At 45.6% G+C, this 72089-nt stretch overlaps 1 protein-coding gene across 1 annotated transcript; it reads right to left on the reverse strand.

Annotated features, from left to right (window-relative positions):
- Window positions 1–30792: 30792 nt before the first annotated feature.
- On the reverse strand, window positions 30793–42100 carry ZNF628 (zinc finger protein 628). The gene is made up of 2 exons (XM_073590776.1): window positions 41933–42100; window positions 30793–37781 (listed from the first exon to the last, which is right to left on the reverse strand). The coding sequence occupies exon 2, from the start codon at window positions 37770–37772 to the stop codon at window positions 34464–34466; it is 3309 nt and encodes a 1102-aa protein (XP_073446877.1). The 5' UTR covers window positions 37773–37781; window positions 41933–42100; the 3' UTR covers window positions 30793–34463.
- Window positions 42101–72089: the final 29989 nt, after the last annotated feature.

A 72089-nucleotide genomic window follows, 5' to 3' on the forward strand; every position in this document is an offset into this window, starting at 1 on the left:
GGGTGTGGTCCCTCTGGGTTGAGAGTTTTCCTAGCCAATGCCAAAGTTCTTAGGCTGTTTCTTGAACAGCAGTTCCACTTAGACCTCCAGTTGGTCAGAGGCAGTTTAGCTCTGGGTGATGAGCTGCGGATGCTGGGCCTTTGGAGCGTCCGGGGTTGTAGACTTGAGTGACACCCGCACTGGCGCAACTTGAAGTCTCCCTTGGGCCATAGGCTTCTGGGTGCTATATCCAGCACCTCCTTAGGAAGGCTTGCACCGGTTATTCGAGCGAGGCTCTTGTAGGGCCACCAGCATGATTGATTCTTCTTGGGTCTGAGGTGGAGAAGAGGTCAAGGTCACATCTTCATGGGACACTTTAGTCACCTTCAGTTCCTGCAGTAGGTCTGCGCTCATCAGGTGGGGTGGGCAGGTCTCCACCGTAAACTGGACCAGGATGGAGTGTCCTGGCAGTGTCCTCATGCTCAGGGGCTTGCAAGCTGGGGAAAGTCTGTCTCGACCTTTAATCCCCATACAAGACACAGAGTGTTCTGATAGACTGGTGGGGTTGGGGATTTTCATTTCTGACTGCACCAGTGTTCACAAGGAAAGATATGACAGCCCCCCGTGATTTGAGGTATTGGGTCCGCTGATGGGGTTTCACATGTCAAGGGGCGTGACGTCTGGCGGACCTGGTTTGCCTCTGTCCTATGGACAGGGTTCTTCATTGTCTTCTGTGTTTCTTTCTTGACCTATTCCTCTGCGGGATGACCTGGGTTGCCGGGGTGCTGTGCACTGGTTCCGGAAATGGCCAAAGTTGCCACAGTTGAAACACTTGCTAGCTCTCCTAACTTTGTGTGATAGTTGCTCCTCCATGTCAGTGGCCACCACAGGAGGGCCTGTCTTCCGCACTCCTGGGAGGGACTCAATTCTTCTTGCTACTGTAAGCAGGACATCCACTGCTATTGTCCTGTACTCAGGCCTGGCCACTATTAGCAGTCTCTTGATTGGTTCTCTTAGTTCATGCACAAAGGCCTGTGCCAACATTTGTCCATGTACCTGATCATGAATAGTGAAGCCTAAAATTTGGAATACTTGCCTCACTCTGCCATGAAACTCGTCTACAGACTCTGTCTCGGCTTGTCTCATGTTATGCAGGCTGATTGCTTGTCTGGTGTTGGCCCACTCTCTAAGCTGTTCAATTAGCTTTGATCCTGATTCCCAGGAATGCACATCTAATTCTGATGGAAGCTTGAAGTGTTCCTTCATGATTGGCCAGAATGTTTCACCCGCTTTAATTTCCATTATGGACCAGAGATCACTCCAGGTTGCAGCATATGTCTGCTGGCTCTACTGCATTCTTCGTTAAAATGGCATGGGGTCCATAATTGGGTCTGACAGATTTCTTAGAATACTGTACACCTGACTAAGGGTGAAGGGCACATAGTGTAAGAGTTCTGGCTCTATCTGCCCCTGCCTTCTTGGTGTCTGTGAGTTTCCCCTAGTACTATGCAGCATAATCTCTTCATGTTCATCAGAGGAAGCTGTGCCACTGTGTGATTGTCTTTCTGTGTGTGTATACTCCCCCCGAGACTGCAGCTCCGTGTGGCTCATAGGATCTTCAGTCTCAGCAAGTGCAGTGTCTGATGGCCCACACCTCCCTTCTGCTATCTGTTGTATCGGGAGGGCACCTGTGTTGTCATGTGTGGGGAGTGATTCACTTTCTTCTCCCGGTGTTATAACTGTCTCTTTAGAGAGAGTGCCCTGTGGAACTAGGGACACTTCATTGTCTGGATCTGGCACTGGGCCAGCGGGTGACGATGAACTGAGAGGTGGGAGAGGTAAAGAAAGAGAGGGAAGGGTGGAGGAAGTATTTGGAATAGGAGGAGAAGTGGGAGATAGTGAAGGAGAGTGGGGACGAGATGGTGAAGACAAGGAGGAGGAGGAAGGAAGAGGAGAGGGATGAGAGGCGGGCGTTGGTGATGAAGATGGAGAGGGAGGAGAGATAGGAGAGAGAAAAGGAGGAGGAGGAGAAGGGATAGGAGGAGAGATAGACGGAGGTGAAGAAGATAGAGGAGGGATAGGGAGAGATGGTGAGGGAGGACGAGGTATAGGAGGAGAAATAGATGAGAGAGGGGAGGAGGTTATGAAAATAGCAGAGATAGAGGGAAGAGCAGAGATGGGTGGGGGAGAAGATTGCTTCCCCTTTTTGTCCGTCACAGAAGGCATTCTTGGACCTGTGGTCCTTCTCAGACGGCACAGATTAGTATGCCGCTGAAAACACTTTTCCTACACGTAAAACAAAAAAAACAATCCTTTCTTGTTCTCACTATCTGCTAGCACCTACTGTGCTGTTAAATCCTCTGTCACTTTAACAAAATGCAGACAGCAATTGAGCTCAACTAGCTACTTCCCTTTTTTCCTTTCAATACATTACGCCATGCTGCAGCATACGGAGCTGCCTGTAGAAAATGACATGCTTAACTTTCTGAATAACACCTACTGTGTCTGTTCCAAAAACTTCAAAAAAGTGAGTGATTAAAACCTAATATGGAAAATAAAAAATTGGCAAGACAACACAGGAATTACCAAAACAGGTAAAAATTCAAAATTCTTTTTTTTAACAAAAACTGGAAGAAAGAAGTGAAAATTAAACCTAAAAAACTGATAAGATGTCACAAAAAGTGGAAGAAAACTAAAAATAGATAAAAAGGGAAAAATGATTTTCTTTCCTTTTTTTCCTAAAAAAGATTTTTAAAGGATCAAACCCAAAAAAATTGATAAAATCAAAAAGTATATAGTATATAAACTTGAAAAAGCACCACTCAGAAAAACCAATAAATTCAGGGAAAAATGGAGGGAAAAAGAAAGAAAACCAAAAGACACAACAATCAAGAAGTTGCTAAACTTTGGAAAAAACACTCCAAAAGGAAGGAAAAAAAATAAGAATAAAACTCCAAAAAATCAGTACAACTTTACAACTTCCAACAATAAAAGGGTTAATGTAGAATGTAGAATGCAGGCTCCCTACTTCCTCTTTCTTTTTTTTTTTTCCTGCCTGCGTCTCTCAGTGAAATCTGAGAACAATGGAAAACCAAAAAGCAGACTCAAAATGACCCAGCTTTCCCGAAAATTCTCATACTGCAGTAACAAGAATGAAAATCTCCACCAAAAATGCAAGATAAAACATGAAATAGGGAAAAGCAGAGTCCAAAATATAACAATATGAAAAATATATATATATATATATATCAGGGGCACACCCTGCAGGCAAAAGAGGAAGTTTACAATAAAAAGGCAAAACTCTTTCTGCTTCAGATCTTTGCGGAAACCTGCAATGAATTCACATATAGACATCCGGGGAGAGAGATCGAAAGCCCTTGTCTTGTGACGCGTATGTGAAACAGCTGCTGGTAACCGATAACTGCCAACCACACTGGGTGCACTGCGCTGGTGACCCGGGAATGTTAACACACTGTACCAGACGTCCTGGCTGGCTCGTTAGTATCAGTAATGTGATAACTCCCACTATGTTGCCACCACCTGATGCCTGGGCCGGCTTCTCCTGTCCTTCCCTGTGACCAGGTGTGTTGGTGGCAACCTGTCAAGTGGTTTGGCTCGCAATATCTCCCCTAAGCTAACACCACTGCGTGGCCTGGCGTGGGCGCTGTTGTCTCTTCCTGTGCACAGGTGTTTGTTGTGATAGCTTGATGTGAGATTTGCCTTGTGATAACTCCGTAAGGCCCCCACCACCTGTCCCTGGGCATGGCTTCACCTGTCCTCCCACTGTGTCCAGGTGTATTTGTGAGGACCTATCTGAGTGGGTCAAACTCCCCCGTTATCGGTCTACCATCAACCATAAACACAAATCTGTCACAATTTCCCACCAACTCTCCCACCCGGATCTTAGACACACAGGACCACAGTAGACACTTAGCTTATCCCAGGGTTTGGATTTGCGCGTGGACTTTTTAACACTACCTGGGTTTGGTGACCACACTGACCGGCTAGAGTTGCTGACCCAGACTGGGCACAGGGAACATTCAGGTAAGATAACTAGATTTTCTTACCTTACTTATGGAGTTGCGCAAATCTCCATTCCCATGAGCCAAGACCTTGGCCGGCACCTCTGTCCTCTCCGGTCAGCAGGATCCCCGCGCGTTTTCGTCCACGGCCCCACGTTGGGCGCCAATTGATGTGGATTTTGTGGTTGGGTGAATTTACCCCTGTGCGTACTGTGGCCTGTCCTGATTAGACAGAGTCTTATTGAGCGCTCAAAGAAGGAAAGGCACCACACATGGTTAGCAGCAATACCTTCCAAACAACACTCTGGAAGTTTATTGAATATACTTGGTTTTATCAGCTGTACATAAAGGAGTGGTTACTCATTAGCATAAAGGCTTTACTTCTTAGCTAATTGGTCAGTTTAAATGCATGAACATATATGGAAGAGTTTACCAAAAAAGCTGATTCTAGCAATATAATTTACGGCCCATTTTCCTGCTGTCTCAACAATGTTCTGATATCGGCTGGCACATCTGGCCTTACTTCCTTATTCCCTATGTCTGCTAGATATTTCCCAAGACACAAGACAATGGGTGTAATGTTGGTTCTCCAGACGGTTAGGTCATCCTTGGTAGAATGGTTACAAAGTTCAAGACAGCTATGATTATATCTCCAAGCGAGCATATATGAGTATGTAGCAGTATATAGCCTATATCAGAGTACATGAGTATATAGCAGTATATGGAGTATATAGCCTATAGCAGGCAAGTGAGATCTATATGAAATACATATATATTTCCATAACACTCCTTTCTACAGCAAGTGACAGTACTTATACACTTTCTTTTATCATTATTGCAAATTATTGACAACTTTATTGCATAAAAAAAATATAAAACATCTATGTTGCTTTTGGTTAGATTCTTCTCATATATAGACATGTATTTCAGTATTTTTATAAATATCATGACTAGGGTCAGAACAAGTTATATTGGTGCCTTACGCAGATAGAGCCAATGGTGCCCCCCCAGCAAAGGAATGGATTGCAAATTATGGTAACTGGACCCCTAACGCAGCACCTCCCCCCTCTGATTGGTCAGGTAACAACCTCTGATGGCCACTTCTGCTACAATTATTACTTTTTTCAGACAAAATAACAGCAAAAGTAAAACAAAATATTGTGTATTAGGGGTGAGGCTTACCAGGGAGCACAATTTCAAGGTTATATGCAGAATTATTCATTGTTTGTGGATTATTTACACATTACAATTGAAAATGTCATCGCTGACATCCAATATTTTAAATGTCAGACCAAGAATGGTCATGGAAACTAATATAGCTTAACTATAATGGGGCTGGTTGGTTTCAATTAAGGTCATGTGACAGATGCAAGTTGCAACAAAACCAATAGTGGGGAGTGCATTGTATAATGCACTCCCCATTTTCCTCCATACAGTATATTGCACCTACATAGTCCTCCACACAGTATAATACACTCCCCATAGTCCTCCATGTCGTATAATGCACTCCCCATAGTTCTCCATACAGCCATACAGTATAATGCACTCCATATACACTCACTGGCCACTTTATTAGGTACACCTGTCCAACTGTGTGTTAAGACTTAATTTCTAATCAGCCAATCACATGGCGGCAACTCAGTGCATTTAGGCATGTAGACATGGTCAAGACAATCTCCTGCAGTTCAAACCGAGCATCAGTATGGGGAAGAAAGGTGATTTGAGTGCCTTTGAACGTGGCATGATTGTTGGTGCCAGAAGGGCTGGTCTGAGTATTTCAGAAACTGCTGATCTACTGGGATTTTCACGCACAACCATCTCTAGGGTTTACAGAGAATGGTCCGAAAAAGAAAAAAAATCCAGTGAGCGGCAGTTCTGTGGCCGGAAATGCCTTGTTGATGCCAGAGGTCAGAGGAGAATGGGCATACTGGTTCGAGCTGATAGAAAGGCAACAGTGACTCAAATTGCCACCCGTTACAACCAAGGTAGGCAGAAGAGCATCTCTGAACGCACAGTGCGTCGAACTTTGAGGCAGATGGGCTACAGCAGCAGAAGACCACACTGGGTACCACTCCTCTCAGCTAAGAACAGGCATCTGATGGCTACTTTCAGCAGGATAATGCGCCATGTCATAAAGCTCGAATCATCTCAGATTGGTTTCTTGAACATGACAATGAGTTCACTGTACTCAAATGGCCTTCTCAGTCACCAGATCTCAATCCAATAGAGCATCTTTGGGATGTGGTGGAACGGGAGATTCGCATCAGGGATGTGCAGCCGACAAATCTGCGCCAACTGTGTGATGCCATCATGTCAATATGGTCCAAAATCTCTGAGGAATGCTTCCAGCACCTTGTTGAATCTCTGCCACGAAGAATTGAGGCAGTTCTGAAGGCAAAAGGGGGTCCAACCCGTTACTAGCATGGTGTACCTAATAAAGTGGCCAGTGAGTGTAGTCCTCCATAGTATAATGCACCCATAAACACATTTGTTCAGAGCAGCCTATCACGTTCCCTAATCAGTCACTTTTTTGTGTAACTGTGCATGTGTAGCCCATTCACTATCCCATCTATCCCCCACTCCCTCAAGATGGCTGGATCACCATTATAAATACATCACTGTAAATACACACCAGTACTTGGTATCTCCCCACCTCATTGTAGCTTGTAAGCTCTCACGAGCACCGCCTTCTTATTTTGCTTTAATCATTGTATTATTGCTAAAGTTGTTACTTTTGACTGCTATATAAGATAATTATTATTACTATTAATAATTGTCATCCATATAGGATAATGCACTCCCCATACTCCTCCATTTAGTATAAAGCACCCCATAATCCTCCACATAGTATAATACACTCCCCATAGTCCTCAATAAAATGGGCCCTCTATATAGTATAATGCACTCTACATAGTCCTCTGTTATGAATGAGTCACCGTAGGAGGCAAAAACAGAAATACTAGCTAAGTCCAGAAAACCAGAGAAGTTGGCAGCTATCGGATTGCAGACCCCTGAACCTATCAACAACAACTAGCAGTAGCCGTGGGGGGTTCCTACGGTGCCCTAGACCCCTCGATCACAGCCGGAGAACTAAATAGCCTAAAGACAGAAAGGGAAATCTAAACTGCCCCAGAGCAGACCCCAAAGCAATAGGCAGCCCCCAACATATAATGACGGTGAAGCAAGATGAAAAAACACTCACACAGATAGAAAGATAGGCTGAGCAAATGATGGGGCCCAAGCTAACTAAATAGGACAGGATAGAAAAGCTGCTGTCTGCAATCCGCCAAAACCCTATCAAAACAAGAGCCAACAGGCTGATATGGAAAAAAGCCCTGAAGATGCTAGGCTTCAAAAAGACTATATCAGTACTCAGGTATTTTCTGAAGACAGAGCAAAAAGGAATTCAGCTCACCCCAGCAGGGAATGGCAGAAATCCAGAAAAACAAGGCAAAACAAAACCAAAACACAAATGCAAAAAGCAGAGCAGAAAACTTAGCTTTTGAGGAGCAGGAATCAGACTGGTCTCCTAGAATCCCTCAGAGAGATCACCAGCAAGGCAGAAGGGCGTCAGCTGCCTTATATCCAGTCAGCAATTCCCGTCACCCAGTCATCATCATCCAGCTCAGGTGCTTGGTAATCAGCCTCACTACCTTCCTTCACCAGAAGAGGGAGTTCATCAGACCTCAATGGTGAAGGGGAAAATGAACTCACAACAGTCCTCCATATAAACACAACATAATCTATTATGGAAGGTGCCATAACGATAAGGATGATTTTCCTCACTTCTTATTGTTATGGCACCTTCCATAATAGATTATGTTGAGTTTAGTATCCTGAAGTGTATTTAGCCTTCATAAATTTAGGATTGTGGGAATAATTAGTCCTACATATAGTATAATGCACTCCACATAGTCCTCTCTATAGTACAATGCACCCCATAATCGTCTATATAGGATAATGTACATCATATCCCACCATACAGTAAAATGGGGGAAGGACTCCAGGAACTAAAAAGGAACTCAAGTACTTAACAGGACTGAAGGACCACAACATGGCCCTCAGGACTCTGGAAGGGCCCCCGCTGAAGGGGTTTAAGCACCCAGATCCCAGCAAGTGGACTTCTGTGAACTTCGGCTACTGCGGCCTTTGTGGTACGGCCGTAGCGAGTGTCAGGGAGAGAGCAGGAAGCCAGTGTTGAAATTGTCTTTTTTTTGTCTACCCTTCATCCTCATGCATTTAAAGTTATTTCCTTGTAGGAAGACAGCTGCTTTCCTGAGTTCTCATTGCCTGGACTACAGTAACCAGAGGAAGAGAAGGTACCTCGTGTGAAAAGCTGTGTCGGTGCCATCTATGTACAAGGGGCCGCTTGTGCTCGCTGACCGTTTGCTCAGTTGACTTTGTGTACTTGCGCCTTTAAGTACCTCGGCCATAACTACCTCCCCCCCGGTGGCCCCTTGTTACACACATATATGTAGCTTTGCTGCCATAAAAGGAGAGTGGGCCCAGACACATTTTGTGAACAGGGGCCCTAAGCTGTCAGTGTCTGCCCCTGGCCTCTATCATGTGTTATAGAGGATGTGCTGTGCTTTGGATCATGAGCCGTTCCAAGACTTCTCCATACTTTGTTCTTCCCATCATTCTGGCACAGGTTGGTTTCAGTTTTGCTTTTCCATAACTGGGCGGCTTCTTTAGATGTTTTTTGTCAAAGTCTAATCTGGCCTATTATTAAAGCTGATTAATGGTTTGCACCTTGTAGTGAACCCTCTGTATTTGTCATTATGAAGTCTTCTCTTTACGGTAGACTTATAAACTGAAGCTTCTACTTCCTGGAGAGTGTTCTGCATTTGGGTGAATAATGTGAATGGGTTTTTCTTCATCATGGAAAGGATTCTGCTATCATCCACAACTTTTGTCTTCCTTTTTGAATTCACAAGCTCACCAGTGCCGTCTTTTTTTTTTTGCAGTCTATGCCAAATTGTTGATTTAGCTACTCCTAACATTTCTGCTATTTCTCTGAAGGATTTCTTCTTTTTCAGCCTAATCTTGGTGTTTCTTTCTATTGAGAGCTCCTTTAATCGCATGTTGTGTGCTCACAGCAACAGCTTCCAAATGCAAATGCCACACCTCAAATCAGCTCCACACCTTTTACTTGCTTAAGTGTATGAAATATTAGTGAGGGAATAGCCCATGCAGCCTATTAAAAGAGCTTTTGAGATAATTGTCTAAATACTTTTGATACTTTTAAAAAGAGGAAGCTATATATTGATATAAAATAACAACAAAAGTTTAAAATCATCTCGTTTTCTAGGAATGAAAATAGTGAAATGTAAAAAATCAAAAATTAAGTTATTTGGCATTTCATATGAGTTATTTTCCAAACTAGCAAGCTATAAAAATATTAACCCCACATTGAAACAGAAAAAAAATATGACTTAGCGAAATCATTGGTTTTTGGTTACACCATCTCCCAAAAAATAAAAAAAAAATATTAAAAACTTGTATGAACGCCAAAATGGTATTACCAAAAACTACAAAAAAAAAGACATGATACAACTTAATCCAGTGTCAATTAAAAATAAATTTATGGCTCTCAAAATATGACAAGTGAAAACAATTTTTTATTGTAAGTTTGGTCTTTTAAGTGGCAAAACAAAAACATAACTATATAAATTTAGTGTCTCTATAACCATACTGACCCATACAAGCAAGTTGCCAACTTGAATGTCGTGAAAACCAAATCCCTACAAAACATGATTGAAATTGCTGATTTTTGCATGTTTTTTTTCAATTCCACTGCACTTATATTTTTTTTTTTTAAGTATTTTTTAGTAATTTATATGGAAACATTAATGGTGTCATTCAAAAACAAAAAGAAATGATCCTTCATCGGGTAATGTTGATAGAAAAAATGAAAAAATTTATATTTTTGTAATCCAAAGAGGACAGAATAAAAGTGAATAATTGTCGCATCTCCAAGGGATTAATTGTGTGTGCTGGATAAATGAACCAAGAAAAAAACATAATGATAACCATTTCCAAAAGCAACTTTCTGCTGGTTGTCATAATGCAGTGGGGGCCCCTTGTAGGTTTTGCTGTGGGGCCCTATGGTTACCTGATACTCCCTTGCATACCAGTCATTTCTGTCCGATGAATAAGTGATTTAGGATCCTCAGACTCTCCCATAAATCTGCCATGTTGTTCACATTTCCAAAAATAAATCAGTCCACAGATTCCTAACTGTGCGTGTATCATTTTGTATAATTTTATATTTTGACTGATTAACATCAAATCTAAATGTTACCTACAAGGTAGAGTACATCTGGTCTATTCTGGGCTTAGTGCCTCTAAACCAAAACTAATCTTGTACAACCCCGGACAGAATTAAATCCTTTACTCATAATAAAGGTTAGGCAGGGACATAACTACCAGGGTAGCAGGGATGAAAAAGGCAAAAGTAACAGAGAAAACCACCTCCAATATGAACGGAATCCCAGAAATAAGGGGGCATTTAGGAACTTCTCATATAGTCCATCCATGAGATCTTCAAAGTTTCAGAAAATAGTTGGGATCTTTAAACCAGTTGACCAGTCCAGAATCATTCAATGGAAGATGGCAAGCACTTCATAGGATGGGTTTCCAAGGCTGAGCAGCTGCATGCAAGCCTTACATCACCAAGCACAATGTCAAGCGTTGGATGGAGTGGTGTAAAGTAGGCACCACTGCGTAAAGCAAGGTCCATATAGACATGGCAGGCTGTACTTTGAGAGAACATGACTGGCCACACAGAGCCCGACTTCAACCCCATCTAACACCTTTTGGATGAACTTGGATGGAGATTGTGATCCCGGCCTCTCCCCAACATCAGGCTCTGACCTCACAAAAGCTTTTCTAGTTGAAGGGACAAACATTTCCATAGAGGCCTCCAAAATCTTTCAGAAATCCTTCCCAGAAGAGTGGAAGCTGTTATAGCTTCAAAAAGGGGGAAAACTCCATATTAATGTCTATAATTGTAAAATGGGAAGTCTTAAAGTCTCCTGTAAGTTTAACCTCTTAAGGACCTGGCCTCTTTTTTTTTAAATCTAACCACTGTCACTTTTTGTGGTAATAACTCTGGAACGCTTCAACGGATCACACCGATTCGGAGGCTGTTTTCTCGTGACATATTGTACGTTGTGATAGTGATAACATTTGTATGATATGACTTACGTTTATTTATGAAAATATTGGAAATTTGGTGAAAATTTGCAAACTTAATTCTTATGCCCTTAAGCTTGAGAGTTATGTCACACAAAATAGTTAATGACATTTCCCACATGTCTACTTTAAATCAGCACAATTTTTGAAACATAAATTTTTTGTTAGGAAGTTATAAGGGTTAAAAATTGACTAGCAATTTTTCAACAAAATTTACAAAACCATTTTTTTAAGGGACCACATGACATTTGAAGTGACTTTTGGGGAGCCTATATGACAGAAAATAAAACAAAAGTGCCACCATTCTAAATACTGCTACCCTCAAAGTCCTCAAAACCACATTCAAGAAGTTTATTAATCCTTCAGGTGCTGCACAGAAATTAATTCAACGTGGAAGGAAAAAACGAACATTTTTATTTTTTCACAAAAATGTTCTTTTAGCCCCATTTTACTTATTTTCACAAGAGTAACTTGAGAAAATGAACCCCAACATTTGTTGTGCTATTTTTCCTGAGTATCAGATACCTCATATGTGGGGAGAAACTACGGTTGCGGCGCACGGCAGGGCTCAGACGGGAAGGAGCCCATCTGAGGCTGCCATGTCACATTGAGGGTGCCATGTCACATTGGCAGAGGCCCTAAAGAGCCTGAACAGCAGAATCCTCATAAGTGACATCATTTTACAAACTACAACTCTCAATGAATTCATCTAGGGGTGCAATGATCACATTGACTCCACATGGGCCACAGAATTTTATACCATTGAGCGGTGAAGAAAAAATAATTACATTTTTACCACTAAAATGTTGTTTTAGCTGCAAGTTTTAATTTTTTAAGGGCTAATAGAAAAAATGGATCTTTCACTTTGTTGTGCAATTTCTCCTGAGTGTGCCAACACCCTGCATGTATTTGGGAACTACTTTTGAGGCACAGTGTAAAGCTCAGAAGGGAAGGAGTGCCATATTACAGTGCAGATTTTTCTGTTATGGTTTGCAGGTGCCATGAGCTACTGGGTGAGCCCCTGAGATGCCAGAACAGCAGAATCCCCATAAGTGACTATACATCTCAAAGAATAATAATCTTTATTTTTATATAGCGCTAACATATTACGCAGTGCTTTACAGTTTTGCACACATTATCATCACTGTCCCCGACACTGAGCCACCGTGCCGCCCATCTAGGGGTGCAGTGATCATATTGACAGCATGGCTGGGTCACAGAATTTTATACCATTGGGCAGTAAAGAAAACATAATTACAGTTTTACCACAAATATTTTGTTTTAACTCCAGATTTTACATGTTCTCATGGAGAAATGTAGAAAAATGGCACCAGAATTTGTCCCACAATTTCTGATGAATGTGGAAATACCTGATATGTGGCTGTATAGGACTTCTTAGCCACACAGCGAGTATTGGTAGGGACAGAGTGTTATTTGACTCTTGGAAAACAGGTTTTCCTAGAATAGTTTGCGGATTCCATATACAGGGTCCCTAAGTGTTAGAAGAGCAGAATCCCACCTCAAATGACCCCATTTTGGAAATTATACCTTTGTTAAACATGTGGGCACTATATGTGGTTTAGGAACACTGGGGCTCAGAAGGGAGGGGGGCATTTGGAATTGAGAGCGCAGAATTTGCTGAATTTCTTTTGGGGGGGTGAGGAGTCATTTCCCTTTTCCGGAGCCTTTGTACTACCAGTAATGTGGAAGCCTCTATATTTGACAGACATGAGTGGGGACTTGCTTTTTTATGGACTCTACGATGACCACTTACACACGTGGACAAAATTGTTGGTCCCCCTTGTTTAATGACAGAAAAAGCCACAATGGTGACAGAAATAACTTGAATCAGACAAAAGTAATAATAAATCAAAAATCTATGAAAATGAACAAATGAAAGTCAGACATTTCTTTTCAACCATGCTTCCACAGAATTTAAAAAAAAAATAGAAAACTCATGAAATAGGCCTAGACAGAAATGATGGTACCCTTAACTTAATATTTTGTTGCACAACCTTTTGAGGCAATCACTGCAATCAAACGATTCCTGTAACTGTCAATGAGACTTCTGCACCTCTCAACAGGCATTTTGTCCCACTCATCAAGTGCAAGCTGCTCCAGTTGTCTCGTGTTTGAAGGTTGCCTTTCCAGACAGCATGTTTCAGCTCTTTCCAAAGATGCTTAATAGATTTAGGTCAGGGCTCCTAGAAGGCCACTTCAGAATAGTCCAGTGTTTTCCTCTTAGCCATTCTTGGGTGTTTTTAGCTGTGTGTTTTGGGTCATTATCCTGTTGCAAGACCCATGACCTGCGACTGAGACCAAGCTTTCTGACACTGGGCAGCACATTTCTCTCTAGAATCCCTTAATAGTCTTGAGATTTCATTGTACCCTGCACAGATTTTAGACACCCTGTGCCAGATGCAGCAAAGCAGTCCCAGAATATAACAGGGTTCTCCTCCATGTTTCACAGTAGGGACAGTATTCTTATCTTGATGTTTCATTTTTCCATCTGTGAACATAGAGCTGCTGTGCCTTGCCAAAAAGTTCAATTTTTGTCTCATCAGTCCATAGGACATTCTCCCAGAAGCTTTGTGGCTTGTCAACATGTAGTTTGGCAAATTCCAGTCTGGCTTTTCTATGATTTTTTTTTTCAATGATGGTGTCCTCCTTGGTCATCTCCCATGAAGTTCACTTTGGCTCATACAATGATGGATGGTGCGATCTGACACTGATGTTCCTTGAGCTTAAAGTTCACCTTTAATCTGTTTAGAAGTTTTTCTGGGCTCTTTTTTTTTAACATTCGTATTTTCCGTCTCTTTGATTTGTCATCAATTTTCCTCCTGCGGACACGTCCAGGGAGGATGGCTACAGTCCCAGCGCTGAAATCTCATCTCCCGAGATTTCAGTGCCGAGATCTCCATCTGCGCTTGTGCGGTGGCCATTTTCCAGGAAGCAAGCCACCGCGCAGGCATGGATGGAACGGCAGAGCCCCCCACCCAGCATGGGACAGAGCCCGGTGGTGGCGGCAGACACCGGGGGACACAGCGCGGCGGCAGCAGCACCCGAGGGACCCAGCGCGGCGGCAGCAGCACCCGAGGGACTCAGCGCGGCGGCAGCACACGGAGGACCCAGCGCGGTGGCGGCGGCAGCAGCAGCACCCGAGGGACCCAGCGCGGCGGCAGCACCCGGGTGACCCAGCGCGGTGGCGGCAGCACCCAGGGGACAGAGTGGGCGACAGCAAGCCGGCGACAGACCGGTAAGCAATAAGACGCCTGGATTATAAGAAGCACCACCATTTTATTAAAAAAAATAAACGTTTTTTCCTATTTTTTTCCTCAAAATTTGGGGTGCGTCTTATAATCTGGAGCGTCTTATAAAGCGAAAAATACGGTAATTGATTATTTATTTTTACATTATTCCTTGTATAGTATAAGGCTAATTGTCCACTTTGCAGAAATGCTGCGGAAATGTCCGCAACATTTCCGCAACTCCCTGCCGCGGGTAAAACGCATGCGGAATTCGCATGCGGTTTCCCGCAAAACACAAACGTTTTGCAAGCGTTTTTAGCTTGCAGAATGCTTGCACTTTCCAAGCGATTTGAAGCATCGCTTGGAAAGGTGACTGACAGGTTGGTCACACTTGTCAAGCACAGCGCTTGACAAGGGTGACCACCTTTTTACTGTTGACGCTGCCTTTGCGGCATCAATAGTAAAAGATAGAATGTAAATTTTTTTACAAAATATGGTTATTCTCACCTTCCGACGGCCCACAGAGTCCTCAGCGACGCTGCCGGTACGTTCCGCGGATGTCGGATGATGCGAGCGTGACATTATCTGGGGTGATTATCGCAATGCATCCCTGGGACCAGAAAATGCTGGCAGCGTGACTGAGCGGCTTGAAGGACTCCGGGGGCTGCCAGAAGGTGAGTTTATCACTATTTTTTATTTTTCTTCTATTTTTTTTACAGGGATATGGTACCCAGGGCATGGAGGAGAATCTCCTCCAGACCCTGGGTAACATCCGCACATGAAGCGCTCACTTTTACGCATGATGGGCATGGCCACATGCATTAAGTGAGCGCTTTAATGCAATCCTATGGTGGCGGAATCGCTGCGATTCCGCAGGAATGAACATGCTGCGGATTTTACCGTTATGCGATTCCGCAGCGGTAAAATCCGCAGCATGGGCACAGCAACTGCGGAATCCCATAGGATTGCATGGGAGGCGTTTTAATAGCGTTTTTTAAGTGTTTCTGCTGTGAAAAAAAGCAGCAAAAACGCTTAAAAAATGCAACGTGTGCACTGCCTAAGTGATTAGACCAGGGGTAGACACTGACAGCTTGTGTCTGGGTCCCCCTCCTTTTATGGAATCAAAGCTACATATGTGTGTATATACATATATACACACATATACACACACTGTATGTATATATATATATATATATATATACACACATACACCGTATATATATATTTTTATATATATACTAGCTGAAGAGCCCGGCATTGCCTGGGCATATTAACCAACTGTGGTTAGTATTAACAAATTATAATGATATTGCACATAAAAACCGTGCTTCTAATCCTATTCTGTGTGATACTGACTGCTGAGCCGTGTATCTAATCCTATTCTGTGTGATACTGTGTGCTGAGCTGCGTATCTAATCCTATCCTGTGTGATACTGTCTGCTGAGCCGTGTATCTATTCCTATGCTGTGTGATACTGACTGCTGAGCTGTGTATCTAATCCTATCCTGTGATACTGCCTGCTGAGCCGTGTATCTATTCCTATCCTGTCTGATACTGACTGCTGAGCTGTGTATCTAATCCTATCCTGTGTAATACAGTCTGCTGAGCCGTGTATCTAATCCTATCCTGTGTGATAGTCTGCTGAACCGTGTATCTAATCCTATCCTGTGTGATATTGTCTGCTGAGCTACGTATCTAATCCTATCCTGTGTGATACTGACTGCTGAGCTGTGTATCTAATCCTATCCTGTGTGATACTGCCTGCTGAGCCATGTCTCTAACCCTCACCTGTGTGATACTGACTGCTGAGCTATGTATCTAATCCTATCCTGTGTGATGCTGACTGCTGAGCTGTGTATCTAATCCTATCCTGTGTGATACTGACTGCTGAGCTATGTATCTAATCCTATCCTGTGTGATATTGACTGCTTAGCTGTGTATCTAATCCTATCCTATGTGATACTGCCTGCTGAGCCATGTATCTATTCCTATCCTGTGTGATACTGACTGCTGAGCTGTGTATCTAATCCTATCCTGTGTGATACTGACTGCTGAGCTGTGTATCTAATCCTATCCTGTGTGATACAGTCTGCTCAGCTGTATATCTAATCCTATCCTGTGTGATAGTCTGCTGAACCGTGTATCTAATCCTATCCTGTGTGATATTGTCTGCTGAGCTATGTATCTAATCCTATCCTGTGTGATACTGACTGTTGAGCTGTGTATCTAATCCTATCCTGTGTGATACTGCCTGCTGAGCCATGTCTCTAATCCTCACCTGTGTGATACTGACTGCTGAGCCGTGTATCTAATCCTATCCTGTGTGATACTGACTGCTGAGCCGTGTATCTAATCCTATCCTGTGTGATACTGCCTGCTGAGCTGTGTATCTAATCCTATCCTGTGTGATACTGCCTGCTGAGCCATGTGTCTAATCCTATCCTGTGTGATACTGACTGCTGAGCCGTGTATCTAATCCTATCCTGTGTGATACTGCCTGCTGAGCCATGTGTCTAATCCTATCCTGTGTGATACTGACTGCTGAGCCGTGTATCTTATCCTATCCTGTGTGATACTGGGCTCCCCCTGCAGTCTGTGTCAGAGGGTGGTCTGGGTTGGCGGTGTAATAAATTGTGTTATTTCCAGCTTTACAGAAGGATGATAACACCATAGAAATGATAAGAATAATAGGCCTCAGTTACCACAAATGTCTACAAAGAAAACTGTTGCTGATAGCGACCAATCACAGCTCATTTTTCATCTTTTAAACAGCTCTGGGACAGCGTGGCGAGTTTTGAGTGGCGACTTTTGTGTTTCGACTTTTATGTGGCGAGGTTGGTGTATGTGTGGTGAAATGTGTGCTGAGGGTGGTATATGTGTTGAAGCACGTGGTAGTGTGTGGCGCATTTTGTGTGTGTTCATATCCCCGTGTGTGGTGAGTATCCCATGTCAGAGCCCCACCTTAGCAACTGTACGGTATATACACTTTGGTGCCATCGCTCTCATTCTTTCAGTGCCCCTTGTTCACATCTGGCAGCTGTCAACTTGCTTCCAACACTTTTCCTTTCACTTTTTCCCCATTATGTAGATAGGGGCAAAATTGTTTGGTGAATTGGAACACGCGGGGTTAAAATTTTGCCTCACAACATAGCCTATGAGGCTCTCGTGGTCCAGACGTGTGACTGTGCAAAATTTTGTGGCTGTAGCTGCGACGGTGCAGATGCCAATCCCGAACATACATACATACATACACACACACACACACACACACACACACACACACACACACACACACACACACATTGAGCTTTATATATTAGATAGATATATATATATACATATATATTGATATTATATAGCCCCACACACACATATACATGTATATATATATTACATAGTCTCCTTTATTATGTATATTGCTGTCCCTTACACAGTGCCCTCTCTTGTTATATACAGTATCATCCCTTACATATTGAAATATACAGTTGTGGCCAAAAGCATTGACACCCCTGCAATTCTGTCAGATAATGCTCAGTTTCTTCCTGAAAATGATTGCAAACATAAATTCTTTGGTATTATTATCTTCATTTAATTTGTCTTAAATGAAAAACACAAAAGAGAATGAAGCAATGAAGCAAAACATTGATCATTTCGCACAAAACTCCAAAAATGGGCCAGACAAAAGTATTGGCACCCTCAGCCTAATACTTGGTTGCACAACCTTTAGCCAAAATAACTGCGACCAACCGCTTCCGGTAACCATCAATGAGTTTCTTACAATGCTCTGCTGGAATTTTAGACCATTCTTCTTTGGCAAACTGCTCCAGGTCCCTGATATCTGAAGGGTGCCTTCTCCAAACTGCCATTTTTAGATCTCTCCAGAGGTGTTCTATGGAATTCAGGTCTGGACTCATTGCTGGCCACCTTAGAAGTCTCCAGTGCTTTCTCTCAAACCATTTTCTAGAGCTTTTTGAAGTGTGTTTTGGGTCATTGTCCTGCTGGAAGACCCATGACCTCTGAAGGAGACCCAGCTTTCTCACACTGGGCCCTACATTATGCTGAAAAATTTGTTGGTAGTCTTCAGACTTCATAATGCCATGCACACGGTCAAGCAGTCCAGTGCCAGAGGCAGCAAAGCAACCCAAAAACATCAGGGAACCTCCGCCATGTTTGACTGTAGGGACCGTGTTCTTTTCTTTGAATGCCTCTTTTTTTCTCCTGTAAACTCTATGTTGATGCCTTTGCCCAAAAAGCTCTACTTTTGTCTCATCTGACCAGAGAACATTCTTCCAAAACGTTTTAGGCTTTTTCAGGTAAGTTTTGGCAAACTCCAGCCTGACTTTTTTATGTCTCGGGTAAGAAGTGGGGTCTTCCTGGATCTCCTACCATACAGTCCCTTTTCATTTAGACGCCGACGAATAGTACGGGTTGACACTGTTGTACCCTCGGACTGCAGGGCAGCTTGAACTTGTTTGGATGTTAGTCGAGGTTCTTTATCCAACATCCGCACAATCTTGCGTTGAAATCTCTTGTCAATTTTTCTTTTCTGTTCACATCTAGGAAGGTTAGCCACAGTGCCATGGGCTTTAAACTTCTTGATGACAATGCGCACGGTAGACACAGGAACATTCAGGTCTTTGGAGATGGACTTGTAGCCTTGAGATTGCTCATGCTTCCTCACAATTTGGTTTCTCAAGTCCTCAGACAGTTCTTTGGTCTTCTTTCTTTTCTCCATGCTCAATGTGGTACACACAAGGACACAGGACACAACTTTAATCCATGTCAACTGGCTGCAAGTGTGATTTAGTTATTGCCAACACCGGTTAGGTGCCACAGGTAAGTTACAGGTGCTGTTAATTACACAAATTAGAGAAGCATCACATGATTTTTCGAACAGTGCCAATACTTTTGTCCACCCTCTTTTTTATGTTTGGTGTGGAATTATATCCAATTTGGCTTTAGGACAATTCTTTTTGTGTTTTTTAATTTAAGACAAATTAAATGAAGATAATAATACCAAAGAATTTGTGTTTGCAATCATTTTCAGGAAGAAACTGAGTATTATCTGACAGAATTGCAGGGGTGTCAATACTTTTGGCCACAACTGAATAGAGCCCTGTTTTTCATTACATACCGTCCTGTCTTGTTAGATCTATAATGCACTGATGGCTGATGAAGCATGGGAAAAGCTTCCTTTCTAATGGAGGAGCTGATGGACTGGTAGTTTGGTCACCGGCTCCTCGATCAGCAGTCATTTTATATCTAAAAAGAGAGGGGACTATGTAATAAAAGAGGGCACTGTAAATAACAAAATTAACAAGAATACACCATGTAAGAGACAGCACTATACATAACAGCAGAGGAAGCTATATAATAAGGGACGGCACCATATATAACTAGAGAGGATGGTACGTAATAAGGGATGGTGTTATACATAATACAAGAGGAAACAATGTAACTAAGGATGGTGTTATACAGAATTAGTGAGTACACTTTATACAAAGGGACTGTGTTAGACATAATAAGCGATAATAATGTCTTCCTCCTCCTCCCGCTGTTCCTAAGGCCATTATAAGTCCCCCTTCCTCCCATCCCAATCCCCACACCCCTCATTGTCCTCCTCCCCTCGCATCCCATTATTGTCCTCTTCCCCACCCCATCATTGCCCTCTTCACCACCTCCATCATTTTCTTCTCCCCCACCACTATCTTTGCTTTCTCCCCACCACTCCCATCATTGCCCATTCCACCACCTCCATCATTTCCTCCTCCTCCACCACCCCATTTATTGCCCTTTCCACCACCATCATTGCATTTGCCCCCACCACCCCATCATAATTTCTTTTTCCTCCACCACCCCATCATTTCTCTCTCCATCACTCCCATCATTGCCTTCTCCCCATCACTCCCTTCTCCCCTAAACTCCCATCATTGCCTGCTCCATCACCCCATCACTCCCATCATTGCCTTCTCTCCATCACTCCCATCATTGCCTGCTCCATCACCCCATCACTCCCATCATTGCCTGCTCCATCACCCCATCATTGCCTTCTCCCCATCACTCCCATCATTGCCTACTCCATCACCCCATCACTCCCATCATTGCCTTCTCCATCACCCCATCACTGCCTTATCCCCATCACTCCCATCATTGCCTGCTCCATCACCCCATCATTGCCTGCTCCATCTCTCCATCATTGCCTTCTCCCCATTACTCCCATCATTGCCTGCTCCATCACCCCATCATTGCCTGCTCCATCACCCCATCACTGCCTTATCCCCATCACTCCCATCATTGCCTGCTCCATCACCCGATCATTGCCTGCTCCATCACCCCATCATTGCCTTCTCCCCATTACTCCCATCATTGCCTGCTCCATCACCCCATCACTCCCATCATTGCCTTCTCTCCATCACTCCCTTCTCCCCATGATTCCCATCATTGCCTTCTCCAACACCGCCTTCTCCCCATCACTCCCATGATCCCATCAATGCCTTCTCCCATCACCCCAGGCATCATGGCCTTATCTCTTCATCACGGTCTTCTCCTCATGTCCCCATCTCCTCCAAAGCCAGGCTAACCTACACACACACACACACAGACATACACACACACAGAGACATACACACACAGAGACACACATACACAGACATACACACATAGACATACACAGACACCTCTCTCCTCTCACCTGTCAGTAGCATCACCCGGCCTTCTTTGCTCTGACACAACAGCGGCTGCTGAATGACGTCATTCAGCGACACGCTCCTCTCTGTGTCAGACAGGAAGCAGGACGGGTCCTTGCAGCTCGGCTCCTGCTATTCCCTCTTGCAGGCAGCGGAGCTGCTTGGATCGCTCCCTGCCCTCCGCTACACATGAGGGCCATCTGGCCAGGGGCCCCTCGGAGCCTCGGGCCCGGAGAAAACGGCCAGAGTGCCCTCATCATTAGCCACCTTGAAGGGCCCCCTTGAGGCTATGGGCCCCGATGCAGTGCACTGGTTGAACGGGCAGTATGTCCGCCCATGGATTAGACGACTTTATTCTTCGGGTCGGTACGATTACAGTGATACCAGATTTATATCGGGGTTTTTATGTTTGTACTAGGGTCTCAAAGAAGAACTGGAGATGTGGAAGGTGAAGGCAACAGTGATTCCAGTGGTGATGCAAGCAGTTGGAGCAATGACGCCTAAGTTGGAAGAATGGCTACAACAGATCCCAGGACAACATCTGAGCTCTCTGTCCAGAAAGGAGCAATGCTGGGAACAACTAAGATCCTGCGCAGAACCTCAAACTCTCAGGCCTCTGGTAGAGGACCCGAGAATGAGGAAGGAGAAAAAAAAAAAAACACCCCATTAAGGGGTGAGAAGGAAGTTTTTTGTGTCTTTTTTTATATTTTTTATTAAATGTTTTTACTTAGTACCGATATGGACCTTTATTTTTTTTTACTTTGATTGCAGGTATAATGCACTGCAATGCATTATACCTGTACAGTAGCTTACTGTAGCTTGACGATTGGCAGGTCGATGATGACCCAGGTCATCATGGCAACAATTAGACCTCCATGATGACGTCATGAGGCGCCGATCTGAAGGCAGAGGGAGCTCCCTCCCTCTCCATGCCTTCTAAATGTGGTGATCGCTCTTGATCATAGCATTTAGGGGGTTAAGCAGTCAGGGTCTGTGCTGGCACCGTCCCTGGCTGTTACTGCAGAAGCTCAGGACCACTGGCAGCGCTGAGGTCCTGCTGTGATGGGGAGGGAGGTGATGATATTTCAGCATCTCCTGTGTAATCATGCTGTGATCAGTCAGTCAGATTGACTAACTGATCACAGCCATTTGAGTGTGGGGACTTCACGGCCCCCTGGAAAATTATGTTTTCAGGGTTTCCTTAATATTACACAGGTGAGAGAATCTGCTGCAATGTCTAGTATCATGTTAATAATTCCTTCACCTGTGCAATGCTAAGGATATCCTGAAGACATGATGTGACGGGGGGCTGTGAGGACTGGAGTTTGGGAAACACTAATGTAAAGAGGCCCCATCAGTTCGTGCATCACGGCAGAACTAGGCAGATTTGCTATTCAGAAGTCTAGCAAAGATGGGTGACAACAATGGAGCATGACCACCACTATGAATTATCTCTTTCCAAAAAGTTTATGTAACGTCATTGAGTTGTTGTTTTTCTGCAGACTCTGACAGGACTCGTCTCCTGAAGCACCTTCAATTCTTTTATTTTTGATTATGCTATTATTTAAAGGGAATATGTCAGCAGGTTTTTTTTACAGTGTAGGTACCCATCAGATTTTGAGGCCACCTTGACGTTGGTTGATGGGCAGATATAACTTGGCCAAGTTATATGCTAAGCGTCTCATATTTTTTCTTAATGTTCCATAGCTGTATTGCTGTTCAAGTTTCTTATATTCTATATTGACATGCTTTAGCGTGATAGAGTGCAACCTTATTTTGTGTATTGTATATGGAGGTAGCACCTATTCACACTAGTCTGGATGTGCCAGTCAGTTTTTTGTCTTTTCTCTAGCGTTTCCTATGTGGACATTACATGGATGTTCATTGTGATTTTAATACGATCCAATAAACTTCAAGATCTTTTACAAGAACCTGTAATTAGATTTTTGCACAGTCCTGACCCTCCATTCTTCCTCCTGGAAATATAGAATGAAAGGATAAGCTGACAAGTAGGTGTTACCATTCCCCTCGTCATATGGGTGTGCCCCTATTACAGGCTAGTGATAGGTGGGCTGGAGTGGTAGTCTGCTCTGCTGATGTGGAAATCAAGAAACCCAGATGATGCAGTACAGGATTGATCATGAGGTTAATTCTCAATGCTTTTCGAATTTGGACCAACTTCTTCATCAGGAGAACCACAATATTCTGCATTCAGTATTCCGTATCTGCAAGTTAGACTACCACTCCTGCCCACCTACTACTAGCCTGGATAGGGACAAACCCATATGACGAGGGGAATGGTAACACATACTTGTAGAATACAAGGATAAACTGACATTTCAAGGAGACATAACACAGGGTCAGGACTGTGCAGAGATCTAATTACAGATCTTGAATTTTATTGGATCCTCTTAAAATCACGTTACACGTCCAAGTTATGAATAAAAGTTCTATAGGCAACCGAAACGCGTCAGCATTTTCTATACGGACATTACTTGGATGTCTATTGGGGATTTTAACATGATCCAATAAAATTCAAGATTTCAGCTCCATGGAGCCGGATCCGCTTTGTTCTCCATTATGTCTTTTGTCCTTTGAAGTGATGCTGTTCCATGCCAATGTTATTGTCCCCCAAGATATCTCAGCAGTCCCAAGAGTGCTCTGAACTCCCACTATGGCCTAGGTGATTTGAGGTCCCTAAAATATACTGCACCCATTGACAAGCCCGGCCGTTTCATACATCCAATTGACGTCAGGTGCCGACATCTGCTCCTGACCGCCACTATTTGCAGTTAATAGCTCTATTATTGAGCATGATGATAGCGGGTATATTTATAGGTATATCGCTGTTATTGTGGAGCTGGGGACATCGTGTCCTTCTTAAAGGTCATGAAGAATTTTTCTAGTGTTTATTAGCTAGAGGAGAATGAACTGAGAAGAGGCAAATATGGGGATATTGAATTCGGATTAAAAGACATCAACATTTACAATCAGAAAAAGCTCATTTTAGTACATAGATTTTATTTTTTATTTTTTATTTTTTTTTAAAGAGAACTTGTCCGGTCCCGCAATCATTTACAATCAGTTTTAATTAGATGGTTGCATATGCAAATAATGCAGGACTAGTCCGGGGGGCTGTCTCTTCCCTTTGGACTAGTCCTGCTCGGATCTTCTCATAATGATTGACATCCACAAACCAATTGCCATGATGGAAATCTTACTCATTTGCTCAAGTTGCCAGAAGTTCTATAATAAAGGAGATTGCATCAAAGCTGTCAATCATGCACAAGGAGGCTGTGATTAGAAGATCCGAGGCGGGACAAGCCTGGGGTAAGAGACACCCCTCTGAACTAGTCCTGGCATATTCGACTGTGCGAATCAAAAATTAATTTTTAAACTGTCACTAAGAGCCCTCATTAGTATATTTTTTGTTATATGAAAAGTTATAGAAAGTGACATGTTCCCTTTAAATATGTGTAGGAAACACCACTCTTAGCCATGGGCTTCATCTCTTATTGAAACTCATCAACCACTGAAGTAAAGTGCTGTAAAACCAGCAACTATCGTGGAAAAGAGTGGTCTTAATTTTGGAAATAAAAGCAGAAACCCCTTTAAAAGGAACCAGTCACATGGTACTTGTAGTCCTATCTGTGGAGCACATGTTATAGAGGAGAAGCTGAGCAACATGATACAGGTTTGTTGGAAAAGATTCAATATAATTTGTATTTTTTTCATTGAAATACCTGGTGTTTGGATGTAAGAGTCCAGTGGGTGGGCTATTTGGTGATTAGTAGAACTGCCCACTGGACTCCTACATATAAACACCAGTGACATCAATGAATAAATAGTTATACTGACACTTTCCCACAATAAAATATCAGTCTGGTCAGCTCTATGACATCCACAGGATATAAAAAGGGGCAAAAAGCAGTTTTCCAGAAATAAAAAAAAAAAAAGGAGTTTTCTACAAAATTTTCCAGAGGGAAGGAATCTGCCTGGGCTGGACGTGATAAAGTCCTGTCCATTCAGCCACTGAAAAGCCCTTTAATGGCCTCATTTTCCTTATGTCCATGGGCAAATACAGTATTTACGCTCTGCAATATTGTTTGGATCGAACCCAGGAAAAAGATTGAAGTTGTTTCTTCTCTTTAATACCAATTATTTAAAAGTACAAACTTGTGTCTTTTTGTAAGGAGTACAAGATGTCAGCTCATACGCTGAATGTCAGGCTATTCAGGAGAGAAATGTTATGGAGACGACATTGATTTCCACCAATCAGAAAGCAGCATCATTCAGAGGAAGCAGATAAACCCGCCCATGAGGTGCTGGGAGGTCATAAAGCTAGCTTAAATTTGCACCATTAAGGGAGCAGATCTGGGTAAAATTATGTCAGAACTCAAGTCAATCTGTACGATTTTTCTGTTCCTAGTAAACCCGTCAAAAGAGAAATCACAGTGGAAAGAGTCAGGACATGGGGACCAATATTGGAGCTAAAAATACAGTAAATGGGATCCATCAGGTGCCATTGGTGTTAGGCATGTGACATCCATTGTAGCTATAAATTTCATTTAATGGAGCAGAAAGAAAACGGAATTCATATCACAGACATCAACATGGTCTTAGATTAAAGAAAAAAAGCCACTAATTCCATGTTCTATGGAAGTCATCGCCTCCTGCCATTGCAGATATCGTAACCACATCTCTCTTTACAAGGCAGTGTCTGTAATTATCAGATATGGAGGCAAAGGTTTACTACAAAAGTTACTGATAACATTTCCATACCCTGCTCCGTTTTGGAAAACCTCTGTAGAAATTTATGAGTGTACTCATAAAAATGACGGATGGTGCAGTCAGGCATTAGTGGTCATTCGGGTTCCAGGACGACAGTTACAATGGAGGGAGGTCGGTTCTCCACCACTGACCCATAAAAGTCAAGTAAGGACAAGTGAAGATTCTCCCCAGGACGGCACATGTTAAAAAAAAAAGTCTGAAATAAACCATGATAGATATTACACCATGATCCATACACGAGGCTTGAGATGTCTTCTCATCAATCAAATCCAAAGTTCAGGTCCATCCTTTGAAGATGCAATTATGAAAAATCCCTTTAGTTTTCCAAATCTTATATTTTACCGGACTTCAATACATGCATACCAGGATGAGGGACAATATATACCAAGATGAAAGGCGCATAAATATGGGAGGGGGGCCCCGATCCGAATCTTGCACTAGGGCCCATTAGACTCGTTACACCGCTGAATGTGAGCCCCCACATAGCCTCCTATATATAGTATAAGCCTCCTCATAGCTTTTCTGTACAGAGTGAGAGCACACATAGCCTCCTACATACAGTAAGAGCTCGAACATAGCCTCCTACATACAGCATTTGCCCCCACATAGCCTCCTACATACAGTATTAGACCCCCCCATAGGCCTCTACATACAGTATGAGCCCGCACATAGCCCTCTACATACAGTATTTGCCCTCACATAGCCTCCTACATACAGTATTAGACCCCCCATAGGCCTCTACATACAGTATGAGCCCGCACATAGCCCTCTACATACAGTATTTGCCCCCACATAGCCTTCTATATACAGTATTCGCCCCCACATAGCCTCCTGTTGTGAGTTCATTCTCTGGTTCACCAGTTGTGAGTTCTCCTTCCAGACTCCCTCTGGTGGTAATTGGAGGTACAGGCTGATTTGATCGGTGGAAATCTGCCACCTGAGAATGAGGATGACGATTAGATCACAGGAGTCTCAGATTGGATTTAAGACAGCCGACGCCCTATTCAGTTGCTGGTGATTCCTTCTGGCTTGTCAGCTCTTGGTTTTCAGCTCTGTTCCTGTCATCTCTGGTTTTCTGTGACTTAGCTTGTTGTGTTTTTTTCTCCTTGGTGACCCATTCATAACAGCCTCCTAGATACAGTATTAGACCACCCATAGGCCTCTACATAAAGTATGAGCCCCCACATAGCTCTCTACATAGTATTTGCCTCCACAGTCCTCTACATACAGTATAAGCCCCCACACAGCCTTCTACATACAGTATGAGCCCCCACACAGCCCTCTACATACAGTATGAGCCCCCACATAGACTCCTATATACATGAGCCCACACATAGCTTCCTATATACAGTATGAGCCCCCACATAGCCTCCTATATACAATATGACCCCGAACATAGCCGCCTACATAACTGTAAGCCCACACATCACACAAACAATGTGAGCACCCACATAACCTCCTATATACATATGAGCACCGACATAGTCCCTCTATATATATATATATATATATATATATATATATATCGTAGTCTACAATGCCAGACTGCCGCTATAGGGAGCGCCATAATCTACAATGCCGGACTGCTGCTGTAGGGGGCGCTGTAGTCTACAATGCCGGACTGCCGTTTAGGGGAATCTGTAGTCCACAATGCCAGACTGCCGCTATAGGGGGCGCTCCAAACTTTACAGCCAGAGTTATTACAGCCATTATGATTTAGAAAAGTCTGAAGAAAACATAAATGGTCATAAAAAGAAAAGTTATGTCACTTTCAACATTATTTTTCTTTTAACCCCTTAATGACCAGCTTTTTTTCTGCCCTTTTTGCCTCTGGTCAGTGGTCTGCTTAATAAAACGAGTTCTCCACATCTTCCAAACAAACATTTACTATAGTTGCTACTTCCTGTCCCAACTATTCTAGGAAGAGCTGCTCTGAAGCACAAACTGAAGCTCTAACTAGTAACACGCTGCGCCAGCTAAGAAAACACAAACATTTAGGCTATGTGCACACAGTGCAGGTTTATCTGCGTTTTTTTTCTGACCCAAAACCGCAGCTGTTGGCATAAACCGCAGGTCTCTCCCTGCTGCGGTTTTTACCTGCAGTTTTGTCTGCGTTTTTTGAGGGAATGAATACCCATACAAACAACACTGGAGAAAAAAAAAAAAAATGATGTCACTTCCTTGTCCAGCCCCTTCTTCTTCCAATCTCCATCTTGACGAACAAAATGAGTCAATGGCTCTAAAAAAAAAAAAAAAAGGGAGACCCCCCAAAAAAAATGACGTGGGGGTCCCCCATATTTTAGGGCCAGAAAGGCTAAGCAGACAAGAGCGAGCTGATATTTCCAACCTGGGAAGGGGTTAATATCCATGTCCCCTTTCCCAGGCTACGATTATGAGCCCGCAGCTGTCTGCGTAGCCTCTCTGGCTCTAAAAAAAAAGGGAGACCCCCAAAAAAAAAAATGACGTGGGGGTCCCCCATATTTTAGGGCCAGAAAGGCTATGCAGACAGCTGCGGGCTCATATTCATAGCCTAGGAAGGGGTCATGGACATTGCCCCTCCCCTGGCTACAAATGAGCCCGCAGCCGCCCCAGAAATGGTGCATCTATAAGATGCACCAATTCCGGCACTTAGACCCTCTCTCCCCACTCCCGCTCCGCGGCGGGATGTGGGGTAATAAAGGGGTTAATGCCACCTTTGATTGACAGGTGACATTAACCCCGGTTAATAATGGAGAGGCGTCAATAAGACGCCGATCCATTATTAAGCCCATAGAAACAATTTAAAAAAAAAAAAACAGACACAAAAACATTTTTATTGAAATAAAAAAACATTGTTTTTGACTATTTTTTTATTGTACCCTCAATCCTATGCGACGCCCTTGATCACCTAAAAAAAACAAAAAAAAACAAACCAATTCTATACCTATCGTTCCGTCGCAGTCCATTCAACGAGTGTCCCACGACAATCTGACATGGAGAACAGTCACATCAGGTGATGTGACCATTCTTCATGCCTGCAGAAACACACTGACAGGAGCTCTGCTCCTGCAGTGTGTTACTGCGCATGTGCCAAGAGTTTACATGAGTTCAGTGACTCAGGTAACCTCCTTTACGGCACTGCTGCGTGGGAAAGGTCAAATGCAGCAGAAGAGCCGTAAAGCGAGGTCCCGGAGCGGCCGAACACCGGAAAACTTGGCGATACACTGCAGGAGCACCGCTCCTGCTAGTGTATCGCCCGAGGACTGTTGAGATCGCCGCGGGACACTATTTTTGAATTTCTGCGGACAGGGAGTATTTTGTGGTTTTTTATTTTATTTTTTTCCCTAGGTGATCAAGGGCTTCGGGGAACAAAATGTGCTGTATGTGGTATGTATTCTATGTTGTATGTCATGTCTGTCATGTGTACATGTATTCTATGTTGTATGTCATGTTTGTGGTTTTTGTTACATGTTTTAACTTTGTGCTCGGTCGCCCCAGGGACTACTCTCCCATCCTGTAGGCAGATGGGAGCAGCAGTCCCATGCGGCGATTGAGCACAATAGGGGGCCTACCGCCGCATGGACACTCTCCAGACACACACAGACGCACACACAAACATAAATACCAGATCTATCAGACGCCCCACATCAATGTCCATGCGACGTCTTCTTCCCTCCTCCCCCTCACTTCCTTATCCTGCGGTTTTTACACCCCAAACCGCAGATCTTTTTACATCTGCGGTTTTTGCTGCGGAATACAGTGACTCAATGCAAGTCTATGGGTGCAAAACCGCTGCAGAACCGCAGAAATAATTGACATGCTGCGGAAAAAAAAAAAAAGGTGCTTTTCCGCACGTTTTTTTCCGCAGCGTGTGCACAGCCGCTTTGCAAACCCATAGAGTAACATGGCAATGTACACTGTCTGCGGAACTGCTGCGGTTCCGCAGGACTAATACCGCTGCGGAACTGCAGCAAAAACCGCAGCGTGCACATACCCTTAGAAACACAACATTTTCGTCTCCTTGTAGAGGCAGCGAGTGGAAGCGCAGAAACCCTTCATATACAGATTGTCTCCAGACACTAAATATCTCAAACGCACATTGGAAAAAGACAAGGACATTTCTGGGGGCGCGGGGCACGCACCAATAATTATAAGTAAACATTAATGAAGAAATATACTCACCAAGTCGATTTCACCACTTTCAATGCAGTATAGGAGACATTCGTAGTGAATCCATATTTAAAGGGACTGTCAGCACAGAATGACAGTTCAAACCAAGCACAGTCGCTCGGACCATCATTGTGGGGCCAATTATTTAAGTGCACCTTCTTATCTACTTGTTTTCCATCCAAATCCAAAAACATTTCCATTTAAATGTTTGGCCACAAGGAGCGCCTGTGCTTGGTTTGAACAGTCATTCTGTGCTGACAGTCTCTTTAAAGGGAAAATTGTATCATGGAAAATGTTATTTTCCTTCAAATATAGGGGTAATCTGCAATCGAATAGCATTGCAATGCTTCCCAGATACCTTTCTGAAAGTCCGTCCACTGGGTAATAAATTTATTCCTCGCGGGAGCCACCGGCTTTCAGTCATGGAGGCGGCTTTCAGTCATGGGGGGCGCACACGGAGAGGCAACAGTCACTGCTCGCTATACTGTGTACAAACCCCGGCACTTTGCTTACAGTGCACCAGTCCAGTGCCAAGGTGTGCTTAAAAGGTCAGATGTGCCAAGTATCCTTGGATGTTTATTTGTGATATGGAGCAGAAGTGTTCTGCTGCATGTGACTTACCTTAAAGTGATTGTCCAGGCTTGGGGTACAAGTCATCTGTCACGCTATGTGATTGCATACTTGTGAATCCTCACCATACAGAACACAACACCATCAATGTAACAATTACTATTTTTAATAAATATGTGCAAGTGAAAAACAGAAAGCAGGTTGGTGGATATTTAATAATTACATTTCCCATTGACTATTTTTATCAATTTCGCCGACTAGAATGATGTTACCACGACTTAAACTTTCCAGAGGACGTAACTCCTGCCCCTTATATGTTCATGGGCGCCCTCCTACTACAACCCCCAGTAATCAGTCACTGCCATGTGAAGCTGCTGGGCTATTGACGCTGATGTCGCACCGCTGCATGAGAAATAATTGGATTATTCTGCAACTAGAGACGTCAATGGAAAACCAAACCTTCTTTGCACCGTCAACTAGGACTCACGCAGGAGGCATGCCATACATAATCCATCTATTGAATAGCATTCTACACACATATCTACCTAAAAAAATGTAGTAATGTACCCTGTATTATAATCCAGAGCTGTATTCTCAATTCTACTGGTTGCTAGTGAGCACTGCAGACATTTTAACTAAAAAGTGGAGTTATATTTTGTAAGTCAGATTATTGTGCAGATTCTGATGAAAAAGAAGGAAATTTCCGCAAAGTGAGCTCTGTACTGACGTTGAGCCAGTGAGCCCTGCTGGGAGATTTCAGCTCTGAAGCCTATGTAACTGTGAATAACGCTACGGAGGAGCAGTATATAATAATGTAATGCATGTTAAAGGGAACCTGTCAGCAGGGTTGTGCATGGTAACCTGCAGACAGTGTCAGGTCGGTGCCGATATACTGAATAAAATGATACCTTGGTTGATGAAATCCATCTTGTGCTTTTTTAATCCTTATTTTTAGTTAATGATATGCTCATGTCCTAAGGTGGGGCTGAGTATGCGGTGCTCTGATTATATATTCATAATGCAGACTGCTGACAGATCACTGATCCCCTAGTTTGCATAATGAATATATTAATGTGTGCATTTGAAAAAAAAAATGTCACTTCATCAAAATGGTGGCGCCATTGTCAATTAGTGCCTATTATCTTGCACTGAAAAGAAACAAAAATCAACAACAAAATGGCTCCATCGGCTGCGCATTAGCATCGATCGTGTTCCGATAGATGCTACTGCGCAAGCACCTCCGTCGTCTCCTAGTTGCTGCAGCCAAAATGAAGTTACACTACATCAAAATAGCACTGTGGGCTGTGCCTTGGCAACCATCGCGTACCAAGAGAAGCTATTGCGCATGCACTGCCTCGGTTCCATTTTGTTGCAGTGTAAATTTTTTTGGCTGCAGCGACAAGGAGGTGGCGGAGGCGCTTGCGCAGTTGCATCTATCTGTAAGAGATGCTAATGTGCAGGAGCAGCCCACGGCGCCACTTTGATGGGGATTTTTGTTTCTTTTCAACAGCGCAAGCTAATAGGCACTAACTGACAAGTGATAGTGCGCAGGCACCGCCATTTTGATGAAGTGACATGTTTTTTTCAAATACACACATTAGTATATTCATTATGCAAACTAGTGGGTAGGTCAGGGAGGGAGCAGTGACCTGTCAGCAGTCTGCATTATGAATATATAATCAGAGCACCACATACATGAACTCCGCCTTAGAACACGAGCATATCAACTAAAAACAAGGATTAAAACAGAAGTACAAGACAGATTTCATCAACAAAGGTAACATTGCTATCAGTATAACGGCACCCACCTGACACTTTGTAGGTTACTATACAAAACCCTGCTGAAAGTTTCCCTTTAAGTCGGCTTTACATGTCCGACATTCATGGACTTGCTGTTAGGACTGGTCGCGGGTCTCCTGACCCGAACTCTACAGCGTCATAGCCATATAGGAGACAGACAAGGTCAGGAGACCTGCAGCCAATCTATACTGGGACCATGAAGAACAGATGTATGACTATGTAAACTGTAAAACATGCCCTAAGGTGGAAACCCTCTTTACCAGCCACAGATTTGTCACCCTAAATACGGACTTGACTCAGTCAACCATTAACAAGTATTGAAAAACCTAAGATGAATCACATCCTCAAAATGAGGCAAGAAGAAATCCTATATAAAAGGTTGATTATACCACCGCTTTATAACCCTCTATGTGCTACGTGCAGATTTGCAGACTAAAATTCACAGCAGTTTTGCAAATTCATACATAACTCGACTGCTCCATCAACATGGCACGACTGCCGACATCATGCCGATTGACAGCAGACAGGGGGATCCACCTGTCACTCAGCATGATGTCCCATCGAAGAGCATAATCAGGCGTACCTTCTCAGCATACCCATTATAGCAGATCTGATAGACCGGATAAGGCTGATATAATTATTTATACTGCCATGGATTGTCAAAAATTACACCATCCTCATCAGGACCAAGCTCTACTTAATGTATGCAGTGGGTGTTGTGCAATCTGGTGACAGATCCGATTTACCCATTCCCCAACAATAAGGGGATATACAAAATTGTCCATGTTTGATCATACATCAGCATGGGCAACACTTGTTTATGCCCCCAGAAAAGAAATGCAATCATTCTTCTGCTCATGAAACATCCTAAGATTTTTCATAAGGTCAAAACATCCATATTTTTACAGCAGATAAACCCCTAAACGCGGAGTCTACAGAACCATCACCTTCAACAGGACTACCAATGTGGGCAGGAAAAGGTGACTTTTTGCTCTGTATTCCTAGAATTAACCTTACTGCTGCCAATGGATTTTATTTTTTTTATTTCGGAGAGGATCAGGGAAGGATCATGCTCGTGCTACAATATAAGGAGAATATAGGCGACTAATCATCCTCCAAGAAAAGTGCTAGATTTCTTCTGGACACAATATCGCCCATTAGGACAGCATTAATATACACACTATAACCAATATATTATATTCTAGGCTGAGGCAAAAATTCATTCACGTTCTGTAAAATACCGCCATGCATAACAGTAGGTGAAGGAAAAGGTTAAGTCAAGGAGCATGGACAAGTCGTCAGAGGTGGTCAAGGTTTCTCATGCATGATGCTTGGTGTAGTCCAGGCACTGCTGTAGTGTCAATGGCTGGGCTTACTATACAGGCAGCTGTAAAGATGACCCCATCTCTCCTGACAAGTCTCTGCAGACCCAGAGAATACATTTCCACAGCATCTTTCCATAGGACAGCTCCTCTGTTATTCTACCTGGAAATAACACTAGTTACACCCTTGCACAAATGGAGGGCTCTATTTGTTCCAGCACGGATTGTGAAGTCAGTCTGTGGGTTTGGCGGTGCACAAATGCCATTTTTCTTACATTTCCCGGAGGAGTAACAAAAGGGACAATGCAATACAACTGTAAAATGATTAAAAAAATGCTCCAGTATAGTTTTATAACTGCTTGATCCAACAAAAGATGCCCAGAGAGCTGACAGGTCTTTAAAAAGGTGTATTCCATCCCAAGTAGCGGACTGGCACTGGTCCCACCGATTGATATTCCCGTTCTAACCTGGCTGCAAAACCGCACTCAGAACGGAGCACTGATGCATGGGCGCTCTGCAACTCCACAACACTGATGAAGATGGCTGAGCGCACCGCAGCAGCTCCAATCAACTCCTACTTGTTCGGAGACTTGCAGCCAGGGGAGAACATAAGTTCCACATCCCAGCGCTTGGATCTAACAGTAATTAAAAAGGGGACTGTTTTTCTATGCTGGAGTACCCCTTTTATTGCAGCCTATATTAAAATGTATGGACAAGCTGAACTTTCGGGGCACTCTGCACAATCTGAATGAATGGCAAAACATGCTGCAATCCCTGAACAGAATTTTTCTGAACGAGCTGGATGGTTTGTATGTTCTGGGCTCCGGAGTTGACCGTCTGTATATTCTGGAGCCCTTGGACATTTTGTACAGCCTGCAGCCCCTGACTGCTCTGAACAGTTCCCAGCTGCATGCTTTGGGGAAGCTGTACGGCGTTGTGGCTCTGAAGGCCCGGCAGCACCTGAAGCTGGTTCTGCCCCACCTGCAGTTGGCTTTGCCCTGCCTGCATCCCTTGAAGGTTTTCTACAACATGTACGTTCTGATCTCCTTGAAAGCCATCGACTAACTGCAGAGTCTGCTCCCCATGAGCACTCTGGATAATAAAAAGTTTCTGACATTCGGAAGCGGAGTTGGCCGGTTCCTGCATATTGGACATGGCTTGAATCTGAACACTGGAAACGTCTTGGATGCCCTGAATATTTTCCACCCCTTGTACGCACAGTCGTGTTTGCTCTCCGTCGGCGTTCTGTAGAACCAGGACGTTCTGCAGTCCGTCTTCGGTCTGAAGGGTTTCGAAATGGACATCCTGAACATCTTCCATAGACTGCAAGCTTTCTACGCTTTCGCTGGTGCTTAGGAGCTCCTCTCCAGGAGAATTCTGCAGGACAATCAAATTTCTGCTCTCTTGCAAGTTGGAGAGACTTTGCGTTTCCTGAAGGGCCTGCAGATGAATATCGGAGAGATGTGCCGAGTTTGGACTCGTCTGGAGCTGGACGTTGGGTAGTTCTTGATGGATATGGACGTCAGACAAACTTTGGGGGCTCGACATTGTCTGGATATTGGTCATTTCCTCTGCTACGGTTTTTAGTTGAATGTTTGATAGTTCCTGAGAGCTAGGTAAACTCTGAAGCGTGACGTCTTGTGTATTGGATACCTGATGGATCTGTATGTTGGTGGCTTTCTGTGTTGGCGGCATTGCATTTATTTGCAAGGTAGGTATCTGCAATGAGCTTTGCTCGGTCACATTCTGCAGGACGAAGATATTTTGACCGATGGGTAAGGCGGGTGCCCTGGGAAAGCTTTGGAAAGTTTGGAACTGAAGAGGCTGCATGCTAGGCAAAGTCTGACTTGTGTTCGGCATAATGAGAATATTCTTATTCGGGGATGCGATACTAGAAAGCGAATTAGGCGTTTTCTGCTTCACTCGCTTTCGTGAAACTTTACCCTGCTGGTTTTTCTGATCTGTATTGTTTGGTACTGCAACAAGATTTGTATTAGTGCTTGGCGGCACAGGTAGCTTCTGCTGGGGGTTTAATATTTGAGGCGAGGGTAGCAATATTAGCTTTGGAGTGTTTTGTTGGGGTACCTGTACCAAGAAAACTGTTTGTGGGTTTAATGAAGGGGTCTGGTTGCAGACCTCTAAATTTAACGTTGTGGGCATATCAGATAAGATATGCACTTTTTGTGCCGGGGGAACAACTTGTCCATTCTGAGTGGCGACTGGCGTTTGTGTGACCAGTTCTACATTTCCCCCGGCGCTGACTGCGTGAGTACGCATGTGTCTCTGAAGATAAGAAGACATGACAAACCCTTTGCTGCAAACAGTGCACTTATAAGGTCGGTCAGTTGAGTGTGTGCGTTGATGCAATTGCAAATTTGAAGAGTGGGTGAAGGTTTTCTCGCATTTTTCACACTTGTACGGCTTTTCTCCTGTATGAGTCCTTTCGTGTTGCCTCAAGTTAGAAGTCTGAGTAAAAGTTTTGCCACACATGACGCAAGCAAACGGGCGCTCGCCGGTATGCAGCTGTCGATGCCGGCGTAAACAAGAGGTGTTTTTGAATGACTTCCCGCACTCTGTACAGCCATAAGGTCGTTCTCCTGTATGGAGTCGCAAGTGGTACTGATAATGTGATGACCATTTGAATGTCAGGCCGCATTCTCCGCACTTGAACGCCCTAACGCCAGTGTGTACCCGCTGGTGAATAGACAACAGAGAAGAGCGTTTGAAAGCTTTGCCGCACTCTGAACATTTGTAGGGACGCTCTCCAGTGTGATCTCGCATATGGTAGCGAAGTCCTGAAGAACCTTTGAAAGCTTTATTACAGTCTGTGCATTTGTATGGCCGGTCGACAATCTCTGTAGTGGTCGTTCCTGTAAAAGGTTGAATTATTTCGATAGTTTGGGGGCACGTGACTTCTGCTTCAGTCTGTATCAACTGCTGCTCTTCTGTGTGGGTTCTCTGGTGCATCAAGAGGTTGGACAGCTGCACGAATGTCTTCTCACATATAGAGCACTTATACGGACGTTCATTAGAGTGGGTATTTTGGTGGCGTGAAAGACCCGATGCGTTCTTAAACACTTTATCGCAGGACGTGCAAGAAAACATCTGTTCATCGACGTGGCTCTGCTGATGCTCAAGCAGCAAGTCCTCGTTCTTGAATGTCAGCTCGCACATACTACATTTATAGATCATCTCCACAGTCTCCATATCGCTTGTCGTAGTCAAGAAAACTTCCGTATCGGCTTGCACAAAAGTCTGTTCGATAGTGTGCGACTGCAAATGCTTTTGAAGGAAAGCTTCGGAAATAAACACCTTGCTGCACAAGTCGCATTTGTGAGTGTGCCCGCTATTGTGTGTACGTTGGTGAAGGAGAAGGTTAGAGGAATGGGTGAAGGATTTGCCACATTCATTGCACTTGTAGGGACGTTCCCCAGTGTGTATCCTTTCATGTTGCTTCAAGTTTGTAGATTGAGTAAAGGCCTTACCACACACAGTACACACATACGGCCTCTCTCCAGTGTGGATGTTTCGGTGTCGTCTCAGACTAGAGGAGTTCTTAAATGCCTTGTCACAGATGTTACATTTGTATGGCCTCTCTCCTGTATGCTGTCTCATATGGTACTGATAGTGAGAAGACCACTTAAATGCCAACCCACAAACATTGCACTTGAAAGACCTAAATCCAGTGTGAACGCTTTGGTGGATTTGCAGTAGAGATGAACGCTTGAAGGCTTTGCCACAGTCCCCACACTTATATGGACGCTCCCCAGTGTGGCTTCTCTGATGATAGAGTAGTGCGGAGGAGCCTTTAAAAGCCTTGGGACATTCAGAGCATTTGTAGGGTCTCTCTCCAGTATGAGTCCTTTGATGATGGATCAGTCTAGAGGACCACTTAAAAACTTTCCCACACTCATGACACTCATACTGATGGCTCGTGTCTGCAGGCTGACCCAAAGGTTGCTGTTGTACTGATGATGTCTGAACTTCCATCTCCTGCGCTCCCACCATTTTGAAGAGCTTTGCGAAGAAAGTTTGGAGACAAAAATAAAAAGAAAATGTATGAGTTAATATCTCAAATTTATAAAATGCCCAAAATGAACCATCATGTTTTATCCACATTTCACCCAAGACAAACAGGCCACGATTACATATTAAGGCTGTAAATAACGTGACAATTGACTGAGAAATTACAAGTGCAAAACTTTTATACAAAGAAATAATACCAACCCGCCTGTTAATGGTATATACTTAGAATATTCTACATATTTCTAATCAATGCAGGTCACAGAGGTGGGAGTAAATCTAAGCACAGGACAGAAGGTTCTTAGAGAAGGAATATGGAGACGAACAGGTGTGGCTCTCTATTCACTTCAGCCAGGCAGTGCCTGAATGCGAAGGACAGCAGATTCCTTACCAGGTCTGACGAGGGATCTCCGTTTTCCACATAGGAGTGGGATCCGCATTCATCAGACATTTATGTTACTCTGTCAATCAGGGCTGTGGAGTTGGAGTCAGTATAGAATGTACTGACTCCGACTCCTAACATGTGTAATGAATTGGGTACAGTAGTACAATGCAGGACGTGCTGTAAATAGTGTTGAGCATTCCGATACCGCAAGTATCGGGTATCGGCCGATACTTGCTGTATCGGAATTCCGATACCGACTTCCGATATTTTTTCAATATCGGAAGTCGGCATCGGAATCGGAAGTTCAAAGTTGATTGACAGCCGAAATGACGTCATCATGATGCGCGGTGTGTGCGCATCATGATGCGCCGTCATTTCGGGCCTTCCGGGGGTCTCTGCCGGCCTGCCGGGGGGCTGTGTGGACTGCCCGGGGTCTGTACCGGCCTGCCGGGGGGCTGTGCCGGCCTGCCGGGGGGCTGTGCACCCTGTGGGGGTCTGTACCGGCCTGCCGGTGGTCTGTGCACCCTGTGGGGGTCTGTACCGGCCTGCCGGGGGGCTGTGCCGACCTGCCGGGGGGCTGTGCCGGCCTGCCGGTGGTCTGTGCACCCTGTGGGGGTCTGTACCGGCCTGCCGGGGGGCTGTGCCGACCTGCCGGGGGGCTGTGCTGATGTCCGGGGGTCTGTGCAAGCATCGTCCGATGGGACTAAGTCCCATCTGGCGATGCCTGCTACCATGACAGTGATTGACACATTAGCCAATGATGGGACAGTAGTAGTCCCATCATTCGGCTAATGTGTTAAATGTTAAAAAAAAAAAAATACTACATACATACTACATGCATGCTACATACATACTACATGCTACATACATACTACATATATACTACATGCATGCTACATACATACTACATACATGCTACATATATACTACATGCATGCTACATACATACTACATACATAACACATATATACTACATGCATGCTACATACATACTACATGCTACATACATACCACATACATACTACATAAATACTACATACATACTACATGCTACATACATACTACATATATACTACATGCATGCTACATACACTCACTGGCCACTTTATTAGGTACACCATGCTAGTAACGGGTTGGACCCCCTTTTGCCTTCAGAACTGCCTCAATTCTTCGTGGCAGAGATTCAACAAGGTGCTGGAAGCATTCCTCAGAGATTTTGGACCATATTGACATGATGGCATCACACAGTTGGCGCAGATTTGTCGGCTGCACATCCCTGATGCGAATCTCCCGTTCCACCACATCCCAAAGATGCTCTATTGGATTGAGATCTGGTGACTGAGGAGGCCATTTGAGTACAGTGAACTCATTGTCATGTTCAAGAAACCAATCTGAGATGATTCGAGCTTTATGACATGGCGCATTATCCTGCTGAAAGTAGCCATCAGATGCCTGTTCTTAGCTGAGAGGAGTGGTACCCAGTGTGGTCTTCTGCTGCTGTAGCCCATCTGCCTCAAAGTTCGACGCACTGTGCGTTCAGAGATGCTCTTCTGCCTACCTTGGTTGTAACGGGTGGCAATTTGAGTCACTGTTGCCTTTCTATCAGCTCGAACCAGTATGCCCATTCTCCTCTGACCTCTGGCATCAACAAGGCATTTCCGGCCACAGAACTGCCGCTCACTGGATTTTTTTTCTTTTTCGGACCATTCTCTGTAAACCCTAGAGATGGTTGTGCGTGAAAATCCCAGTAGATCAGCAGTTTCTGAAATACTCAGACCAGCCCTTCTGGCACCAACAATCATGCCACGTTCAAAGGCACTCAAATCACCTTTCTTCCCCATACTGATGCTCGGTTTGAACTGCAGGAGATTGTCTTGACCATGTCTACATGCCTAAATGCACTGAGTTGCCGCCATGTGATTGGCTGATTAGAAATTAAGTCTTAACACACAGTTGGACAGGTGTACCTAATAAAGTGGCCAGTGAGTGTACATACTACATGCTACATACATACCACATATATACTACATACATACTACATGCATGCTACATACATACTACATACATACTACATGCATGCTACATACATACTACATACATACTACATGCATGCTACATACATAACACATATATACTACATGCATGCTACATACATACTACATGCTACATACATACCACATACATACTACATACATACTACATGCATGCTACATACTACATGCTACATACATACTACATATATACTACATGCATGCTACATACATACTGCATGCTACATGCATGCTACATACATACTACATACATACTACATGCTACATACATACCACATATATACTACATACATACTACATACAATACATTCATACAATACATACATAGACATACAGTACATATAACATAGAGTAACATACTTACCAATACTTGTCACATTGTTCCCCGAAGCCATTGTCTTTTACGGAATAAATATTAACATAACAAACCACAAAAATACTCACCCACGATCCGAAGCAGTCCACGAGTGTGTCCCACGACGATCTTGGGTAGAGAACTGCAGCATCAGCTGATGCTGCCGTTCTCTACGGGCTGCAGGAATCCAATGACGGAAGGTAGGTATCCTTCCGCACTGTATTCCTCCGCCACTTAAAAAAAAAAAAGTCCCTAGTCTCACTTTATGCCATTGCTGTGTGGGAATTTCCGATACTTTGAAGTATCGGACGGTATCGCTCAACTCTAGCTGTAAATGTTATAAGAATTTGGAAAAGATATGAATTGTCCTATAAATGTCTGTTACTGATCTAAGGATCTCGGCTTTTAGTTGATGAATCTGTGCTGCATTTTATGTACATGCTTAATAGGGACCAGTGCTGAGGAGTTGTGGAGAACGAGGAGTCGGAGGTATGGCTTACCAACTCCACAGCTCTGATGTCAATATGACATGACATGTCAGGTGCGGGGTATACGGATCCGGCTCAGCAGCCTAGTCCACTGTTTACCGGCTGAGTAATACAACAGACATCTGCCTCTAACAGCAGCAGCCAGAGCCACTGCTAACTATTCAGACACTGCTGTCAATCACTGACGGTGGTATATAAACATACTGCATGTTGGAGCATGCCTGACTTTTTTTTTTTTTTTTTTTGGGGGGGGGGGAAACAATCAAAAAGGCAGCAATGCGTCTATTTGGGTTTTTTCCCCGTTTTGCCATTCATACGTATTTTTATATTTCATTTGTACGGACAATTACGCTTGTGGTGATACCAAATATGCTATTTTTTTCACTAATAAATATACATTATACATATTTATATTAAATATATATCTAATTATTTTAAACATATACAATACATTCTAAAAGTCACCCAACCCCCCAAAAAAATATATTTTTACACTGATAATTGAACTAGAATCCAAGCTTTTACGTTTGCTTTTTTCTATATTTTATGGCTTTTTAATGTTTTTTGTTTTTTTTTAAAGTTTCCATTAGTCCCGTTATCAGCCTAGAATGAATCCCAGTGTGAACAGCCCCTTACATCAGACTGCGGCCATGACCAGACCACCCCCCTCTGCCCCTGTTCGGAGTAAGCTGTGGTGAACTACAGGTCTCAGCATGCCCCGTCAGCCTCAGAATAGCCTGCTGGTTTACCTGCAGAGAGTTGTAGTCCTACCAAAACTACAAGTCGCCCCGGTAATAAATGTCTCTTCCTCAGTTACTGAGCACAGCAGTGGGTGATTCCCAGGACCCTATCCTTACGTCACTCACCTGCAGCCCCGGGCAGCCTGTTACATCCCGCCAAAGACTTCCGAGCTCGGATACTTTTTCCCCGGTCTCCTCTCTCCCGTTACTAGGCCTTCATGGTTTCGCGATGACGTCTTTTTTGCGCGCGGCAGCTTAGTGAGTGACGTCATGTCATGCGCCGCTCCACCCGGAAGTGGCTGAGAGTACTGGACCGTAAAGTGAGGGAATAAGCTGCTGCGGGTGGTGAGGGTGTACCAATATGGCGGACAGACTTGCTAGTGTAACTTTGCGATTATATTATATAAATGACAACCGAGCTAAGATTAATTGTCCATTGCAGGAAATAGCTGTGTGCTCCTCAGATATCTCGCGTTCTAGCTGTATATTGTAGGACAGGGCAAATAGTTTGCTCTCCAGCATGGTAGGCCGATTTGGTAACCCCATTAATGGCGTTACGTGGGCGGGGCAGTGCTTCATAGGGTCAGGCAGAATTACAGCGACAGGTGATCACGAGGGGCATAAATATATATATTTTTTTTTTTTTTTAGAAAATTCAACGATCCATTTTTCGTGAAACTCTGTCCTAAATGGTGCCCATAATCGACTTCCACTCCATTCATTGTGCTTGGGAGTGCTGGAAGGAGCACTGCTCGGCGTGGGAGTGCTGAAAGGCGCACTGCTCGGCGCGGGAGTGCTGGAAGGAGATCTACTAAGCACGGGAGTGCTGGAAGGCGCACTGCTCGGCACAGGAGTGCTGGAAGGCGAACTGCTCGGCACGGGAGTGCTGGAAGGCGCACTGCTCGGCACAGGAGTGCTGGAAGGCGAACTGCTCGGCACGGGAGTGCTGGAAGGCGCACTGCTCGGCACAGGAGTGCTGGAAGGCGCACTGCTCGGCGCGGGAGTGCTGGAAGGAGATCTACTAAGCACGGGAGTGCTGGAAGGCGCACTGCTCGGCACAGGAGTGCTGGAAGGCGAACTGCTCGGCACGGGAGTGCTGGAAGGCGCACTGCTCGGCACAGGAGTGCTGGAAGGCGAACTGCTCGGCACGGGAGTGCTGTATGGAGCACTGCTCGGCGTGGGAGTGCTGAAAGGCGCACTGCTCGGCGCGGGAGTGCTGGAAGGAGATCTACTAAGCACGGGAGTGCTGGAAGGCGCACTGCTTGGCACAGGAGTGCTGGAAGGCGAACTGCTCGGCACGGGAGTGCTGGAAGGAGCACTGCTCGGCGTGGGAGTGCTGGAAGGAGCACTGCTCGGCGTGGGAGTGCTGGAAGGAGCACTGCTCAGCACGGGAGTGCTGGAAGGAGCACTGCTCGGCACGGGAGTGCTGGAAGGAGCACTGCTCGGCACGGGAGTGCTGGAAGGAGCACTGCTCGGCGTGGGAGTGCTGGAAGGAGCACTGCTCGGCGTGGGAGTGCTGAAAGGAGCACTGCTCGGAGTGGGAGTGCTGCAAAGAGCACTGCTCGGCGTGGGAGTGCTGTATGGAGCACTGCTCGGCGTGGGAGTGCTGTATGGAGCACTGCTCGGCGTGGGAGTGCTGTATGGAGCACTGCTCGGCGTGGGAGTGCTGTATGGAGCACTGCTCGGCGTGGGAGTGCTGGAAGGAGCACTGCTCGGCGTGGGAGTGCTGTATGGAGCACTGCTCGGCGTGGGAGTGCTGTATGGAGCACTGCTCGGCGTGGGAGTGCTGTATGGAGCACTGCTCGGCGTGGGAGTGCTGTATGGAGCACTGCTCGGCGTGGGAGTGCTGTATGGAGCACTGCTCGGCGTGGGAGTGCTGTATGGAGCACTGCTCGGCGTGGGAGTGCTGTATGGAGCACTGCTCGGCGTGGGAGTGCTGTATGGAGCACTGCTCGGCGCGGGAGTGCTGGAAGGAGCACTGCTCGGCGCGGGAGTGCTGGAAGGAGCACTGCTCGGCGCGGGAGTGCTGGAAGGAGCACTGCTCGGCGCGGGAGTGCTGGAAGGAGCACTGCTCGGCGCGGGAGTGCTGGAAGGAGCACTGCTCGGCGCAGGAGTGCTGGAAGGAGCACTGCTCGGCGCGGGAGTGCTGGAAGGAGGAGTGCTGGAAGGAGCACTGCTCGGCGCGGGAGTGCTGGAAGGAGCACTGCTCGGCACGGGAGTGCTGGAAGGAGCACTGCTCGGCGCGGGAGTGCTGGAAGGAGGACTGCTCGGCGCGGGAGTGCTGGAAGGAGGACTGCTCGGCGCGGGAGTGCTGGAAGGAGCACTGCTCGGCGCGGGAGTGCTGAAAGGCGCACTGCTCGGCGCGGGAGTGCTGGAAGGCGCACTGCTCGGCGCGGGAGTGCTGGAAGGCGCACTGCTCGGCGCGGGAGTGCTGGAAGGCGCACTGCTCGGCGCGGGAGTGCTGGAAGGCGCACTGCTCGGCGCGGGAGTGCTGGAAGGCGCACTGCTCGGCGCGGGAATGCTGAAAGGAGCACTGCTCGGCGCGGGAGTGCTGGAAGGAGCACTGCTCGGCGCGGGTGTGCTGGAAGGAGCACTGCTCGGCGCGGGAGTGCTGGAAGGAGCACTGCTCGGCGCGGGAGTGCTGGAAGGAGGACTGCTCGGCGCGGGAGTGCTGGAAGGCGCACTGTTCGGCGCGGGAGTGCTGGAAGGCGCACTGCTCGGCGTGGGAGTGCTGAAAGGCGCACTGCTCGGCGCGGGAGTGCTGGAAGGAGATCTACTAAGCACGGGAGTGCTGGAAGGCGCACTGCTTGGCACAGGAGTGCTGGAAGGCGAACTGCTCGGCACGGGAGTGCTGGAAGGAGCACTGCTCGGCGTGGGAGTGCTGGAAGGAGCACTGCTCGGCGTGGGAGTGCTGGAAGGAGCACTGCTCGGCACGGGAGTGCTGGAAGGAGCACTGCTCGGCACGGGAGTGCTGGAAGGAGCACTGCTCGGCACGGGAGTGCTGGAAGGAGCACTGCTCGGCGTGGGAGTGCTGGAAGGAGCACTGCTCGGCGTGGGAGTGCTGAAAGGAGCACTGCTCGGAGTGGGAGTGCTGCAAAGAGCACTGCTCGGCGTGGGAGTGCTGTATGGAGCACTGCTCGGCGTGGGAGTGCTGTATGGAGCACTGCTCGGCGTGGGAGTGCTGTATGGAGCACTGCTCGGCGTGGGAGTGCTGTATGGAGCACTGCTCGGCGTGGGAGTGCTGTATGGAGCACTGCTCGGCGTGGGAGTGCTGGAAGGAGCACTGCTCGGCGTGGGAGTGCTGTATGGAGCACTGCTCGGCGTGGGAGTGCTGTATGGAGCACTGCTCGGCGTGGGAGTGCTGTATGGAGCACTGCTCGGCGTGCGAGTGCTGTATGGAGCACTGCTCGGCGTGGGAGTGCTGTATGGAGCACTGCTCGGCGTGGGAGTGCTGTATGGAGCACTGCTCGGCGCGGGAGTGCTGGAAGGAGCACTGCTCGGCGCGGGAGTGCTGGAAGGAGCACTGCTCGGCGCGGGAGTGCTGGAAGGAGCACTGCTCGGCGCCGGAGTGCTGGAAGGAGCACTGCTCGGCGCGGGAGTGCTGGAAGGAGCACTGCTCGGCGCGGGAGTGCTGGAAGGAGCACTGCTCGGCGCGGGAGTGCTGGAAGGAGCACTGCTCGGCGCGGGAGTGCTGGAAGGAGCACTGCTCGGCGCGGGAGTGCTGGAAGGAGGACTGCTCGGCGCGGGAGTGCTGGAAGGAGCACTGCTCGGCGCGGGAGTGCTGAAAGGCGCACTGCTCGGCGCGGGAGTGCTGGAAGGCGCACTGCTCGGCGCGGGAGTGCTGGAAGGCGCACTGCTCGGCGCGGGAGTGCTGGAAGGCGCACTGCTCGGCGCGGGAGTGCTGGAAGGCGCACTGCTCGGCGCGGGAGTGCTGGAAGGCGCACTGCTCGGCGCGGGAATGCTGAAAGGAGCACTGCTCGGCGCGGGAGTGCTGGAAGGAGCACTGCTCGGCGCGGGAGTGCTGGAAGGAGCACTGCTCGGCGCGGGAGTGCTGGAAGGAGCACTGCTCGGCGCGGGAGTGCTGGAAGGAGGACTGCTCGGCGCGGGAGTGCTGGAAGGCGCACTGCTCGGCGCGGGAGTGCTGGAAGGCGCACTGCTCGGCGTGGGAGTGCTGAAAGGCGCACTGCTCGGCGCGGGAGTGCTGGAAGGAGATCTACTAAGCACGGGAGTGCTGGAAGGCGCACTGCTCGGCACAGGAGTGCTGGAAGGCGAACTGCTCGGCACGGGAGTGCTGGAAGGCGCACTGCTCGGCACAGGAGTGCTGGAAGGCGCACTGCTCGGCGCGGGAGTGCTGGAAGGAGATCTACTAAGCACGGGAGTGCTGGAAGGCGCACTGCTCGGCACAGGAGTGCTGGAAGGCGAACTGCTCGGCACGGGAGTGCTGGAAGGCGCACTGCTCGGCACAGGAGTGCTGGAAGGCGAACTGCTCGGCACGGGAGTGCTGTATGGAGCACTGCTCGGCGTGGGAGTGCTGAAAGGCGCACTGCTCGGCGCGGGAGTGCTGGAAGGAGATCTACTAAGCACGGGAGTGCTGGAAGGCGCACTGCTCGGCACAGGAGTGCTGGAAGGCGAACTGCTCGGCACGGGAGTGCTGGAAGGAGCACTGCTCGGCGTGGGAGTACTGGAAGGAGCACTGCTCGGCGTGGGAGTGCTGGAAGGAGCACTGCTCGGCACGGGAGTGCTGGAAGGAGCACTGCTCGGCGTGGGAGTGCTGGAAGGAGCACTGCTCGGCGTGGGAGTGCTGAAAGGAGCACTGCTCGGAGTGGGAGTGCTGCAAAGAGCACTGCTCGGCGTGGGAGTGCTGTATGGAGCACTGCTCGGCGTGGGAGTGCTGTATGGAGCACTGCTCGGCGTGGGAGTGCTGTATGGAGCACTGCTCGGCGTGGGAGTGCTGTATGGAGCACTGCTCGGCGTGGGAGTGCTGGAAGGAGCACTGCTCGGCGTGGGAGTGCTGTATGGAGCACTGCTCGGCGTGGGAGTGCTGTATGGAGCACTGCTCGGCGTGGGAGTGCTGTATGGAGCACTGCTCGGTGTGGGAGTGCTGTATGGAGCACTGCTCGGCGTGGGAGTGCTGTATGGAGCACTGCTCGGCGTGGGAGTGCTGTATGGAGCACTGCTCGGCGTGGGAGTGCTGGAAGGAGCACTGCTCGGCGTGGGAGTGCTGGAAGGAGCACTGCTCGGCGAGGGAGTGCTGGAAGGAGCACTGCTCGGTGCGGGAGTGCTGGAAGGAGCACTGCTCGGCGCGGGAGTGCTGGAAGGAGCACTGCTCGGCGCGGGAGTGCTGGAAGGAGCACTGCTCGGCGCGGGAGTGCTGGAAGGAGCACTGCTCGGCGCGGGAGTGCTGGAAGGCGCACTGCTCGGCGCGGGAGTGCTGGAAGGCACACTGCTCGGCGCGGGAATGCTGAAAGGAGCACTGCTCGGCGCGGGAGTGCTGGAAGGAGCACTGCTCGGCGCGGGAGTGCTGGAAGGAGCACTGCTCGGCGCGGGAGTGCTGGAAGGAGGACTGCTCGGCGCGGGAGTGCTGGAAGGCGCACTGCTCGGCGCGGGAGTGCTGGAAGGCGCACTGCTCGGCGCGGGAGTGCTGGAAGGCGCACTGCTCGGCGCGGGAGTGCTGGAAGGCGCACTGCTCGGCGCGGGAGTGCTGGAAGGCGCACTGCTCGGCGCGGGACTGCTGGAAGGCGCACTGCTCGGCACGGGACTGCTGGAGGGAGCACTGCTCGGCACGGGACTGCTGGAGGGAGCACTGCTCGGCACGGGTCTGCTGGAGGGAGCACTGTTCGGCACGGGACTGTTGGAGGGAGCACTGTTCGGCATGGGACTGCTGGAAGGACTACTGGCTTTTTCCAGCAGTCCCATACCCAATGTAATGAGTGATGAATGAGCATGAGCACAATTCAGGACGGGACTGCAGATCTCCAATCTTGGGATCACTGTAGTCCAAGCGCTCAGACTCTAGAGATCAGCAAATTATCCCATGTGCTATTGATATATGATAACTTGTGATTTTGGGGGAATAACCCTTTAACTAGAGTTGAGCGACTTTGGTCGGATCGGGTTTCATGAAACAAAATTTGTTTCAGATGAAACTGGTCCGACTAGGGCAAAAAAAAGTCGGAGTTTCGTCCGAAACCCGACCCCAATGCAAGTCAATGGGGAATAAAAGTCGACATTCATCCACTCAATGCCGACTTTAAACTCCGACTTTTTTTGCCCTAGTCAGACCAGTTACATCTGAAACAAATTTTGTTTCATGAAACCCGATCCGACCAAAGTCGCTCAACTCTACCTTTAACCCCTTTACCCCCAAGGGTGGTTTGCACGTTCATGACTGGGCCAATTTCTACAGTTTTGACCACTGTCCATTTATGAGGTAATAACTCTGGAACGCTTCCATGGATCCCACTGATTCTGACATTGTTTTCTCATGACATATTGTACTTCATGTTAGTGGTAAAATTTCATTGATATAACTTGCATTTATTTGTGAAAAAAACGGAAATTTGGCAAAAATTTAGAAAATTTCACAATTTTCCAACTTTGAATTTTTAAGCCCTTAAATCACAGAGATATGGCACACAAAAAGCATAATAAATAACATTTCCCATATGTTTACATCAGCAAAATTTTTGGAACCAAAAAATTTTTTTTTTTGTTAGGAAGTTATAAGGGTTAAAAGTTGACCAGAGATTTCTCATTTTTGCAGCACCATTTTATTTTTACGGACCACATCACACTTAAAGTCACTTTGAGGGGTCTATATGATAGAAAATACCCAAAAGTGATACCATTCTAAAAACTGCACCCCTCAAGGTGCTCAAAACCACATTCAAGAAGTCTATTAACCCTTCAGGTGCTTCACAGGAATTTTTTGAATGTTTATAAAAATTAACATTAACTTTTTGTCACAAAAAAATTACTTCAGGTCCAATTTTCTTACTTTTCCAAGGGTAACAGGAGAAATTGGACTGCAAAAGTTATTGTACAATTTGTCCTGAGTACGCTGATACCTGATATGTGGGGGGGACCACTGTTTCGGGGCATGGCAGAGCTCAGAAGGGAAGGAGCGCCGTTTGACTTTTTCAAAGCAAAATTGGCTGGAATTCAGATCGGACGACATGTCACGTTTGGAGAGCCCCTGATGTGCCTAAACAGTGGAAACCCCCCACAAGTGACCCCATTTTGGAGACTAGACCCCGCAAGGAACTTATCTAGATATGTGGTGAGAACTTTGAACCCCCCAGGGCTTCACAGAAGTTTATGACATACAGCCGTAAAATTAAAAATTCACATTTTTTCCACAAAAATGATCTTTTCACCTCCAATTTGTATTTTCCCAAGGGTAACAGGACCCCAAAAGTTATTGTGCAATTTGTCCTGAGTACGCTGATACCCCACATGTAGGGACAAACCACTATTTGGGTGCATGGCACAGCTCGGAAAGGAAGCAGCGCCATTTGATTTTTTTGGCTGAAATTGGGATCGGACGCCATGCCGCGTTTGGAAAGCCCCTGATGTGCCTAAACAGTGGAAACCCCCCACAAATGACACCATTTTGGAAACTAGACCCCCCCAAGGAACTTATCTAGATTTGTGGTGAGCAATTTGAACCCCCAAGGGCTTCACAGAAGTTTATATTTGAAAATAAAAAAATCATATTTTTTCCACAAACATGATCTTTTAGTCCCCAATTTTTTTATTTTCCCAAGGGTAACAGGAGAAATTGGACCCCAAAAGTTGTCCAATTTTTCTGGAGTATGCTAATATCCCATATGTGGGAGAAAACTACTGTATGGGCACACGTCGGGGCTCGGAAGGGAAGTAGTGACGTTTTGGAATGCAGACTTTGATGGAATGGTCTGCGGGGTGTCCTGTCGCGTTTGGAGAGCCTCTGATGTGTCTAAACTGTTGAAACTCCCCACAAGTGACCCCATTTTGGAAACTAGACCCCCCCCAAGGAACGTATCTAGATGTGTGGTGAGCACTTTGAACCCCCAAGTGCTTCACAGAAGTTTATAACGCCCGGGCATGAAAATAAAAAAAATATTTTTTTTCCACAAAAATAATATTTTTGCCCCAATTTTTTAATTTCCTGAGGGTAACAGGAAAATATGGACGCCAAAAGTTGTTTTGCAATTTGTCCTGAGTAGGCTGATACCCTATATGTGGGGGTAAACCACTGTTTGGGCGCATGGCAGAGCTTGGAAAGGAAGGAGCACCGCTTGACTTTTTCAGCGCAGAATTGGCTGGATCAGACGCCATCTTGCATTTGGAGAGCACCTTATGTGCCTAAACAGTGGAAACCCCCCAATTCTAACTCCAACCCTAACCCCAACACACCCCTAGCCCTAACCCTAACCCTAATGGGAAAATGGATATAAATACATTTTTTTTTTAATTTTATTATTTTTCCCTAACTAAGGGGGTGATAACGGGGGGTTTGATTTACTATTATTGGTACCATTTTCAGGCACATGACATTTTTTGATCGCTTTTTCCGATTTTTGGGACGCAGAATGAACAAAAACCAGCATTTCAAGAATTTCTTTTGGGGGGGTGGGTTTACACCGTTCCGTGTGTGGTAAAATTGATAAAGCGGTTTTATTCTTCTGGTCAGTATGGTTACAGCGATACCTCATTTATGTCGTTTTTTTATGTTTTGGCACTTTTATGCAATGAAAACAGTTTTATATAAAAAATTATTATTTTTGCATCGCTTTATTCTGCGAGCTATAACTTTTTTATTTTTTCACTGATGATGCTGTGTCATGGCTCGTTTTTTGCAGGACAAGATGACGTTTTGAGCGGTACCATGCTTATTTATATCCGTCTTTTTGATCGCGCGTTATTGCACTTTTTGTTCGGCAGTATGATGATAAAGCATTGTTTTTTGCTTTTTTTTTTATTTTTTAAGGGGTTCGCTAAAGGGGTTAACTAATGGGACAGTTTTATAGGGCGGGTCGTTACGGACGTGGCGATACTAAATATGTGTACTTTTATTGTTTGTTTTTTTAATATCCAAAAAATGAATTTATCAGGGAATATATATTTTTTAATTTATTTAGCGATTTTTTTTATAAATTATTTTTACACTTCTTTTTTTGACAGGCGCTGCAGAGGCTTCCTCACTGCCTGCTCTCTGCAGGCACTGAGGCAGCCGCCTCCCTGCAGGTCCCCCGAAGGCCCCCGCGGCCATATTGGATCCGGGGACCTGCAAGGAAGGAGGCCCACAGAGCAGCGCAGCACATCGCGCTGCACTGGGGGTCTCAGGGAAGCACAGAGGGAGCCCCCTCCCTGCCGATGCTTCTCTAAACCCCCGGTACACTGCAATCATGTTTCATGCACTGATGCACTAGCAGGATGCAGCAGACCTCCATTGATAAAGGCTTAGGGCAGCACAGGTGCAACCCACTTATGAAGACAGCCAGTAACCAAAAGAAAAAGAGGAGCTGGCTGCCTAGTGGGAAAAATGCACACAGATAAGGCTTGCAAAGGACATCAGTCACACAGTGCGGTGCAAAGTGTCTGAACAGCCTATAGTATTAGCAGGCGGGCTGTTCTGCACTATGTAGGTCTGCTGCATCCTGCTAGTGCATCAGTTAGGGTTTGGTGAGTCTGCCTTTCATATGTAAGTTTTTTTGAATTTTTTCTTATGTTCGCTGTTCAGATTTAGTGTTAGGTACTCTCAAAATATGGGGATCCTTGACGTTTGGATTGCGAGCTTATCTGTCTTGGCCAAAATAGTAACTAATACCCCATGTCTTTTCATCTTTTTGCACTTTTTATCATTTTTGCAGGTTGCAGCTGGGCCTCTTTATGTTGGCTTGGTCTTATCTGTGTGATGCATGTACATAGTGCAGAACAGCCCGCCTGCTAATACTATGGGTGTGATCAATAGGCTGTTCAGACACTTTGCACTGCACTGTGTGACTGATGTCCTATGCAAGCCTTTTCTGTTGCATTTTTCCCACTAGGCAGCCAGCTTCTCTTTTTCTTTTGGTTACTGGCTGTCTTCATCAGTAGTTTGCACCTGTGCTGCCCTAAGCCTTTATCAATTGTCACGTCGGCGGTGGTAGCCGCCGCCGTCCCAGCAGCGGCGGGGCCCCGCCACCGCCTATACTCACCGGCGCTCGCCACACCGCACTGTGCCCGCCTCCTCATTTCGGCGCGTGCCTGCTTCATGTGGGCACCTCAGGCCGCGGGCGCGCGCTCTGCAGGTCTCAACCCTTCAGCGCCCGCCCAGAAGCCTGAGCGCCCAATCAGCCGGCAGCACGGGGTATATCAGGCGTCTCCAACATGGTGGAGATGCCTGATTATCGTGTGCATTTCCTTACGGTATCCTGGCCAAGTGTTTAGGGGTTTCCCCTTCTCACTCTCCTCAGTCCTGTACTCCAGTGCCCAGTCCTGTACTCCGTGTCTCCGTCCTGTACCCCAGTGCCCAGTCCTGTACTCCGTGTCTCCGTCCCGTACTCCCCTCTCTGTGCCTGGTCCTATACTCTGTGTTTCTGTCCTGTTCTCCACTCTGTACTTCCTTCTCCCTTCTGCATTCCGTTCTCAGTGTCACGCTCGCGCCTTGGCTGAATGGCGTGAACCGGGGGGTTGTGGCCCCACTGTGCCACAAACCAGACTACCCTGGGAGGGGCGTGACTACGACAGCTACCTCGGCCTTCACTGGAGCCTCTGATGGTGAGGTCAGGCTTGTGCGGCAGGTAGCTGTCGGGTGCCACTCCAGGGTGGTGTCTGGCTGTGGCTGCTGATTCCACTCGGGGGCAAGTCACTTGGACAGGTGTGACTAACAGGCAGGCTGAGACACTGGGCAAGCAGGCACGGCTTGGTACACTGGCAGGCAGGCACGGCTTGGAGACACGGCTTGGAGACACTGGGCAAGCGGGCACGGCTTGGAGACACTGGGCAAGCGGGCACGGCTTGGAGACACTGGGCAAGCGGGCACGGCTTGGAGACACTGGGCAAGTGGGCGTGGTATGAGAAGGGACAGGTAAGAACCTGTTCACACAGCAGGTGTAGGCAGGAAGGAGTGGCGTATGTTGGAACAGGATTTGGACCTGTTCACACAGGAGGTGTAGGCAGGAAGGAGTGGCGTATGTTGGAACAGTATTTGGACCTGTTCACACAGGAGGTGCAGGTACGGATATAGGCTGGAGTGTGGAGTAGGCAGAGCAGGCTGGGCTGCAAGGGGGCCGTGCAGGCAGAGCAGCTAGGGAGCCGTGCAGGCAGAGCGGCTAGGTAGCCGTGCAGGCAGAGCGGCTAGGGAGCCGTGCAGGCAGAGTGGCTAGGGAGCCGAGCAGGCAGAGCGGCTAGGGAGCCGAGCAGGCAGAGCGGCTAGGGAGCCGAGCAGGCAGAGCGGCTAAGGAGCCGAACAGGCAGAGCGGCTAGGGAGCCGAACAGGCAGAGCTGCGGGGGTGCAGATTCACAGACAGAGAGGACACAAGGAAAGACACAGCAGGGAAGGAAGCCACGGACAAGGAGACAGACAGAGGTAAGACTGAGTTCAGACTGAGACACAGGGACAAAGACACAAGAACCAGGATATTCTGCCTCCTGGCAGGCGGACAGAGAAAGACAAGGCACTGGAAACAAGACACAAGGACCAGGATATTCTGCCTCCTAGCAGGCGAGCAAACAAATGAACACAGCAGAAAGAAATAATATAATTTAAAAATGTATAAAATTGCACCAATCTACATATAATCAATATATAATAAATAATTGAATTAAATCGTGCAAATATTCATACAGCTCCAATCAGCCAGCCTTCCTGATATGTCACAAAATTTGAATGGAGACCATTCAATTCTATGGTAAAACAAACCACTATGTATGGACAATTCAATAAAACAATAGGACACAATATATCTAAAATATTATGTAATCTTTAATAAATCGGATTTAGGCAATTAAAACTTGTGCAAACAAGTGCCAAGGACATACAAAATATTAATCTAAAATCATAACATATATATATGGAAAATTAATAACAGAGGCCTGTCAAACGATTGTAGTAGGTTAATGATCTATCACAGCCTCACACACATATTGGTATAACAAATGTGCATAACTATAAACAGTGATATATTTAAACAAAAAATATATATATATAACACAAAAATGATTATACCCACAATTGGGTTATAAAACTAATATAATTCTACATCAATAATGTGTCATTGTGGTAGACTCACATCCCAAAGTGATAACCCATAACATAATACTCAATAACGTGTGAGCCGATTAAGGATGTTACATACCCGTGATATAATGACAGCCTCTAAAGTAATGCCCGGCACTCCCCGACGCGCGTTTCGGAACTGGCGTCCTTCATCAGTTCCCCCTGACGAAGGACGCCAGTTCCGAAACGCGCGTCGGGGAGTGCCGGGCATTACTTTAGAGGCTGTCATTATATCACGGGTATGTAACATCCTTAATCGGCTCACACGTTATTGAGTATTATGTTATGGGTTATCACTTTGGGATGTGAGTCTACCACAATGACACATTATTGATGTAGAATTATATTAGTTTTATAACCCAATTGTGGGTATAATCATTTTTGTGTTATATATATATATTTTTTGTTTAAATATATCACTGTTTATAGTTATGCACATTTGTTATACCAATATGTGTGTGAGGCTGTGATAGATCATTAACCTACTACAATCGTTTGACAGGCCTCTGTTATTAATTTTCCATATATATATGTTATGATTTTAGATTAATATTTTGTATGTCCTTGGCACTTGTTTGCACAAGTTTTAATTGCCTAAATCCGATTTATTAAAGATTATATAATATTTTAGATATATTGTGTCCTATTGTTTTATTGAATTGTCCATACATAGTGGTTTGTTCTCCTAGCAGGCGGACAGAGAAATGCTAGGCAAGGTACCAAGACACAGGAATACGCAGTAAGAGCCTTCAGAGAAGGCAAGACATAGGACAGGGCCTGACTAGCTCAGCAGCAAGGAGCTGAGTTTAGACATTGCACAGGCAAAGGTCAGTGGGTGTGGCGAAACTAAATAGTCAAGGGCTCTAGGTGATTGGTAAGGGACATATTACACAGGTGCACCCTGACTGCATAAGAACCAGAGAGTTCAGGCGCCACCCCCCTATACACACAGTCAGGAAACATGAAGAGCAGAGGCACAGGGCTGGCAACAGACAGAATTCACAGCATGGCATGAAGCAGAAAGTAAGTTGGTGTGCGGGGGATGGGAGGCCATGCAGTGATGCCAGCAGGGTTGTTACACTCAGTCCAGCACCCCTCACTCAGTCCTTTGAGCCGCCCCTCTTGGTTCTAGCAGTCGCGGCATCTGTCTTCCGAGGGCCTGCCCCTAACGGCCCCTGTATAGGGGTCGGCACCACCTGGCGCGCTCATCCCCGGGAGCTCCAGTGCCGCAATCCAGAGGGTCCACTCTCGGACGTAACCTACCTGTCGTCACAGTATACGTCGCATCAATGGAGGTCTGCTGCATCCTGCCAGTGCATCAGTCAGGGTTTGGTGAGTCTACCTTTCATATGTAAGTTTTTTTGAATTTTTTCTTATGTTAGCTGTACACTTCAGCTACCTCTGGTCTATGACAATTGAAGCTTAAAGGGGTTGTCCGGAATTTTCACATAATCTCAGTACATAACTGGGCTGCAGAATGGTGACAATAAGTATGTGTGTTCCGGCATTGAAATGAGAACTGGTCGTTTCCTCCTACTCTACTAAAAACCTCTCTATAGCAACAACCCCACCCTCCATAGCAGCAGGCCCTCCCTGTCCACATGAACAAGCCCTCCTCACACGGTAACAAATCCTCCCCCTCTAGCAGCCTCAGTGCAAAGAGCAGAACCACCCAGCTGCTCCTCCCCCAGACACACACTGAACAGTGATCTATGGAAAGTGAAACTGTAGTGAGGAGGAAACGACCAGTTCTCATTTCAATGCCAGAACACCCCCCCCCCCTTGGACGTTCTGCTCAGAAGCAAGACACTGATATCTAGAAAACCCTGCAAACTGGTGACAGAAGGTAAATTACTTATTGTCATCATTCTGCAGCCCAGATATGCACTGAGATTATGTGAAAAGCCCGGACAACCCCTTTAATTAAATATGCTAGTTAGGGTGCTCAGTGCACCAGTCTGTCCTCTGGTTTTCCCAGCAAAGAGCAAACAGATGAACGGCATACTAGGGCACACAAATCACCACATTAACAGACAGAGCTATTTATCTGAAGTATTGTGGCATATATTTCAGTCAAAAAATGGAGGTGCTTGCATGAAAAAACATGAATATTTCAATGTGAAGCGAAAAAAGAAGAAATATGCAGCACTCACCGATATAGCTGAAAAACTGTGCGTCTTTATTTCACATAAATTCCATCAATAGATGTGTGGACATGCAGGATGTTAGAGGAATGCTAGGGGAGGGAGGTGCCGGACAACGGCCGTTTCGCGATTACTCGCTTCTACGGGTCCAGGTGGTTTTGCATGCCCAGCCTCCCCTCATTGGTGATTGACAGCTGTGGCTTGCTTGAACGTTCTCTGCAGACAAACTGATCTCTTCACCAGTTTGTGCTGATATACTTCCTTTAACCCCTTCACCATCTTGCGATTTTTTTGTTTGTTTGTTTGTTTATTGCTCCCCTTCTTCCCAGAGCCATAACTTTGCTTTTTTCCATCAATATGGCCATGTGAGGGCTTGTTTTTTTGTGGGACGAGTTGTACTTTTGAATGACATCATTGATTTTACCATATTTTTGCGTGCCGAGATGACGTTTTTATTGATAACACTGTAGGGGCCTAGCAGGTTCGCAGGATGCAGTGACGAGACACGAGATTGAGTGTGGTTTGTGGAATAAACTTTTATAAAACTGTAGCCGCGGGGCTATATTGAGCTAACAACAAATGTAAACAACAATCAGTCCACGCAGGGACTCAACAATCCTAACAACACTTTTCTTATGGTGCATGCGACTAACCCGGTTTGCCCGGTTGCTATAGGCCACGTATGACCAAACTGGGGGGTCCTTATCTCATATAGTACACTTATCTTTCCAGGGGTCTGTCCGGATCACAGGCGTGGCCGCGTAGAGATCGCTGATGCGGCTGCCTTGACGCCTCGATATTCCGGGGTGAAACTGGGCTCGACAGACCCTTGAAAAAGCGATGCCGGTGGGGCGCAACAGGCCCTGAAGAAACGATGACGGTGGGGCGCAACAGGCCCTAAAGAAAACGATGGCGGTGGGGCGCAACGGGCCCTGAAGAAAACGATGATGGTGGGGCGCAGCAGGCCCTGAAGAAAACGATGACGGTGGGCCGCAACAGGCCCTGAAGAAACGATGACAGTGGGGCGCAACAGGCCCTGAAGAAACTGTGCCGATGGGCGCAACAGGCGTCCCCTTGCGACTCTCATCTCACAGCAGAGTCATGACGCAGTCTCTAAATATAACCGTTCACCAACCTCTGCTCAGGGTCCCTTAGCAAACCGGACGGGGGCCCCTACTGCCACCTGTAGTGAGGTGGCGCCCCCTGGGGCCAGTGATGACAGGGCCGCAGCTGTGGGAGAAGGCAGGGGGGCAGTGTCCTGACCGCTGTAAAGGAATGGTCTCTAGTCGCAGCGGTCAGTGGAGGTCGTGGACTTGTCACAGCAGGGAGGGAAACAGCGGGGGCAGCTGTATGCGACCGTATGAGGGGAGTGGCCGCCAGTGCCAGGCTCTCACGTGTCACTAGTCGGTAAGTCCGCAGCTTTCCTTTCACAGGGCCCTGTCGGTCTCTCCACAACACACCGTTCGCTCCCTCGGTCCTCTCTGTCTCACCCGACTTCTTGTCTGTTGTCTGGTTCTCTCTCAACTGCCACTTCAGCGCGCCCCCTGCTCCTGTTAAGCTTGCCCCGCCCCCTGGTTCCCTGACAACTTCAGTCAAGTTTTCTCTTCCACTGTCCTCCCAGCATCGCTCCCCCAGGAACCCCGACGGCGGTCCCCCGGGCACCCGCTCCCCCACTGTCCGGGAGTCCTCATCCCCACAACTCTTTGGGAGTAGATACGATATTTTGATCGCCCGTTATTGCATTTTATTGCAATGTTGCGAACACAAAAAAATGTAACTCTGGTGATTTTTTTATTTTTTCATCGCTACGCCATTTACCAAAGAGATTAATTTACTTTATTTTGTGATAGATCGGGTGATTCTGAACTCAGCGATACCAAATATGTGTATTTTTAATATTTTTCTTAATTGTTTTATTTTGAATGTAGCAAAAGGAGGGATGACTTGAACTTCGCGGCTGTTACATGCACATGACAGATGATCAGATCATATGCAGGGAAAGTTTCGGGCTCAGCGATGGAGCCCTCATCAAATGCCGGGACACGACCTCCAGCGTCCAAGGTTGTGAAGGGGTTAAAGGGACCCCTGTCTCTGTCAGCAGAGAATGACTGATAAAACCAAGTACAGGCACCCAATGCACCATGACGGGGCCAGACATTCACCTAACCATTACTCACAGCGCGTTCCAGCTGCCATATCCAAATCCCTGCATCTCTGGGTGATCCAGGCCGGAGGAACAGCTGCAGTTGTCCTATACAACTTTTTGTGCTATCCCTATTAGCATAGCTCTCTAGGCGAGTGCCCATCATTAATACTACTTCCATCATCGTATTTCAGTTACCATAGGTTCATAATAGAATTTGGAGTCGCACTACCAAGCAGAACTCCCTGGACAGGACATGATTTTTTTCTCTGAAAATCTCAGATCACACCATCTGCAGGCACCGTGACGCCTTCATTACACTGTGGTTTCCCTAAGGGGTAACATTTAGCACTTGCACATGTGGGATTACTTTGGGCAGGGCACTGGCTTCATTGCTGTTGTCTCGTGTATTGGTAATGAAAACATCTTATACGTTTTTGAGAGCTACCTGTTAGGACCGGGAACATTTTATTACATTGCTAGTCATAATATTTCTACCGGAATATTTCTCGCGGTCTCTCCTTGTTTATTAGGATGGATAGTGCATTTCTGATCAGATGAGTTATGTTATCTCATATATTTATTATTTTGCACCTTCTTCCATTGCTCTTTGCTCACACTGTAGGATTTTGTGTTGGACGAAGGGCATTAGGTGCTGTGATCATTTTGCAGGTACACAGCAAGTTGTGATGCTGTGTGTGTTTTAACAACTTTTATTATAACTGGTTGTTACCTCAGTCCTAGCGCTGGTCCACAGAGCTTACTTACACATAGGCCAGGTCTTTATGCATTTGGTTGACCATAGTTACCTGAAATGCACCTCTGACATTACACCTTTTAATGACAGCTTCGTTGGCTGCTTTCCGCCTGAGTATTCAGGTACCTTGGCATACATTGCCTACCACACATTTGTTTTAAAAGTACATCCTTTAAAAACACTCCTCTTCTGGCCACAAAGTCAGATCTGCTATACAAAGGTGTCTGGCAGTACAGCTCTATTTTTCCAAGGTGCTTTCCACATACTTGGATCTGCTATACCAAGGTGCCCTTTTGTCTACATGGCTCTACTTTTCCAATGAGCTGTCTACACATTTGTTTCTGCTGTATTATGGTGACTGTCTACCTACGTGACTTCACTGTCCAACGAGCTGTATGCACATTTGTCTCTGCTGTATAATATGTGCCTGCAAAGCTCTACTCTTCCAAGGTGTTTGCAAACACGGCTCTACCAAGGTACCTGACTATATACACGACTCTGTTCCTTCAAAGTGCTTGACTCCCAGCTATGCTATACCAAGAAGCCTTTACTACATACTCATCTCTGCTGCTCCAAAGTGTCTGTCCACACATCCAGCTGGACCACTCCACATGCCCCAGTAACAGATCTGCTGTTCTATGCACACCACTCCAAGTGTCGAGTTTCTAATCCAGCTCTGCAGTTTCAGATGCCATCTACCTTAGGCAAACATTACCCTGCCACCGGTTCACTATTGTCTTTCCATGGACAACTGCTAATCAAAATCACCTCCTGAGACTGACCCTCCATTTTGCAAAAGCTGTGACCCAGTCTAGCCATCACAATTTGGTTCTAGTCATAGTTGGTCAGACCCTTATGCTCGACCATTATTAAGTTTGCTTCTTGCAAAGCAACTTCCAGAACCGACACTGCCCCATATATCTCACTGCTTGACAAGTGCCATTGTAATGAGATAATAAGTATTATTTCCTACACTTGTCAGTGGCTTTATTGTTATGGCTGATTGATGTATTTTGTTTTTTTTCTAGGATTATTACACAAATGTTTTACTATTCCTTTGCTTTTGACATAGATGAACAAAGTAAAATGTAGTTTGAAGACAGCGACGCAAAGTGAAAACTTCTTGGAAACGGTGGGGTAATACCACGAAAGAGTGCAAAGAAGGTATAAATCTTTGCAGCCGACCCCCGCTGAGATGTAACGCTGGGGCCTCACATTGCATTGTTACTCATACCTTCTGTGTGATCACGTTTTGCCTTCCTAATACGCATAAATTGACACAGAAACTTTTTACTTAAAGCCCCAACTTATTATTAACTCGTGTTTTGCACTCTAGCCTGGATAAGACGTGTGCACTAAATTCATTAAGAGGTGTGTGACTCAATGGGGTTGTCTGGGGCTATTTTATTTTTTCTTATGGGCCTAAGTAGTAACAGACAGTTGCTAACTGTTCTGCCCAGTGTAGATCTCTGCCGGCAATTCAGCTGTTCCACATCAACAGAGCAACTCCTCTTCTGCTTTGTTCTGTTGACGGGGCGTCACAGCTGACGTCATGCTGTTTGACAGCCAGCTCCCTGCTGCCTAACTGCGAGGAGCTGGCTGTCAATCAACATGATGTTAGCAGCCACAGCCCATTTTTTTGTGCCTATACGTTGCACGGTCCATTCGATAAGGTTTAAAATGTAGCATATTAGCCTTCAATTGTGTAAAAAAATTAAAGAAAACGTGAATAATGGAAATCACACTCACTTGGTGAAGCAACACACCAAAATAATGAGGACTTGAAAAGACTTGCATAAAAATTCAACAATTTGGCAAAAGAACTGAAAATGATGTTCAAATGAAAAATCTAATGTGTACCAGTTAAATATATACACCCCACAAGTAATATACCACACTTAGGTTAGTAAAAATATTTATTGAAGTTTTCTTAAAAACATATTTAATCACTAGTGATGAGCGAGTGTGCTTGTTACTCAAGATTTCCGAGTAGGATTTATGTCACATTGAAAACTGAAGATTGGCCATGAGCAGCACCCAAACTGTATATTAAAGCCAAAACCACATATTTTATCAGTGAGAATATTTCTCTGCTACATCCAGATGTGTCAGAATGCTATTAGTCTCATAAAGACGATGTGTGTGATGTGCTGATACCATTACAGCATTTCTCTGCAAACATCTGCTGGAAGGATGTTTTTACACTGACCAGTTTCTTCTAGTAGGGTGAACATAAAAAAAATGTGGCCCTTGAGTGTCTTTAATAAAGTAACTTGGCACTCAACTGAATGATCCTTTTCAAGACAAGGTTTTTATTTGGCAGTCACAGTAAGACGTTTGGGCCTACAATTGTCCTTCGTCAGTCTGCCGACTGCTGTATATAATGAGAGTAGAATGAAAGACTGTGTAAGTTCCTATTATGAGGCAGTGGTTTGGAAGCTACTGCAATATCCCACCGTCTATGAGGCGTATTGTGCTCTGGTAAATAGAGGAGAAATTAATATTGGTCATGAAGATTGAATCTCTGAGGCTCTGTGCCTGTAGGAATATATGCCTGGTTAGTACAGGTTAATGCCTGTTGATAAAGGATGGTGTATCCTTAATCAAAGGAGTCAGGACCTTCTCGATGAAAATGGATAGAGGGGACAAAATGGAGTCTGTGGACGCTACTATTGGGCACCCCGGGGGGTTCTCTAGACTCTTGTGGACTTTTTGTAAAATATATAAAACAGGAGTAGTAGGGTGTGCATTCGTTAGAAAATCTACTGTTTTGGCGTCAATTATTTTCTGGTTGCAAAATTCAGTTAGAACTTCTTTTATCAGTTCCCTCGAACGAATGCACACCCTACTACTCCTGTTTTTCATATTTTACCAAAAGTCCACAAGAGTGTAGAGAACCCCCCGGGGCACCCAATAGTGGCGTCCACTGACTCCATTTTGTCCCCTCTATCCATTTTCATCGAGAAGGTCCTGACTCCTTTGATTAAGGATACACCATCCTTTATCCTTGATCAACAGGCATTAACCTGTACTAACCAGGCATATATTCCTACAGGCACAGAGCCTCAGAGATTCAATCTTCATGACCAATATTAATTTCTCCTCGATTTACCAGAGCACAATACGCCTCATAGACGGTGGGATATTGCAGTAGCTTCCAAACCACTGCCTCATAATAGGAACTTACACAGTCTTTCATTCTACTCTCATATACAACAGTCGGCAGCCTGACGAAGGCCAATTGTAGGCCGAAACGTATTACTGTGACTGCCAAATAAAAACCTTGTCTTGAAAAGGATCATTCAGTTGAGTGCCAAGTTACTTTATTATTCACTTTGGTCTGGGTAACCTACTTGTGCACCCTGTAGTAGTGCCACGCTATACTTTACCTTGAGTGTCTTTGGCCCCTCACTTTTTAGGTCCATCCTCAGCCTTCATACCAACCCAAATATAGAGTGGGTATGGAAAGTATTCAGACCCCTTTAAATTTTTCACTCTTTGTTTCATTGCAGCCATTTGGTAAATTAAAAAAAAAGTTTATTTTTTTCTCATTAATGTACCCTCTGCACCCCATCTTGACTGAATAAAAACAGAAATGTAGCTATTTTTGCACATTTATAAAAAAAAAAACTGAAATATCACATGGTCATAACTATTCAGACCCTTTGCTCAGTATTGAGTAGAAGCACCCTTTTGAGCTAGTACAGCTATAAGTCTTCTTGGAAATGATGCAACAAGTTTTTCACACCTGGATTTGGGGATACTCTGCCATTCTTCCTTGCAGATCCTCTCCAGTTCCGTCAGGTTGGATGGTGAACGTTGGAATTACACTTAGAATTACACTGTGTTACCAAGGTTTTGTTCCTCTGACAATTTTGAGTGTTCCTGATAGATTTTTTCATGCTGATTTCAGAAATGACTTCAGATTTTTTTTTTATCACGTAAGGCTTTTGAGAAATGATAGGAAAAATTATAATATTCTGTTAGAATTCTAAAAACTCATATATGAACTTGTTCTGAGACAGTATAGTTTGAATTTTCCATTGAAATAACATAAATCGCTGATCTACACAAATGCAAGCATTTATTGTGCGAATTCCGCTCAGGCGCAGTGAATCATTCGGCTGACCGTGTACGGAGCATACCACATCTCCTGGACAGGGGAGGAATCAAAAGACAATACTGACATACTTAGAGCATGGCTGAATGGATCACGACCTTCAATGCCGTTCGCTGTCCCAATGATATGGAGAGCAGAGAGATCATGTAACAGATTGCTATTTCTTGCTTACAAATGTAACAGGAAATTCAGCAAAGAACAAGAAATCCATAGAATATGCTAATCTTCCTTCAGCTATAAGACCAGTGCCACACGATGAAAGTCTTCGTGTTCCAAAGCTGCCCAAAGTATGAACAATGGAGGATGACGAAGATGAACTAACAATGTCAGTGGAAAATGAAACTGCTGCAGACCCAGATTTTGAGCCTTCCACATCTGTTCAGTCAAGCTGATCTGAGTGACTTGGTCAGAGATTTGAAATTTTCAAAGAGGCAGGCAGAATTATTGGGATCAAGGCTACAAGAACGGAATCTCTTATTACCAGGAACAAGAGTTTCTATTTTTTCGCAGTCATCAAGAAGACCTTAATCAATTTTTCAACCATGTCGATAGTTTAACCTTTTGCAACAATGTCTTGGGGTTGTTTGGTGCTCTTGGAAGCAAACATAACCCGAAGGAATGCCGACTGTTCATTGACTCGCCAGTTTTAAGTCTGAAGGCTGTTTTACTACACAACGTTAATATCTATCCTTCTATACCTATTGGACATGCCGTACACATGAAAGAAACGTATGAGAATATGGAGTTACTGTTGACCCACATTAATTAAAGAAATTATAACTGGAACATATGTGGTTATCGAAAAGTTGTTGCACTTCTTCTTGGACTGCAGCTTGGATATACTAAGTATTGTTGTTTTATTTGTGAGTGGGACAGTCGTGCATGAGAAATGCGCTATTTCAGAAAGGACTGGCCACTCCTCGAAAATCTGGTTGCTGGACAGAAGAATGTTAAACATAATCCTCTCGTTGATCCAGGAAAGATATTTCTCCCTCCTTTGCATATTAAGCTTGGGCTTATGAAGAATTTTGTCAAAGCAATGAACAAAGAATCGGAAGCCTTTCCTTACTTGCGACAGAAATTTCCAAGAATGTGATGCAAACATTAAAGAAGGTATTTTTATTGGCCCACAGATCAGAGATATAATGAATGACAGTAGCTTTGATGGTCTTTTGCAAGGTGCTAAACAAGTGGCATGGAGAGACTTTAAAGATGTGACCTTAATCTTCCTTGGCCACAGCAAGGCACCGAACTTTGAACAACTCGTGGACAACATGCTCATAGCATATCATTTGATGAAATGCAATATGTCACTAAAAATGCATTCTCTACATTCTCACTTGGACTTGAACACAGTGAAAGAGTTCACCAAGTCATTGCGCTGGTGGAGAAAAGGTACCAGGGAAAGTGGAGTTCGTCAATGCTGCTGACTATTGCTGGAATCTTATTCAAGAAGCATCTGACATGGATTATAAACGAAAGTTGTCTGCAAAACACTTTTGAACAATTGCTTTTGCTACTGACATCGATGCACATGTATGTAGTGTCTCGGATGTAATAATGTAGACTATAAATTGTTGTTTCTTAACCCCTTACTGCCAGCTGGCAGAATAGTACATCAGCTGGCAGTATCCCCCACTTTGAGGTGGGCTCCTGCGGTGAGCCCACCTCAAAGCCATGACATGTCAGCTGTTTTTAACAGCTGACGTGCCCGCAATAGACGCGAGCGGAATCACGATCCGCCTGTGCCTGTTAAGTAGTTAAATGCCGCTGTCAAACTCTGACAGCAGGCATTTAAATGCACTTCCAGATGCCAGTCCGGAAATACGCGCAGCCACAACCCCTATCACGTGATCGGGGGTCATCACAGTTTTGCCATCACAACCTCCTTAAGACCTCTATGGGTGTTGATGGCAGATTGCTATGAGCGCCGCCACCCTGTGGTCAGCGCTCATAGCAAGCCTGTAATTCTGCTGCATAGAGGTGATCTGAGCATCACCTCTATATAGCAGAGGTGATCACGCTATGGCAGCTTCTAGCCTCCTATGGAGGCTATTGAAGCATGCCAAAAGTAAAAAAAGTGTTTAAAAATATAAAAAACATAAAAGTTCAAATCACCCCCCTTTCGCCCCAATCAAAATAAAACAATAAAAAAACTAGATGTGTATTTCCTGAAGGAAGTACAGATAGTGCTTTGAAATGGTGCCCGGGCTGCCCCTTTAAGAGAGACTTGCCTGCTGCCCCTGCAAGACTTTCAACTCAGGATCCCTGTTAACTGTGAGTGCCTCTCAGGGGCCACTTTGGCCTGTTGGGCCCCTCAGGGTCTGATTTGGTGGGTGGGGCCCCTCTGGATCCAATTCAGTGGCCTGGGCTTCTCAGGGCTTGAATTGGTGGACGGGATCCCTCAGGGTCCGATTTTGTGGCTGGGGCCACTCAGGGTCCGATTTCGTGGGTGGGGCCCCCTAAGGTCTGATTTTGTGGGTGGAGCCCCTCTGGGTCCAATTTGGTGGGCGGGGCCCCTGTGGGTCTGATTTGGTGGGCAGGGCACCTCAGGGTCCGGTTTGGTGGGCAGGGCCCCTCAGAGTCCGATTTGGTGGGCAGGGCCACTTTGGGTCCGATTTGGTGGGCGGGGCTACTCTGGGTCCGATTTGGTGGGCGGGGCCACTCTGGGTCCGATTTGGTGGGCGGGGCCCCTCAGTGTCCAATTTGGTGGGTGGGGCCCCTCAGAGTCCGATTTGGTGGGCGGGGCCACTCTGGGTCCGATTTTGTGGGCGGTGCCACTCTGGGTCTGATTTGGTGGGCGGGGCCACTCTGGGTCTGATTTGGTGGGCGGGGCCACTCTAGGTCCGATTTGATGGGCAGGGCCCCATAGTGTCCGATTTGGTGGGCGGGGCCACTCTGGGTCCGATTTGGTGGGCGGGGCCCCTCAGGGTCCGATTTGGTGGGCGGGGCCCCTCAGAGTCTGATTTGGTGGGCGGGGCCACTCTGGGTCCGATTTGGTGGGCGGGGCCTCTCTGGGTCCGATTTGTGGATGGGGCCCATAGGGTCCGATTTGGTGAGAGGGGCCACCCTGGGTCCAATTTGGAGGCCAGGGTGGCTCAGCCTCCGATTTGTAGGCCAGGGTCAATCAGCCTCCGATTTGGAGGCCGGGGTGGCTCAGCCTCCGATTTGGAGGCCGGGGTCAATCAGCCTCCGATTTGGAGCCTAGGGTCACTCAGCTTTCGATTTGGCGCGCCGACCCTTTAAGGCTCATTTTGGTGCATCGGCCCTTTAATACTCATTTTGGTGCGCCGGCCCTTTAAGAATCACTTTAGCGCGTCGGCCCTTTAAGAGCCAGTTTGGGGCACTGGGCATCTAAATCCACTTTGGCGCACTTTCTCTCTCAGAGGCATGCGTCATGTGATGAAACTAGATTTGCATTTGTGCTTTGGGTTTCGCTTTAAGAGCTGATATTATCTGGCAGAAACTCTGTCCAGGTGGGGTCATGTAAAGTTCGTAGGCGTTGGCATAGTAACTGGGTCTACCTGCGCATATCAATGAGCTTAACTGCCATTTGAATCGCCTCACGACTGCCCAATGTATTCCTATGGCAAAATTTTCCCATTGAAATGCATTGAGACAATGCATTCCAATGACGGGAACATTTTTTTTCAAAAGCAAATTGCGCAAAAACTACAAATCCGATCGACACGAAAAATACGTAGCACAACACTCGTGGACGCTGGCATCGAAACGACGCCTCAACGGAGTCTGTGCGTGTAGCAGTTTGGGCCACATTAATTGCGGAAATGAACGAAATAATAAGAAGTTAGCAGCGTTCGGATTACAAGATAGTGCTTTTTTCAAAGCACTATAAAAATCATACCTACACATATTTAGTATCGCCACATTCAGAATTGCCCAATCTATCAATAAAAAAAAAGAACCTGATCGCTAAATGGCGTATCGATAAAATCAAAACTAAAGAATTAAGTTTTTTTGGTCGCCGCGACATTGCATTAAAATGCAATGATGGGCAATCAAAAGAACGGATTTGCACAAAAGTGGTATCATTAAAACGTCAGCTCGGCACACAAAAAATAAGCCCACACTCAACCCGAGATCACGAAAAATGGAAAATTGTGCTTTTTTTTTTAGCAAACTGGAATTTTTTCACCACTTAGATAAAAGAGAACCTAGACATGTTTGGTGTCTATGAACTCGTAATGACCTGGAGAATCATAATGGCAGGTCAGTTTTAGCATTTAGTGAACCTAGCAAAAAAGCCAAACAGAAAACAAGTGTGGGATTGCACTTTTTTTTGCAATTTCACCACACTTGGAATTTTTTTCCCATTTTCGAGTACACGACATAGTAAAACCAATGGTGTCGTTCAAAAGTACAACAAGTCCTGCAGAAAATAAGCCTGCACATGGCCATATTGACGAAAAAATAAAAAAGTTATGGCTCTGGAAAAAAGGGGAGCAAAAAATCGATAAAAGCTCCATTCATGAAAGGGTTAAAAACCTTATGTGATACAGACTTTTGGAGCACATATTCGTGTTCAGCATATCAAAATCTATAAGATACAATAAAATTTTCTCAGGGGACAAGAACTTCCCTGAAATTTGTTGCGCAGTGTTATCACCAAAAAGTTCTATTTTCTTCTCATCAGACCAGAGAATCTTATTTCTCATAGTCTGGGAGTCCTTCATGTGTTTTTTAGCAAACTATATGTGGGCTTTCATATGTCTGGCACTGAAGAGATAGATATAAGCTGTAGGAAAAGAGAGCGCAATAGGGTCTTATCCGGGTAAAACCTCGAGAGAAAATCAGGCAATTATACTCACCCTTTGCAGGAGAGATTCAGGCACGTAAGATCAAAGGTCAGCTTGCTGCACGTCCAAAGGTCCACTCCGTGACCGCCAAAACATCAGTTTTAAAAGGAATAAATTTATGGACTTTTGTGCGCTGCTTGACAAATTGCCACATCAGAGTTGTATTGATGGATTAACCATTTAATTCCCAACGCGTTTCAAGTATACAGCACTTCTTCTTCAGGGGATGACATATATGAATAGATAGAGCTGTCTCCGGTTATATACATACAAAGTTTAAAAATTGGCGCCAATGGTCACATGCTATGCGATACAGAAGTCAAAGTTCACATAGATGATATTGCATAAAAATATATTATTAGTTAATCCAAGGTATATAAAATCAATCAATCCTTTAATTTCTGACAGAAAAAAAACAAAAAAGAAAAAGTCAGCAAAAGAAAAAAAGAGAAAAGAAACGAACCCACACCACTCACAATAAAAAAAGAGAGAGAGAGGAGGAGGGACAGTGACCCAGTCTGTACGGGCCTGCCGGGGGTCTGTGCCGGCTTCCTGGGGTCTGTGCGGACTGCCGGGGGTCTGTACGGCCTGCCGGGGGTCTGCGGACTGCCGGGGGTCTGTGCCGGCTGCCGGGGGTCTGTGCGGACTGCCGGGGGTCTGTACGGGCCTGCCAGGGGTCTGTGCCGGCTGCCGGGGGTCTGTGCGGACTGTCAGGGGTCTGTATGGGCCTGCCGGGGGTCTGTGCCAGCTGCGGGGGGGTTTGTGCGGGCCTGCCGGGGATTGTGTGTGTGTGCAGGCATCGTCCGATGGGACTACAAGTCCCATCGGGCTATGCCTGCTACAATGACAGTGATTGACACATTAGCCAATGATGTGACAGTAGTAGTCCCATCATCCGGCTAATGTGTTGAATGTAAAAAAAGGAAAAAAAAATATACGAGGGGCGATCCAAAAGTAATGATAATCGGATATTTCTATTGCACACAGAAACTAAAATAAAATGTTTTCTCTCTTAGGTACCCTCTAGTCCAGGAAAAAAAAATCACTTAAATAGGCCACGATTCCCGGGAGCTACATTCATTTGAATATGAACTGCCAAGGAGTGAACATCAAAATGGAAAAAAACGAGCTCAGAGCTGTCATCAAATACCTCTGCTTGAAAAAAATGTCTACCAAAGACATACACAGCGACTTGGTGGAAACATTGGGGGACTCTTCTCCATATTCCACAGTTGCATGCTGGGCCAAGGAATTTAAGCTGGGAAGAACATCGACGGAAGATGAACATCGCGAAGGACGCCCATCCACGTCCCTCAATGAAGAAAACGTGAAAAAAGTTGAAGAAGTTGTGTTGGCAGATCGAAGAGTGACTATCTGGCATGTAGCTGAGGTCACAGGGATCTCATATGGCAGTATTCAAAGAATCCTTGCAAAAGAATTGCATATGAGAAAGGTCTCCGCGCGTTGGGTGCCAAAAATGTTAACCGACGAGCAAAAGAAGAAACGAGTTGACCTTTCAATAGCAAATCTCGAAAAGTTCCAAGCAGACAAGGAGAAATTTTTGTCACGTTTTTTGACCATGGATGAGACCTGGATCCACCACTTTGATCCCGAAACTAAACAACAATCGATGACATGGAAATGAGCCGACGAACCGACGCCGAAGAAATTCAAAGCGTCAAGCTCAGCAGGGAAGGTTATGGCGTCCATTTTTTGGGACGCTGAAGGAATTATTATGGTGGACTATTTGGAGAAGGGAGCCACTATTACGGGCTCCTACTACGCAGAACAAATAAGAAGATTGCGGGAGGCTATCAAGGAGAAAAGGAGCGGCAAACTGCGGGCTGGAGTGCTGTTTCACCAAGATAACGCACCGGCTCACAAAGCTGCAGTTGCCATGGCTACCATTCAAGAAGTGGGCTTTGAACTGGTGAAACACCCCCCCTAGTCGCCAGATCTAGCCCCCAGTGACTTCTTTCTCTTTCCTCGGCTCAAAGAACACCTCCGGGGCAAGAAATTTGACGACAGTAGCGACGTGATAACTGCTGTTGGGGAGTTTTTTGAGGGTCAAGATCAAGAATTTTTTTCGAAGGGAATTTTAAGTTTAGAAAAGAGATGGACTAAATGTATAGACTTGTTAGGAGACTATGTAGAAAAATAAAATTTTTTTTTACTATATTCATTGTGTTTATTATTGATTATCATTACTTTTGGATCGCCCCTCGTACATACTACATACATACTACATATATACAACATACATACATACATACATACTACATACATGCTTCATATATACTGCATTCATACAACATACATACATTCTACATACATACTACATATATACTACATTCATACAGCATACATACATACTACATATATACAACATTCATACAACATACATACTACATATATACTACATTCATACAACATACATACATGCATACTACATACATACTACATATATACTACATTCATACAACATAAATACATGCATACTACATACTACATACATACTGCATGCATACAAAATACATACATGCATACTACATAACTACATACATACTACATATATACTACATTCATACAACATACAGTGCATACATGCATACTACATACATACTACATATATACTACATTCATACAACATACATACATAGTACATACATACAACATGCTACAGGCATACAAAATACATACTACATACATACTACATACAATACATTCATACAATACATACATATAGACATACAGTACATATAACATAGACTACATACTCACCATCACTTGTCACTTTGTTCCCCGAAGCCAGTGTCATCTATAAAAAATATGAAAAAAACAAACAAGCAATATACTCCCTGATCCGCAGAAATCAACAAGTGTCCCACAACGATCTCCTGCACTGCATCACTGAGAGGTTACTATAGTTCACTGGTCTCACTTTATGGCAAAAGCTGCGTGGGAACTTTCTCACACAGCAATGCCAAAAGTGAGACTAGGGACTATTTTTTTTTTACAGTGGCGGAGGAATACAGTGCGAAAGGATACCTACCTCCCATCATTGTATTCCTGGGGCCCCTAGAGAGCGGTCGCATCAGCTGATGCTGCTGTTCTCCACGGGAGATCATCGTGGGACACTCATGGATTTTTGCGGATCAGGGAGTATATCGCTTGTTTGTTATTTTCATATTTTTTATAGATGACACTGGCTTCAGGAATCAAAGTGACAAGTGATGGTGAGTATGTACTCTATGTTATATGTACTGTATGTCTATATGTATGTATTGTATGAATGTATTGTATGTAGTATGTATGTTGTATGTATTTTGTATATCTGTAGCATGTTGTATGTATGCAGTATGTATGTAGTATGCATGTATGTATGTTGTATGAATGTAGTATATATGAAGTATGTACTATATATGTATGTATGTTGTATAAATGTAGTATGTATGTAGTATGTATGTATGTTGTATGAATGTAGTATATATGTAGTATGTACTATGTATGTATGTTGTATGAATGTAGTATATATGTAGAATGTATGTAGTATGTATGTTGTATGAATGTTGTATATATGTATGTAGTATGTATGTATGTTGTATGAATGTTGTATATATGTAGTATGTATGTATGCTATATGAATGTAGTATATATGTAGTATGTATGTATGTTGTATGAATGTAGTATATATGAAGTATGTATGTAGTATGTATGTATGTTGTATGAATGTTGTATATATGTAGCATGTATGTAGTATGCATTTTTTTTTTTTTTTTACATTCAACACATTAGCCGGATGATGGGACTACTACTGTCCCATCATTGGCTAATGTGTCAATCACTGTCATTGTAGCAGACATAGCCCGATGGGACTTGTAGTCCCATCGGACGATGCCTGAACACACACACAACCCCCGGCAGGCCCGCACAGACCCCCGGCAGTCCGCACAGACCCCCGGCAGCCGGCACAGACCCCCGGCAGGCCCGTACAGACCCCCGGCAGGCCTGCACAGACCCCCGGCAGTCCGCACAGACCCCGGGCAGCCGGCACAGAC

The sequence above is a fragment of the Dendrobates tinctorius genome, unplaced genomic scaffold (assembly GCF_039654945.1).
Source record: "Dendrobates tinctorius isolate UK_male_01 unplaced genomic scaffold, ASM3965494v1 ptg000120l, whole genome shotgun sequence".
NCBI lineage: Eukaryota > Metazoa > Chordata > Amphibia > Anura > Dendrobatidae > Dendrobates > Dendrobates tinctorius.

Coding starts and splice junctions, on each gene's coding strand:
- ZNF628 (XM_073590776.1), bottom strand. CDS start 37,772: ATGGTGGGAGCGCAGGAGATGGAAGTTCAGACATCATCAGTACAACAG.